At 41.2% G+C, this 72,089-nt stretch overlaps 1 protein-coding gene across 1 annotated transcript; it reads left to right on the top strand.

Moving 5' to 3' along the window:
* Positions 1-40,712: 40,712 nt before the first annotated feature.
* On the top strand, positions 40,713-68,596 carry tekt3 (tektin 3). The gene is made up of 8 exons (XM_029685642.2): positions 40,713-40,778; positions 43,895-44,513; positions 49,309-49,392; positions 49,499-49,569; positions 52,560-52,703; positions 55,294-55,516; positions 65,091-65,245; positions 65,380-68,596. The coding sequence occupies exons 2-8, from the start codon at positions 43,929-43,931 to the stop codon at positions 65,594-65,596; spliced, it is 1,479 nt and encodes a 492-aa protein (XP_029541502.1). The 5' UTR covers positions 40,713-40,778; positions 43,895-43,928; the 3' UTR covers positions 65,597-68,596.
* Positions 68,597-72,089: the final 3,493 nt, after the last annotated feature.

Here is a 72,089-nt window from a genome sequence, read left to right as displayed (position 1 = left end):
TATCTGGCAACAGCTCTGGTGGACATTACTGTAGTCAGCATGCCAATTGTATGCTACCTCAAAACTTTTGTGGCATTGTGTTGTGTGACAAAACTTCACATTTTAGAGAGGCCTTTTAATTGTCCTCAGCACAAGGTACACCTGTGTAATGATCATACTGTTCAATCAGCTTCTTGATATGCTACACCTGTCGGGTGGAATGATTTTCTTGGCAAAGTCACTTTGATAACTTGATAAGCTCTATATGAGTACCATGTATTGTTATTATTATTATTAAAGGAGAAATACTCACTGACAGGGATGTTAACACATTTTTGAGAGACATTTTCTGGGATCTTATATTTTCTGGGATCTTTACATTCAGTGTAGATTTGTGACTTCCCAAAAAAGCAATTAAATATGTGTAATACTGTCAAAACGACTCATTCAAGGGTTTGTATTTATTTGTATTATTTTCTACATTGTAGAATAATAGTGAAGACATCAAAACTATGAAATAACACATATGGAATCATGTAGTAACCAAAAAAGTGTTCAACAAATCAAAATATTTAAAATAGTTAATTCTTCAAAGTAGCCACCCTTTGCCTTGATGCCACCCTTGTCCAAGCACCCCACACCATCACACCTCCTCATCCACGCTTCACGTCGGGAACCACACATGCGGAGATCATCCGTTCACCTACTCTGCGTCTCACAAAGACACAGCGGTTGGAACCAAAACTCTCAAATTTGGACAAATTTCCACCGGTCTAATGTACATTGCTCGTGTTTCTTGGACCAAGCAAGTCTCTTATTGTTATTGGTGTCCTATAGTAGTGGTTTCTTTTCAGCAATTCAACCATGAAGGCCTGATTCACGCAGTCTCCTCTGAACAGTTGATGTTGTGATGTGTCTGTTACTTGAACTCTGTGAAGCATTTATTTATGCTGCAATTCCTGATGCTGGTAACGCTAATGAACTTGCAGCAGAGGTAACTCTGGGTCTTTCTTTCCTGTGGCAGTCCTCATGAGAGCTTGTTTCATCGTAGCACTTGATGGTTTTTGCGACTGCACCTTCATGTCTTAAAGTAATGATGGACTGTCGTTTCTCTTTCCTTATTTGAGCTGTTCTTGTCACAATATGGACATGGTGTTTTACCAAATAGGGCTATTTTCTGTATACCCCCCTACCTTGTTACAACACAACTGATTGGCTCAAACACATTAAGAAGGAAAGAAACTACACAAATTGCCTTTTAACAAGGCACACCTGATAAGTGAAATGCATTCCAGGTGACTACCTCATGAAGCTGGGTGAGAGATTACCAAGAGTGTGCAAAGCTGACAAGACATAGGGTGGCTACTTTGAAGAATCTCAAATATAAAATATAACACTTTCTTAGTTACTACATGGTTCCATGTGTTATTTCATAGTTTTGATGTCTTCACTATTATTCTACAATGTAAAATATAGGGAAAATAAAGAAAAACCCTGGAAAGAGTAGGTGTGTCCAAACGTTTGACTGGCACTGTATTTTTTCTTTTTTTTCTCTTTTCTGAGCAGTCATATCTCCTAGATGTAGAACAAACATGTAAAAACCTTGTTTCTTATGATTTATTTTGTGACTCTCTTTTTTGCCATTTCTGAATGTGTTATTTCACATGTTTCTCTAGGCTATAGTAGTAAAGACCAAATTCAATATTTTATCAAATCATTTTTTTATATATATATTTTTTTATACCTAAAGGGGTCCTAAAATTCTAAATCAAAAAGCTAAATTATCCATAGTTTGACCATCTTCAAAAAATGTCATATGTCAGCTTAGACACAACCTCACACTACACAGATGAAAGATACCAAGTCACAGAAATATAAAACAGCTCTCATTTAATGAGTGTTCTCACTCTAGCCCATTTTTCCCCCTAGTATTTAAAACAAAAATACAATTACATAGACACCATCCGAAATGAAATGGTCACTTTAAAACAGTGGTATTCAAACTTTTCCAGCAGGGACACAATGTTTTTCGCCAGAATTGTTCTAACCTTTAATTCAAGTGTGCAGGCCAATTAAAACTATTGTTTGCGGTGTTTCTGTAGTACATGAGATGGAGTTTGAAAAAGACATGGCCACTGGATTGACGCAAATAATCACAATATCATTCTGACAGGTACGTCTCCCAGAAGACTGTTAGGCCTATCATTATCATATTTATTTATTTTTTTGACTGTTTCTTAATTGTTTGAAACCTGGACGTTTTACTTCATATTATGAGGCATGTCTCACCGTGCTTCAAAGTAGCCTATAGTAGTCTTTTTTTTTTTTTGCATACTCATTATGTTTTCCTGTTTTTTTTCCAACTTTATTTCATTGTCTAGCAGCTAAATACATTATTATCCTAATCATATTAGCAATCCATGATAGTTGTTGCATCTTTAGATCACCCCTCTTTCTAACGGATATCTCAATCTCTGTCCATGAAATTGCTTGCATGTGTGGAGCATTTTAGAACAGTGTTTTCGCTGCAAATTGCATTTTCAAACATTCACGCGTAGGCCTACTGTCGTGTGTACATTGCTGCGCCTAAAATGTGAAATAATAGTTTATCAAAATGTCAAGCTAAACATTCCAATCTGTTCCATCATCCCTACTAATTGATACGGTTTATACCTCCACTACACTACTTTGATACGTATCAGTGGGGATTAAGAAGTTGGTATACGCAATGCCCACTAGACTAAATGTATTTGTATTGAGTGTATACCAACATTTGTCCCCTTGAGTGTCCCCTTGAGTGTTGACTGAGGACCGTGTGGCAGTGTGTGCAGAGTGAAGGAGTCTTGTTAAATACTGACTGAGTCCATCTGGACAGAGAGAACGAGCAGCAGCCCAAGTTTCAGACCATCCCAGCCCCAGTTAAACATTGTGAGGACACTGTCTGTTACTCTGGCTGAGTCCCTCTGGTGTCGACACAGAGCCTCAGCCCCAGTAGACATAAAGCCCCAGGCTCAGCCCAATCCCGACAGCAGCAGCCTCAGCCCAGCTGTGCAGTCTTCTATTAACTTCTAACAGACACCTCGTTGTGTCGACGGACATGGGCTGACTCTCTCTGACTTACCAAGCGATTGAAAACAAGGAGAGGAAGGAGGGCTAGAGAGAGACAGGGAGAGAGAGGAGAGAGAAAGCAATAGAGTGAGAGAAAGAGAGAGAGAGAAAACAAAAGTGACGGGGAAGAGACAAAGACAGAGGGAGAAAGAGATAGACACAGACTTTCCTCATTACTTCCTCTCTTTATTTGTCTTTTTGTGCAGAGACTGTGCCTGCGGTCCACACATCAGACCAACACATGTTAAACCGGCCACTCGCCCTTCCAGTGAGAAAAAAAGGGTGTAAGATAGAAACTGTGTAGTCGTTCCTCGTGACAAAGTCTCGTGAGGAAGTCTAAAGATATTCTTCTGACTGACAATGACTTCGTTATTATGAGTCACAAAATAAACAAACCAGATCAGGGGATTCTCTAGCCTTGACTCATTCTTTATTCCCTATTTAGTGCACTATTTTTGACCAGGGCCCATAGTTTTCTCAGTACCTTAAAGACCCCAAAAAAGGGGGTGTTGGAGGGGGGTTCAAAGGGAAGGTTTCTGAGTGGGGTAAGACCAATGTGTGGGTTTCCATGTGGCTCCTGCATTTTGTTTTATATCCATGGGCATATTAACACTAACGAAAAGTTATTCATGATTATTATTGATAACACGTTTTTATTTTTTTACAATGGCAAAGCTAGCTATTCTTTCTTGGAATTTGAAAGGCCTAAACTGTCCTATTAAATGTTCCAGCTGTCTTGATGTCCTAGCAAGAAACCATGTTGATGTAGCAATGCTTCCAAAGGACTCACATAGAATAGAGAACCATTTGTACAAACTGGCTGCTTTTTTCCTAAGCCACAAACAAAACTAAAGGTATAATCATAATGATGCTTAAGAAACTCAGAATTACCGTCTTGGGGTAAAGGTGAAGACCAAGAAGACAGAATCACTTTCCTTAAACGTATCCATATTGGAAAGAAAATTGCTTTTATTAATGTATATGCTCTGAAATTTATATAATCCCCCAAAAATATTCTCTGAATAGCATATTGTTAGAATTAACTGAATTCCATCTGTTTATTGGGACAGACATGAATGCCATTTTGGACATGCGGGACAAATCTAATAAGACCAACTACAATCCCCACGTAACCAAGGCTCTCCAGCATATACTCTCTGATTGCAACCTCATTGATACCTGGCGAGCACATAATCCTTAAGTAAAAGAGTAGACTTTCTACTCAAACAGGCATAAATCATTCTCACAAATCAATTTCATAAATCATTCTCACAAATCGATTTCATACTATTATCTACACCTCTATCTTCTTTAAGAAAATAGAAATTGGACATATTAGCTTGTCTGACCACCACGCTTACTACTGCCAACTTTAAATTTCAGAATCTCAACAAAATGTTTATTTATTTTTTATTTTTTAATAAAGCAACCGCATTTGCATCTTGGTTGTATAAATCACAATTAAAGAAGATATCAGATTTGGAAATGTTGTTAACTGTGTTAGAGTATTCTCAACAAACACTCTTCAGACCAGGCACATATTACTCTTTCCAAAGTCACAACAGAACTTAATTTATTGATAAGACAGAGCAGAATTTGCCATCCCTCCAGTAAGACTCAACCATGACCCAACCACTACTTCCATTGTAATCATCCTAGTCATTTACTGGCCAACAAGCTATGCAGTAATGATCAATTTCCTGATAGCAACTATTGAATCTGAAACAGGGGAATTACTATCAGAACCCAAATGATTTAATGAAAGATTTTTCAGCTTCTACAGTACCAGTCAAAGGTTTGGACACATCTATACATTCAAGGGTTTTTCTTTATTTTTACTTGTTTCTACAATGTAGAATAATAGTGAAGACATCAAAACTATGAAATAGAAAATATGGAATCACGTAGTAACCAAAAAGTGTTTAACAAAACAAAATCTATTTCATATTTGAGATTCTTCAAAGTAGCTACCCTTTGCCTTGTCAGCTTTGCACACTCTTGGCATTCTCTCAACCAGCTTCATGAGCTAGGCACCTGGAATGTCTTTCCATGAACAGTTGTGCCTTGTTAAAAGGCAGTTTGCGTAGTTTCTTTCCTTCTTAATGTGTTTGAGCCAATCAGTTGTGTTGTGACAAGGTAGGGGTGGTATACAGAAAATGTCCCTATTTGGAAAAAGACCAAGTCCATATTATGACAAGAACAGCTCAAAAAGCAAAGGGAAACGACAGTCCATCATTACTTTAAGACATGAAGGTCAGTCAATACGGAACATTTCAAGAACTTTCGAAAGTTTCTTCAAGTGCAGCCACAAAAACCATCAATCACTATGATGAAACTGCCTCTCATGAGGACCGCCACAGGAAAGGAAGACCCATAGTTACCTCTGCTGCAAAGCATAAGTTCATTAGAGTTACCAGCCTCAGAAATTGCAGGACAAAAAAATGCTTCACAGAGTTCAAGTAACAGACACATCTCAACATGTTCAGGGGAGACTGCATTAATCAGGCCTTCATCAGGCCTTCACCAATAAGAAGAGACTTGCTTGGAACAACAACAAAAAAGCAATGGACATTAGACCGGTGGAAATCTGTCCTTTCCTCTGGTGAGTCCAAATTTGAGATTTTGCTTTCCAACCGCCATGTCTTTGTGAGACGCAGAGTAGGTGAACGGATGATCTCTGCATGTGTGGTTCCCACAGTGAAGCATGGAAGAGGTGTGGGGGTGCTTTGCTGGTGACACTATCAGTGATTTACATGGAATTCAAGGCACACTTAACCAGCATGGCTACCACAGCATTCTGCAGCAATACGCCATCCCATATGGTTTGCACTTAGTGAGACTATCATTTGTTTTTCAACAGGACAATGACCCAACACACCTCCAGGCTGTTTGACCAAGAAGGAGAGTCATGGAGTGCTGCATCAGATGACCTGGCCTCTACAATCACCATCCCTCAACCCAACTAAGATGTTTTGGGATGACTTGGACCGCAGAGTGAAGGAAAAGCAGCCAACAAGTGCTCAGCATATTTGGGAACTCCTTCAAGACTGTTGGAAAAGCATTCCATGTGAAGCTGGTTGAGAGAATGCCAAGAATGTGCAATGCTGTCATCAAGGCAAATGTTGACTACTTTGAAGAATATTCCATTTTTTTTAAACATGAGCTGGAGCACACCCAGAATAATAGTTTGTGTGGAGGTGCTTACTAACGGCGAATAAATGTAATGGGTATTTACCAACGTTTCATTAAATACCCATTAAATTGCTGGGAGATTACACATGGAGTGTGCGACTTTCTTTATTTTGATAGTTTATACTTTGAAGAATATAAAATATAAAATATATTTTGATTTGATTTGTTTAACACTTTTTTGGTTAGTACATTATTCCATATGATGTAGTTGTTTCCAAACATTTGACTGGTGTTGAATAAAGAACTATACACCTCTGATTGTAAATCCACACCATGCAAGACTAAGTCCTATCTAAAAGAATGAAGAACTCTTCTCTCAACAGAGGAAGACACCTCGCTGGGAGCCCAAATCTCTCTCAGTGAACTCAAAAGGGCATTGAATAGCATGAATAAATGCAAATTACCTGAAAGAATCAAGGTGAATGGCGTTTTACTTCAACTTCTACTCTGCTAACCTTGACTTTAGTGAGGTGGTCAGCTTTGTCTTTTTAAACTCTCTGTAGAATTCAATGTACCAAACCAACGACTCCGCAGTGGAGCAATTGATATGGAGGAGGATAGGGAGGATGAAATGGATGATTACATTGAGAGATAGGCCTAGATGATCAAGGCCCTTGGTCATCCCCACCTCTCGTTATGTTCAGAAAAAGACCTGTGTTTGTTCAAAAAAAGAATCCCAAAAGAGCACTTTGTCTCTAATTGTTTTTATGGATGATGAACTTGAGATATAATATGTCTTAATTGCAGATTGGACCCCAGGTGTTTCTTTTGTCCAAGTTTAATCATTTTGTACCTAAAGATTATGTAGATTTTTTTTGTTGGAACTCTGAGCTAGCTTCCACCCCTTATTTGTTAAAAAAAGTTATTTCTTCAGGAAAATAAACAAAATTGAACACTTTAAATGTTTCTAATTGTATTCTGCTTAAAATCGTCCTAAACGTGAGCACATATGGCTTTTATTGCTTTATATGAAATTAACGTGAAATGTATCGCAGAATTTCAGAAAAGCTGCTGCAAAATAAGGCATTTTTGGCTGCAGAAATCACAAAGAAAAATGACTTATGGACTCCAATTCTTTCCCCATTTTAAATATTTGGGAGTACATATAGTTCTTTCCTTAGATAAAACCATTTCCAGAGCCTTACCAGAACGTTCAAATCAGGCCTCCCGAGTGGCGCAGTTGTCTAAGGCACTGCATCACAGTGTTGTGGCGTCATTACCGGCCATGACCGGGTGTCCCATAGGGCGGCGCACAATTGACCCAGCTTTGTCCGGGTTAGGGGAGGGTTTGGCCGGGGGGTCTTTACTTGGCTCATCATGCTTTAGCAACTCCTTGTGGTGGGCTGGGCATCTGCAGGCTGACTTCGGTCGTCAGTTAAACAGTGTTTCCTCCGACCCATTGGTGCAGCTGGCTTCCGGGTTAAGCAGGTGTTAAGAGCGTTTGGCGGGTCATGTTTCGGAGGACGCATGACTTGACCTTCGCCTCTCCCGAGCCCGTTGGGGAATTGCAGCGATGATTCATTTTCAAAAAGAACACTCAAATCAATTCAAACTGACCTCAGTAGATGGACAACTATCCCAGTTCCTTTAACATGCAGAATATCTATTGTCAAAACGTATATATTGCCAAGGCTGAATTTCTGTAGTATAATGGATCCCATGACTGCCCCTTTGCCTCCCGCCAATGGTCCAAATGTGGAATTTGTACCCTTACATATATCACGGACAGTAATGGTTTGAGAACATGCCAAGATTCGAAAGATACATACACATTAAAAGGCACCTGATTTTTTTTTCTATATTTACAATTTAGGTCAACTATGCTGGCTTATGGAGTCCCTTGGGAAATCCAACTACCAAACCATCCAATGTTGGGATGTATAAATAAATTATTTGGGCTCCCGAAAAGACTGATCTCTATCATATATAAACAACTTTTAGAAAGCTCATATTCTGAGCTAACCATTAGAAAAGTATGGCCCACAGATCTATTTGAATCTGAACAACCCTTTAACTGGAACAGAACATGACCTTGGCAACCCATAATTTGGTTATTGTGTCCCCTATATCAGGTAAGGGACACTATATCTTTCATATGATGTTGGAGTGCCCTGCAGTGAAATACTTCTGGGCAAAGATATAAAATACATTTTGAAGTGAATGAATTTAAATATTCAATGCATTGCATCTATAGTGTTACTTAATGATGGTAGCCCTTTGAATCGCTCAATCAATCAGAGAAGATTACTGCTGGCAGGCAGCAGTGCGAAACAAATTGGCTCAGGGGATGGATGGGTGGGATGGAAAAGGGCAAGAGACATGCTTTCTTTGGGTCAGGGTAATCTTTGTATGCGTTCCTTTGATCATTCTTTTGTAACTGTAAAAAAAAAAGAAGACAAAACTAAAAACGACTAAACTAAATGTGGAGGTGTCTGTAAAAGCAAACATATCAATAAAAGTTGATTATAGGGACAGTATGTATTCACAGTCATCTAAGAGATAAAGCAAACGGAAGTCGACCACTGAATCACTCTTCTGTACTGAATTCCATTCTTCTATGTACAGTAGCTACTGTTGAAGTCGGAAGTTTACATACACCTTAGCCAAATACATTTCAACTCAGTTTTTCCACAATTCCTTACATTTAATCCTAGTAAAAATGCCATGTCTTAAGTCAGCTAGGATCACCAGTTTATTTTAAGAATGTGAAATGTCAGAATAATAGTAGAGAGAATTATTTATTTCAGCTTTTATTTCTTTCATCACATTTCCAGTGGGTCAGAAGTTTACATACACTCAATTAGTATTTGGTAGAATTGGCTTTAAATTGTTTAACTTGCGTCAAACGTTTTGGGTAGCCTTCCACAAGCTTCCCACAAAAAGTTGGGTGAATTTTGGCCCACTCCTCCTGACAGAGCTGGTGTAACTGAGTCAGATTTGTAGGACTCCTTGCTCGTACATGCTTTTTCAGTTATGCCCACAAATTTTATATAGGACTGAGGTCAGGGCTTTGTGATGGCCATTCCAATACCTTTACTTTGTTGTCCTTAAGCCATTTTGCCACAACTTTGGAAGTATGCTTGGGGTCATCGTCAATTTGGAAGAACCATTTGCGACCAAGCTTTAACTTGGAAGACTGATGTCTTGAGATGTTGCTTCAATATGTCAACCAAATTTTCCTCCCTCATGATGCCATATATTTTGTGAAGTGCACCAATCCTTCCTGCAGCAAAGCCCCCCACACCACAACATGATGCTGCCACCCCCGTGCTTCACAGTTGGGATGGTGTTCTTCGGCTTGCAAGCCTCCCACTGGAATTGTGATACAGTGAATTATAAGTGAAATAATCTGTCTGTAAACAATTGTTGGAAAATGTACTTGTGTCATCCAGTAGATGTCCTAATTGACTTGTCAAAACTATGGTTTGTTTTCAAGAAATTTGTGGAGTCGTTGAAAAACGAGTTTTAATGACTCCAACCTAAGTGTATGTAAGCTTCCGACTTCAACTGTACATTAGAAGCCCTGCAGACAGGAGACATTCCTCTGTCTGTGTAGCACTCTCTGCTCTGCTCTTTTACGCACTGTTCTGCTATATCAATGACTCATCCCTTCCATAGCTGGCCAATACCCAGGCTACGATTAAAACATGAAGCACTTCATTACTCCACACGGTATCCCTCCACACCACACATAATTCAGCAGCACCACAATGTACTACCACAGACTGTCTTATGGGGGCACTGTCCTATACTGAATCACATTCACTGTGAGCTCTTCAGATCCAAGGAGGTAAGCAGGGTTTAGGTTTCTCCCCTGGCTTGCTGTAAATACCAACAGTAATGCATTAGGTCATTTAACTCCAATATTGATGAAACTGAGTGTGGCCAAAACTTTGCCAAAGTGCAAAATATACTGCTGGTTTGAGTGAAATCTTTCCTAACCAAGAGATGTTTCAAACCAGACATTGTCAGCTATGACATTGCTGTGCTGTAGCTCCTGTATGTGTTTTGGGGACAGTGGTATCCTACGTGGCTTTCCCCCTATCCCTGGTGCTACATTGTGGCTCTGTGCTCAGCTGGCTAGCCAGTCCACCACCAGCCCTCTCTTCTCCCCCGCTCTGCTGTGCTCTGAGTCCACACACACAGTGGCTCCAGTGGAATGTGATGACCATGTGCTGGACAAAGCCCTGCATTCATGTCCTCGCGTCCCACTCCACTTTGGGAGCCTGATTACTGCCGGGCAGACAGCTAGGCAGGGGGGACACAGTCCACTGTCTACACACCCGTGCACCAGATCCAGGTCCAGACACTCTGTTTCCCTACCTCCCCTCTCATAGAGCCCCACAGTGGAGGTGTCATAATATCCATAAAACCGGGAGCAAGGAAATGGTTACTATCATTTCTTTCACCATCATTTTTTTCCATAGAGGATTTTAGAAACATTTATAATAAGGACTGTGTTTTGTATAGGCTTACCCTAGTGTGACATTTTGATAAGCATGTACTTTTATCAATATATTCAGCTCTATATACTCTCAGATTCAAAAATGCTAATTAGCATAAAAGTAGACATCATGCAAAACTACAATTCCCTGCAAGCTCCTGCACGTCATATCCGGTTGACACTTTGGTAACAAGTATTGGGCCAATTTAAAACTTTCACAAGACAGTTCACAGAATTGTCCATTTACAGAAATGTAGCCCATTTATTAATTAGTACATTTAGCTAACATTAAATAGTTAATCCAGAGGCTCTTACCTTTGTCTCAATTCGGCAGTCTCGTCCAGATCATCATTGCACTTGTAGTTCTTTATCCTCTACAGGATCGGTTATCCCCCCTGCGGTACGGTTGAGCTAACGTAGGCTAATGTGATTAGCATGAGGTTGAACATTTCCCAGGAGACAGACATACAGTGGGGAGAACAAGTATTTGATACACTGCCGATTTTGCAGGTTTTCCTACTTACAAAGCATGTAGAGGTCTGTAATTTTTATCAATGGTACACTTCAACTGTGAGAGACGGAATCTAAAACAAAAATCCAGAAAATCACATTGTATGATTTTTAAGTAATTAATTTGCATTTTATTGCATGACATAAGTATTTGATCACCTACCAACCAGTAAGAATTCCGGTTCTCACAGACCTGTTTTTCTTTAAGAAGCCCCCCTGTTCTCCACTCATTACCTGTATTAACTGCACCTGTTTGAACTTGTTACCTGTATGAAAGACACCTGTCCACACACTCAATCAAACAGACTCCAACCTCTCCACAATGGCCAAGACCAGAGAGCTGTGTAAGGACATCAGGGTTAAATTGTAGACCTGCACAAGGCTGGGATGGACTACAGGACAATAGGCAAGCAGCTTGGTGAGAAGGCAACAACTGTTGGCGCAATTATTAGAAAATGGAAGAAGTTCAAGATGACGGTCAATCACCCTCAGTCTGGGGCTCCATGCAAGATCTCACCTCGCGGGGCATCAATGATCATGAGGAAGGTGAGGGATCAGCCCAGAACTACACGGCAGGACCTGGTCAATGCCCTGAAGAGAGCTGGGACCACAGTCTCAAAGAAAACCATTAGTAACACACTACGCCGTCATGGATTAAAATCCTGCAGCACACGCAAGGTCCCTCTGCTCAAGCCAGCGCATGTCCAGACCCGTCTGAAGTTTGCCAATGACCATCTGGATGATCCAGAGGAGGAATGGGAGAAGGTCATGTGGTCTGATGAGACAAAAATAGAGCTTTTTGGTCTAAACTCCACTCGCAGTGTTTGGAGGAAGAAGGAGGTTGAATACAACCCCAAGAACACCATCCCACCCGTGAAGAATGGAGGTAGAAACATCATTCTTTAGGGATGCTTTTCTGCAAAGGGGACAGGACGACTGCACCGTATTGAGGGGAGGATGGATGGGGCCATGTATTACGAGATCTTGGCCAACAACCTCCATCCCTCAGTAAGAGCATTGAACATGGGTCGTGGCTGAGTCTTCCAGCATGACAATGACCCGAAACATACAGCCAGGGCAACTAAGGAGTGGCTCCGTAAGAAGCATCTCAAGGTCCTGGAGTGGCCTAGCCAGTCTCCAGACCTGAACCCAATAGAACATCTTTGGAGGGAGCTGAAAGTCCGTATTGCCCAGCGACAGCCCCGAAACCTTAAGGATCTGGAGAAGGTCTGTATGGAGGAGTGGGCCAAAATCCCTGCTGCAGTGTGTGCAAACCTGGTCAAGAACTACAGGAAACATATGATCTCTGTAATTGCAAACAAAGGTTTCTGTACCAAATATTAAGTTCTGCTTTTCTGATGTATCAAATACTTATGTCATGCAATAAAATGCTAGTTAATTACTTAAAAATCATACAATGTGATTTTCTGGATTTTTGTTTTAGATTCTGTCTCTCACAGTTGAAGTGTACCTATGATAAAAAATTACAGACCTCTACATGCTTTGTAAGTAGAAAATCCTGCAAAATCGGCATTGTATCAAATAATTGTTCTCCGCACTGTATCTGATATGGGCAGAAAGCTTCAATTATTGTTAATCTAACTGCACTGTCCAATTTTCAGTAGCTATTACAGTGAAATAATACCATGCTATTGTTTGAGGAGAGTAAAACTTGAAATTGGATTAATAAACCAATTTGGCACATTTGGACAGTCTTGATACAACATTTTGAACAGAAATACAATGGTTCATTGCATCAGTCTAAAGCGTTGCACATACACTGCTACCATCTAGTGGCCCAAATCTAAATTGCGCCTAGATTCTTAAGTCATGTATTGGCCTTTCTCTTGCATTTCAAAGATGATGAAAAAAAATGTATATAAGCACGTTTTTTTAATGTATTATCTTTTACTAGATCTAATGTGTTGGGGGAGGGAAGGGGAGGAATAGAGTACCACAGTGTGACTCATAATACCTATAAAACCTAGCTGTTCCAATCGTTTTTCCACCATTCATTTTTCCCATAGGGGATTTTAGAAACACTTAAAATAAGGGCTGTTATGTTTAGGCTTACCCTGGCGTGATGTTTTGATAACTGTGTAAATCTTTCTAGGACCATGTAAATTTGACCATTATATTCACCTGCATTAACCCTAAAAAATGACATTTTAATTAGCTGCTAATGTAGCTATCTTATACAAAGTTGAGGTGCAATGACATAACTTTGCGACCCTTGTTTTAATTTGCTCCATAGCTCAGGCGGCCAAATGGACACAAAGCTGTTTGGCTCATGAAACGTAGGCTGAAAAGAATTTGTATGTAATATACATTCACACAGATTTGCACGAAGCGGTAGTTCGGATTTGTCACTCCAAGCCAAAATATACTCATCAAAAAAAGACACATTCTCTCACTGTCAACTGCATTTATTTTCAGCAAACTTAACATGTGTAAATATTTGTATGAACAAAACAAGATTCAACAACTGAGACGTGAACTGAACAAGTTCCACAGACATGTGACTAACAGAAATTGAATAAGGTGTCTCTGAACAAGGGGGGGTCAAACTAAAGTAACAGTCAGTATCTGGTGTGGCCACCAGCTGTATTAAGTACGGTAGTGCATCTCCTCCTCATAGACTGCACCAGATTTGCCAGTTCTTGCTGTGAGATGTTACCCCAGTCTTCCACCAAGGCACTTGCAAGTTCCCAGACATGTCTGGGGGGAATGGCCCTAGCCCTCATCCTCCGATCCAACAGGTCCCAGACATGCTCAATGGGATTGAGATCCTGTCTTGCAGGAAATCATGCACAGAATGAGCAGTATGGCTGGTGGCATTGTCATGCTGGAGGGTCATGTGAGGATGAGCCTGCAGGAAGGGTACCACATGAGGAAGGAGGATGTCTTCCCTGTAACGCACAGCGTTGAGATTGCCGGCAATGACAACAAGCTCAGTCTGATGATGCTGTGACACACCGCCCCAGACCATGACGGACCCTCCACCTCCAAATCGATCCCGCTCCAGAGTACAGGCCTCGGTGTAACGCTCATTCCTTCGACGATAAACGCGAATCCAACCATCATCCCTGGTGAGACAAAACCGTGACTCGTCAGTAAATAACACTTTTTGCCAGTCCAGTCTGGTCCAGCGACGGTGGGTTTGTGCCCATTGGCAACATTGTTGCCAGTGATGTCTGGTTAGGACCTGCCTTACAACAGGCCTACAAGCCCTCAGTCCAGCCTCTCTCAGCCTATTGTCTGAGCACTGATGGAGGGATTGTGCGTTGCTGGTGTAACTCGGGCACTTGTTGTTGCCATCCTGTACCTGTCCCGCAGGTGTGATATTCGTATGTACCGATCCTGTGCAGGCGTTGTTACACGTGGTCTGCCACTGCGAGGACGATCAGCTGTCCGTCCTGTCTCTCTGTAGCACTGTCTCTCAGTACGGACATTGCAATTTATTGCCCTGGCCACATCTGCAGTCCTCATGCCTCCTTGCAGCATGCCTAAGGCCCGTTCACGCAGATGAACAGGGACCCTGGGCATCTTTCTTTTGGTGTTTTTCAGAGTCAGTAGAAAGACCTCTTTAGTGTCCTAAGTTTTCATAACTGTGACCTTAATTGCATACCGTCTGTAAGCTGTTAGTGTCTTAACAATCATTCCACAGGTGCGTGTTCTTAATTGTTCATGGTTCATTGAACAAGCATGGGAAACAGTGTTTAATCCCTTTATAAGGAAGATCTGTGAAGTTATTTGGAATTTACTAATTATCTTTGAAAGACTGAGTCCTGAAAAAGGGATGTGTCTTTTTTTGCTGAGTTTATATCATACTTTGACTTAAACGATGACTTATTGACTTAAATTGTTGTGCCATCATCAAATATTTCTCAACAGTACTGCTCCTAGAAGGAGTGGGAACTATGGACCGCATTCTTCAATGAAGTGTTTGTTGTCATTTAATGAGCGGCGACTAGTTTTCATGCAAATTTTCACTTGAGAAACACTGCACGAAACATCTTAGTTAGTTGTAAAAATGTTGATGTAAGACGTCCTCTGCAATAATTTCAAAATTAATTGCCTTTTTTTTACAGAAAATTATAATAATCATCACTTATTTTTGAGCTAGTCTGTATAAAAAAATATCTGACCATTTTATAAATGACATGACATGATATCATTTTGCAGACCTGCTCCCCCCATCGCCCCAAGATGAATGGTTTTAAACACTAAACTTTTGCTTTACTACTGGCTCCACTGCTTGGATTGGTGTTAACGTTAGCTGGAAACTGAAGAAAATTAAATGGCACCCCCGAAAGAAAATTCAAGGAACTGATATGTCATTCAGGGCCATAACACAGGTTTCAGTTTAAGTGAGGTCATTTATTTTCTTTATTGTGTACAAAATTATTATTATGATTTTTTTTCAAATTAGAAAACATTTACGAGGGCCAGACCTTGTTGTCCTCATACGTAGTTAGGGCCCTGATATCATTTGCGCCGTGAATGATCATGAGCAAAATAATTGTAGTCTATCATTTCACTTCCCCTGTGAAAATCATGAGCAGGGCTGACATGGCTTTGCTGTCCTGCAGCTGAAGCCGGCCAGGAGCCTATCTACCAAAGGTTACACCATGTCCATTGCAATGTAGAAAAGCTTTTATGTGTCTCGTTTCAGGAAACTAGACTTATGTCACACATCACTACTTCACAGGAGAGGCATTTGAACATAAACATACATTCTTTTATCAAAATGCGTTTTTGGACAGAAATGCCTTCTGGAACATGTGAATTTTCATGTGCCTTAATACCAAACGTGTATTCCATCCATAAATACGCCTAAAACTGTTAACAATTTTATTAGCGGCCATCACTGTTTTCTCCTGCAATTCTGTAGCCTATAGACATGTTGCGCTACATGAGCTCATGGGCTCTCATGAAGTGTTTGATTAGATTTTCGACACATTTGCATTGTTATAAAAGTGATTAGAGAGACAATGGAGTGCTGAGTACCAGGCAGTTAGCAAGTATGGTATACTACTAATGACCAGCAGCATCAGAGCTTGGAGAAGCTTAATTACCGTGACTAAACGGTCATGTGGAATTGTAGCGGTAATACGGTCACCACAACAGCCCTATGCGTGTGTGTGTCACCAGATCTCAATCCAATTGAACATTTATGGGAGATTCTGGAGACAGCATTTTCCACCACCATCAACAAAACACCAAATTATGGAATTTCTCATGGAAGATTGGTGTCGCATCCCTCCAATAGAGTTCCAGACACTTTTTGAATCTGTGCCAAGGTGCATTGAAGCTGTTCTTGTGGATCGTGGTGGCCCAGCACCCTTAAGACGCTTTATGTTGGTGCATCCTTTATTTTGGCAGTTACTGTACATGTATCTCAGTGTCTGGTTGTCTGACTCCAGGGATGGATCGGGGAAAGTTAGGGTGTGAGTGATGTCATCTTCCTGAGAAGGAAGGAAGTAGGAGGATAACGATTTGCACACCTGAGAGACCAGGCAGGTAACAAGACCTGTAGTTGATTAACAGTTTTCCTCAGTCCGGGCCACCACCCATTAACACTTACCATTACTGTCATGTTAAAGAGGTAATGAAAGATTTAACAGTGGAGTAAGGGTTCTACTACGGTCTACTAAGGCCAGCACCAAACACACAATACATGGAAGTAAGGACATCTTTAAGGTAGTTATAGAATCACATCAAATGTATCACTTTAGTCTAACATCTTAAGTCAAAGTACTATTACTCTGTCTAGTAAGACGTGAACAATGGTGTGACTGATATGAAGCTGGAGTGCTGACTCGGGACCTTACATTATAAACAAAGCACTAGAGAATGTCTTTCTGCTCTGCTTTGTACTTCCTCTGATCTGATGTAGAACTGAGCGCCCATTTGGTTCCGCTCTTTATATAATAGAACCACATACTTTGAGCCTCCAAGGCTTTTTCCCTCAGACAACAACCACACAGGGAGACAGACACACTAATATAACATGCAACCACACATTAAACACCATAAAGTCACGCAGACACACACCTACCATAGTGTATCACACAATACTCATGTCTCTATTTTGTGTTAAAAAAAAAGTTTTTAATTCAAAGTGTATTAGTCTAGTACACAGATTTGCAGATGATAGATATATACATACATACATACATACATACATACATACATACATACATACATACATACATACATATACACTACCGTTCAAAAGTTTGGGGTCACTTAGAAATGCCCTTGTTTCTAAAGAAAAGCACAAAAAAAGCCCATTAAAATAACATCAAATTGATGAGAAATACAGTGTAGACATTGTTAATAATATAAATGACTATTGTAGCTGGAAACGGCAGATTTTTTATGGATAATCTACATAGGCGTACAGAGGCCCATTATCAGCAACCATCGCTCCTGTGTTCCAATGGCACATTGTGTTAGCTAATCAAATTTTATAATTTTATAAGGCTAATTGATCATTAGAAAACCATTTTGCAATTACTGTATGTTAGCACAGCTGAAAACTGTTGTTTGATTAAAGAAGCAATAAAATCGGCCTTCTTTAGACTAGTTGAGTATCTGGAGCATCAACCTTTGTGGGTTCGATTACAGGCTCAAAATGGCCAGGAGCAAATACTTTCTTCTGAAACTTGTCAGTCTATTCTTGTTCTGAGAAATGAAGGCTATCCATGCTGTTTCCAGCTACTATAGTCAGCTACAAGACATCAAAATGATGAAATAACACGTATGGAATCATGTAGTAAACAAAAAAGTATTCAAATAATCAAAAGCTGTCATCAAGGCAAAGGGTGGCTACTTTGAAGAATCACAAATATAAAATATATGTTGATTTATTAAACACTATTTTGGTTAGTACATGATTCCATATGTTATTTCATCATTGTGATGACTTCGCTATTATTCAACAATGTAGAAAATAATAAAAAATAAAGAAAAAACCTTGGAATGAGTAGGTGTGTCCAAACTTTTGACTGGTACTGTAGGTCCAGGTGAGATAGGGAGGTGTACAGTGCAGTGGTTATTGAGTCATCTGTGGATCTGTTGGGGCTGTATGCAAATTGTAGTTGGTTGAGGGTGTCTGGTAAGGTGGAGCTGATATGGTCCTTGATTAGCCTCTCAAAGCACGTCATTGTAACAGAAGTGAGTGCTACCGGGCGATAGTCATTTAGCTCACTTTCCTTCGCTTGCATGGGTTCTGGAACAATGGTGGATATCTTGAAGCAAGTGGGGACAACAGACTGGTTTAATGATATATTAAATACATCCATAAACACTCCAGCCAGCTGGTCTGTGCATGCTCTGAGGACGCGGCTTGGAATGCCGTCTTGGCCACCCTCCTTCCGAGGGTTGACTCGCATGAAAGGCTTACTCACATCGGCCATGGAGATCGAGAACCCACAGTCCTCGTGAGAAGCGGGGGATGCATCAGTGGCTCAGTGTCATTCTCCTCAAAGCGGGCAAAGAAGGTGTTCAGCTTAGCTGAGCATGACATGGCTGGTTTTCCCTTCATGAACTATGATTGACTGAAGTCCCTGCCACATTGTGTCCCGTGTTGAATTGTGACTCCACTTTATCCATGTACTGTTGTTTAGCCTCTTTGATTGCCTTACAGAGGTCATAGCTGGTCTGTTTAGCATCATGAAGAAACATAGGACTTATGGATACTGTACTTATATGAAACCGACCTGACTCAGGAGACCACTTAACAATGACTTAACAATGGAGACCACAGAAATCCGAGGACAAGATTTAGAACATTCCTCATATGTCTCTCAATAAGGGTTCTCACAAAACCTTGCAGTAGAACAGCAGATAAAAACACCACACAACCGTGCCAGAGGACTGTGGTCACCAAATAACATCACCCACTTATCCAATCAAAGTCATTTCACAATGTAGCCGAGCTGTTGCTAACGGGCAGACCAACCACTAATAGTTACAGCTTAATGAGAAAACAAACCACAGGGAAATGTTGGTCTCTCTGTTTACAGAACAAAGTCAAGCTCTTATAGTATCTTACTTCATATGAGTGAGTTGTTTCTGATGCCAATATGTAAGTGCTGTTACATGGATAATACTGATGCAAGACACAACCTGTCAAGTTTAATGTAAAACAATTCGCTAATCAAGGCAAATAATGTATATAAAAATGTGTAAACTGTCTCTCAGTGTAGACTACTAAACATAATCCTAAAAGACCACCTACCGGGTCAAAAGTAGTGCACTACATAGGGAATAGGGTGTCATTTGGGATGCACTCTATGACATCAGAAGAGCCTGGAGCGGTCCTCTGATTTTCCCTGCAGGGCCACGCCATCTGTTCGGCAGGGAAGCTCTGACAGTGTCATCAGTTTTACCAGCTCACTTCCTCTCCTGTTCTCCTTCCAGGTGTGACAGCCCTCCTCAATGGCAGACCCATCCACAATTCATGAGGGTAGATTGAGTTCCTTACAATAGGTGTGTGTGTGTGTGTGTGTGTGTGTGTGTGTGTGTGTGTGTGTGTGTGTGTGTGTGTGTGTGTGTGTGTGTGTGTGTGTGTGTGTGTGTGTGTGTGTGTGTGCGTGCGTGAGTGAGTGTGCGTGTGCGAGTGTGTGTGTGTAGTAGGCAAGCAAGCAGTTTGATAGTCAGTCTGTCATATAGCCAAGCAGGAAACACCAGTCTGAAGCTACGGCACGGAGAGAGAGGAATAAAAACATAGCAGCCGGAGAGGCAACAGACATGAGTGTGTTTTCACTGGAGCTTAACAGTGTTTAGAGAACAAGTCGGACATCTTGGTTCTGCTCCTGTCTATTCTTACCTGACAAGCGTGTGACATGTTTTGGGGTGGAGGGGTGAAGGGTGTGGCAAGGCTTAGTCTAAGGCAGTGTGTGGTGTGTGCTTGTGTGTATACATGTGTGTGCATGTGTGCGTGCGTGTGAGACTGTCCAACTCCTTTCCCCAATGTGTGTGTGTAGTCCCAGTCACCCCAGGTTGCTGTCACACTGTCACACACACTGACTGACGGATGGAACGCTGAAATCCAAGCCCCTGCGTGCCGTGACTGCCGTCACCCGAGAGCACTGGTTTTAGGTTCTGTGCCGGCGTCCATCTCTCCTCTCTCTCTCCAAATGTAACACGGTATCAGGTCTCAGGTCTCAGGTCTCAGACCCACGCAGGTACTGGCAGGCCCCAATCAAACAAATCCAGTAAGGCTTTAAATGCCTCCCTGGCTCTCTCCACAGCACCCTGCTCAGGGCTGGCAACACTGACTTAATATCAGACCACATGACTCAGCTTACCGGTCAGATGATGCTTTGATACCTGCCCTGCCCGGCTCACTTTTCATCAGGGATCTCAACTGGGTTGGGCAGCATCTCTCTAAACGGAGTGCTGTCACTGTTTCCATATGCCCTCAGATTTAAATGCATTTGGATGGAATTTCACGGATAACATTCTGGTTGTGTTATGATTACATGTCAGGATTCATCTGAATACCAAATCGTTTATGTGTCTAGTTTAATTCTTATAATCACAGTACTGCATAAACTGGCTTTGAATCAAAGAGATAGAGAGAGACTATTTCTAATATGGTCCCCATGTGAATGCAGTGTGTTGATGTTGAGCAAAACAATGTGGATTAATTTTTAATTTGAACTAATGGACTAATGACCTCATATGTTCCCACTAGAAGACCAGTAAAAACATGTAAGCCTCTAAGTGATTGGGAGAGGGAGTCTGTTTGCTCCCTCAGATGTATAGTATGTAGTGGTTCAGAACAGACCCTTGTGATGTGGTGCACAGGGCTGGAGTATAAATATAGGCCCCTATAACGTTCCACTCACGTTCTAGGCTGAGGCCTACTGGGAGTGCTCAGAGGGGTGGCAAGGGAGCACTTTTCCAAAGGATGTTTAGAACAGAACTATTATCGGGAGGACTTTCATAAGGGGCCTGATTGGCTGAAACCTGTTCGTGTTTTTCTGGGTTTGTATTTTTAGTGTGTGAGATCAGGGCATCAGCGCAGGAGGCTGAACCATACGGATGGCCTTTTTAAACTTAGCTGCATGTTAAGTGATGCTGTTGAGGAAAGCAACCAGCTCTCACAGTCTCACTGCAGAATTAGACGTTTTCCCATCGTCAAATATCAAAGTTGCTCCAAACGTTCAATTTAAAGTGGTTTTGACACGCTGGGTTGACTCCTGGCTCAGTATTGTTCTGTTTCTGCAAACATCAACATCATGTATAAGGTAAAGGTTTTGGATAGGGTTAAAACATCAAGTTTGGGCACTCATTCCGAATAGTTAAGGCAAGGGTTAAGGTTTGGGATAGGGTTTAAAAAAACGAAAAAAACAAGTGTCCACCACTGGGCTCAAACATGCAACCTTCAGATCCAGAGTCATGGGATTATACTCATCTGCCACCGCAGTCTAGAGAGCACTAGCAAAACCCAAGCTTACTTGATGGGAATAGCACTTACTATTGCTCTTAGTTGCCGGTTTTGAAGGCATTTCCCGACATCCTCAGGACATGGATAGACATCCATTTTTAAAGACCCTCTTGAGCTATCTGCCTGGAAGGGAGTCCATCAATGGGTCAGCGGTGGGGGTGGAGCAATGAAATGACATTCATTCCATTCTAAATCTAAACCTCCCTGGGACAATAGTAACCCTGGCTTGGTTGCACCAAATTGAATGCATCATTCACCAGTATGATAAGGCCGGGCAGCGTTCAGTCCCAGTATAACCAGGGCTGTGTTCAGCATGTTTTTACGTTATGGAATGTTCAATTGAACAGAAACGGTGCTGTAATGAACATGGACTGTGTGGACCATAAGGCCCCGCCTCCCTAGAACCACTGGAGTTAAACTACAGTAGATAGTGAGAAACAGAAGCCTGCAGCCCGTTGGACATCCTTCTTTAATAGAGGACTGAAACTGTAGTAAGAGTAGCCAAGAGCAGGTCAGGAAAGAGTATAAGAGACGCACAGTAGCAGACTACCTTGATCCTAGAAACGTATAGTATAATCTCTATGGTGCACACTCTGGACCCGGTATGTCTATGAGGTTAGCTTGTCTATTGCAAATGTCTAATGCAAATGCCTAGTATCTCTGATGCAAATTGTGAGATTCACAGGTAGGGCAGCATGATTTAGCTGGTAATTCCAGTCACAACAGACCTGTGAAACACTGCCTCTTTAATAACGAACACCCAAACATTCTTCTTTGCTATACAGTTCAAGTCTCCAAATGAATGTTGTGCCAAACAATGGTATAGGAACATACCTTCGTGGAAATACACTGCCAAAATCTCTGGCTTTAAAAGCCCTGTTAATTCAGCATTACTGGGGAGTGTGACTCAGTGGGAATAGCTTTTAACTTTCTGTTTGAGAGCAGCAGACCAGGGTTCAAATACTATTTGAAATCATAAAAATAAAAAAATTCTGGGATTGATTTAGTTTGCCTGTTGCAAAATAACCAATAGACAGTGCCAAATGTGCAAACCCTACCCACCGGACACTCCAGGTGGGCTAAAGCAAATGCTCAAAGTATTTGAATGATTTCAAATAGTGTTTGAATCCAGGTCTGGAGGGCATCAGTCTGTCCAGTCATCCTGTTAAATCAGGCTGGTGGAAAAGCAAAGCGTTAATGCAGTGTTATTGTAGTGAAAGCACAGGACCCCAGGGGAGACAATCACAGTAGAGTAATAGTGACAGGCTCATGCCATGGAAAACAAAACAATGAAGAGTCCTATCGCTAAGACAACAGTCCAGCATGAGGCACTGTCTATATTAGGCAGAGGAGGGGAGCCGTATTGGGCTGACTGTTGGGTGAGAATATTTACATCACTGTTAGGCTACAATAGCTCAACTACGTAAGTGTATCTACTACGGAAGGACCTAAATGATTCACAACCACCGCCTTTCATTGTGTAAATACATTCAGAAAGGAAAGGAAATAGGAAGTGATCCTCAGTCATTTGCTGTCAGGATCATATTCATGTGATCAAGCAGAGACAGTAGCACTTACAGTACATAGTTCCTGCTGTTGTGTACATATTCCTCCTTGTGACACCCATTCCGCAAACAATCCAAAAAACTCTGCTGAGTAACTGCAGCTATGAGATAACACTGATGACAACCAGGGAAGGCGATACATCACAAGTTACTCTTAAAAAATACCCTAAAGATAAATGTATCGCAAATATCGCAAATAGAAGATACTATTGCAAAGTATTGTAATGAATTAAAATACATATATTTTGTATTTAAAACACAAAAATAAATGTGCAAGTAGGTGGCCAAACAGCAACAACATTCTTAGTAAAGGTTACAGAAACGTCTTCCTTGCTATAACGGCGACATGTTGTTGTTTATCTACATGAGTTGAATGCACTGTCACTCTGGATTAGAGCATCTGCTAAATTACCAAGATATACATTTATTTATGAAAATGAACAACTGCAAAGCATTGTCATCGGTCTTGTTTCGGAGCGGTGTTTCAGAGCGGTGCTATGTAATTGTTCATTTTTAAAAGACTGTGCCTATAGAAAGTCTACACCCCCTTAAACTTTTTTTTTCACATTTTGCTGCCTTATCATTTTAAATTACAAATCTCCACATTTTCAAAGTGAAAGACAGTCACTCAAATTTTTCCAAATTAAAGGTGCAATATGCAGAAATCACTCCACAATTTCCTGGTTGCTGGAGTCTAAGTTTTGCCTAAATTCAGTTTATGTGACAAAACAGCATCATGTTATGGGTGTTTGTCACCGGCAGGACTGGGGAGTTTGTTATGATCCAAATAAATATGAAAGGAGCAAAGACCAGCTAAAACGAGGAAAACACACCCCAGTCTTCTGAAAACCTAACCCTAGGATAGAGTATAATTTTTCAGTGGGACAGTTACACACATTTTTATGCAAAGCACACTAAATTGGCTATTCAGGAGGTGTTGAGTGTTCCTGAGTGGTCTAGTGTCAGTCCTGACTTAAATCTGTTAAAAAAATCTGAGACAATGCTTGAATATTGCTGTCCATCCACACCAAATGTAATGAGCTTATGCAATTTTGACAAAAAATATGGATGCCTTCAGAAAATATTATTTTCCACATTGTTTTGTGTTACAGCCTGAATTGAAAATGAATTAAATAGAGATTTGTTTTTTCACTGGCCTACACAAAATACCCCATGTCAAAGTAGAATTATGTTTTCAGAAATTCTTACAAATTAATTAAAAATGAAAATCTGAAATGTCTTGAGTCAATAGGTATTCAACTCCTTTGTTATGGCAAGAGGAGAAATTTGCTTAACATGTCATATAATCAGTTGCATGGACTCACTCTGTGTACAATAATAGTGTTTAACACATTTTCTTTATGACTACCTCATCTCTGTAACCCACACAGTCGAGCAGTGAATTTCAAACACAGATTTAACCACAAAGAACAGGGAGGTTTTTCTAATGCTTCGCGTTTTTGTTTGTTTTTACTTCCAAAAGTTTTTTCAGTTAACCTGTTGCGACGAGCCATCCCGGATCCGGGATCGTGAATACAGCCTCAAGCTCATTACCATAACGCAAAATCAATATGCAAGCTCTCAAGCTTAGATTTTTGTTAACAACACTGTCATCTCAGATTTTCAAAATATGCTTCTCAACCATTGCAAAACAAGCATTTGAGTAACACTATTGATAGCTAGCATAGCATTTAGCGTAGCATTTAGCATTAGCATTCAGCAGGCAACATTTTCACAAAAACCAGAAAAACATTCAAATAAAATAATTTACCTTTGAAGAACTTCAGATGTTTTCAATGAGGAGACTCTCAGTTAGATAGCAAATGTTCCGTTTTTACAAAAATATTATTTGTTAAGGACAAATCGCTCCGTTTTCTGCGTCACGTTTAGCTACAAAAGAAACCTGTATCCAGGATTGTGTAAATCTATCCGCAAGCTCATTAGCATAACGCAACGTTAACTATTCATGAAAATCGCAAATGAAATTAAATAAATCTATTTGCTCTCAAGCTTAGCCTTTTGTTAACAACACTGTCATCTCAGATTTTCAAAAATATGCTTCTCAACCATTGCAAAACAAGCATTTGTGTAACACTATTGATAGCCTAGCATAGTATTATGCCTGACATTCAGCAAACAACATTTTCACAAAAACCAGAAAAACATTCAAATAAAATCATTTACCTTTGAAGAACTTCAGATGTTTTCAATGAGGAGACTCTCAGTTAGATTGCAAATGTTCAGTTTTTACAAAAAGATTATTTGTGTTGACAAATCGCTCCGTTTTCTCCATCACGTTTGGGTAAGAAAAAAAACGAAAATTAAGTCATTAAAACGCAAACTTTTTTCCAAATTAACTCCATAATATCGACAGAAACATGGCAAACCGATGTTTAGAATCAAACCTCAAGGTGTTTTTCACATATCTATCGACGATAAATCCATCGTGGCAGTTGACTTTCTCTTCTGAAGAAATGGAACGCACATGGACCTAGAGATTACGCAATAATTTCGACATAGGACACCGGGCGGACCCCTGGTAAATGTAGTCTCTTATGGTAAATCTTCCAATGATATGCCTACAAATACGTCACAATGCTGCAGACATCTTGGACGAACGGCAGAGAGCTCAGGTTCATTCATGGCACATTCACAGCCATATAAGGAGACGATGGGAAACAGAGCCTCAAAAATTCTGCTCATTTCCTGTTTGAGGTTTCATCTTGGTTTCGCCTGTAGCATGAGTTCTGTGGCACCCACAGATAATATCTTTGCAGTTTTGAAAACGTCAGAGTGTTTTCTTTCCAAAGCTGCCAATTATATGCATAGTCGAGCATCTTTTCGTGACAAAATATTGCGCTTAAAACGGGCACGTTTTTTTATCCAATAATGACATAGCGCCCCCATAGGTTGAAGAGGTTAAAACCTGTTTGGGATATGCGTGCCGCTAGCGGGACATCTCGACAACATCCGGTGAAATTGCAGAGCACCAAATTCAAATTAAATTACTATAAATATTTAACTCATAAAATCATAAGTGTAATTCATCAAAATAAAGCTTAACTTGTTGTTAATCCAGCCGCGGTGACAGATTTCAAAAAGGCTTTACGGCGAAAGCAAACCATGCGATTATCTGAGGACAGCGCCTCGCATACCAACACATAAAAAATATATTTCAACCAGGCAAGTGCGACACGAAAGTCAGAAATAGCGATATAAAAAATGCCTTACCTTTGATGATCTTCTTCTGTTGGCACTCCAAAAGGTCCCAGTGACATCACAAATGGTCCTTTTGTTCGATAAAGTCCTTCTTTATGTCCATAAAATCTCAGTTTAGCTGACACGCTTCAGTCAATAATCCATCCATTTTCCCTCCATCAAAATGATTACAAAATGAATCCCAAACATTACTAATAAACTTTTCCAAACATAATCAAACCTTAGGTATTCTAATACGCAAATAAATGATAAAAGTTGAGATGGAGAATAGTTTAGAATAGTTTGTTCATTACAGCAGATAAATAAGAAAGAACACGCTTTCCTCCACGCGCTTGGAAACACTACAGCCAAAATGGGAACCACCTCGAAAAACTACAATATCTGGGTCATTTTTCCAAACACCAGCCTGAAACTCTTTCTAAAGACTGTTGACATCTAGTGGAATCCCTAGGAACTGCAATTTGGGAGGACTTGGACTTATACTTATAGTACTAGCCATTGAAAACAGTGGTAAGCTGAATTTGTTTTGGGCGCGGTGGGGGGGAAGGGGGGGGGGGGTTGTCCTCTGGGTTTTGCCTGCCATATCAGTTCTGTTATACTCACAGACATGCGTTTAACAGTTTTAGAAACTTTAGAGTGTTTTCTATCAAAATCTACCAATTATATGCATATCACCTCTGGTCAATTAAATTGATTGGACATTATTTGGAAAGGCACCTGTCTATATAAGCTCCCACAGTTGACAGCGCATGACAGAGCAAAAACCAAGGCGGTCGAAGGAATTGTCCTAGAGCTCCGAGACAGGATTGTGAAAAGCACAGAGCTGGGGAAGGGTTCCAAAAAATGTCTGCAACATTGAAAGACCGCAAGAACACAGTGGCCTCTATCATTCTTAAACGGTAGAAGTTTTGAACCACCAAGACTCTTCCTACAGATGGCCAGCCCAGCCAAACAGAGCAATCTGGGGAGAATGGCCTTGGTCTGGGAGGTGACTTGAAATCGATGGTCACTCTGACAGAGCTCCAGAGTTCTTCTCTGGAGATGGGAGAACCTTCCAGAAGGACAACCGTCTCTGCAGCACTCCACCAATAAGGCCTTTATGGTAGTGGCCAGACGGAAGCCACTCATCAATAAAATACACATGACAGCCTGCTTGGAGATTGCCAAAAGGCATTTAAATACTCTCAGATTATGAGAAACAAGATTCTCTGGTCTGATGAAACCAAGATGGAACTCTTTGGCCTGAATGCAAGGAAACCTGGCACCATCCCTACGGTGAAGCATGGTGGTGGCAGCATCATGCTGTGGGGATATTTGTCAGTGGCAGCGACTGGGAGACTAGTCAGGATTGAGGGAAAGATGAATGGAGCAAAGTACAGAGACATCAGGACCTCAGACTGGGGTGAAGGTTCACCTTCCAACAGGATAACAACCCTAAGCACACAGCCAAGACAACACAGGAGTGGCTTATGGACAAGTCTCTGAATGTCCTTGAATAGCCCAGCCAGAGCTCAGACTTGAACCCAACCAAACATCTCTGGAGAGACCTGAAAATGGCTGTGCAGCAACACTCTCCATCCAACCTGACAGCTTGAAAGGATCTGCAGAGAAGAATGGGGGAAACTCCCCAAATACTGGTGTGCCAAGCTTGTAGCGGCATAGCCAACAAAACTTCAGGCTGTAATCGCTGCCAAAGGTGCTTCAGCAAAGGAATGTAAAGGGTCTGAATGGTAATGTAAATTTGATACTTCAGTTTTTTATTTGTAATACATTTTCAAAAAAAAAAGTTTTTGTATCGTGTGTAGATTGGTGATGGAAAAAATATATTTTAATCAATTTTATAATAAGGCTGTAACAACAAGTCACGGGGTCTGAATACATTCCGAATGTACTGTAGCTGGGTTTTACATGCATCGGCAAGACAGAACAGCAGCCTCCGGTAAGATCAAGGAGCGTGTGGTGTGTCTCTTTGTCAACAACAGCTGGTGCGCGATCTCTAATATTAAGTAATTCTCAAGGTTTTGCTCTCCTGAGTTAGAGTACTTCATGATAAGCTGTAGACCACACTATCTACCAAGATAGTTTTAATCTATTTTCTTTGTAGCAGTCTATTTACCACCACAAACCGATGCTGGCACTATGACCGCACTCAACGATCTGTATAAGACCTTAAGCAAATAAGAAAATGCTCCTCCAGAGGGATCGCTCCTTGTGGCCGGGGACTTTAATACAGGAAAACCTTTACTCCACACACAGAGACGCATACAAAGCTGTACCTCGGCCTCCAGTTGGAAAACCTGACCTCTATCCTCCTGATTCGTGCCCCAGAGCAAATACTCAAACAGGAAGTACCAGTGACGTGCTCAATAGGGAAGTGGTCCGATGAAGCGGATGCTAAGCAACAGGACTGTTTCGCTAGCACAGATTAGAATACGTTCCGGGATTTATCCAATAGCATTGAGGAGTATATCACATCAGTCACCAGCTTAATTAACAAGTGCATCGACAAGCCATCCCCACAATGGCCGTACGTACATATCTCATCTAGAAGCCATGGATTACAGGCAACATCCGCACTGAGCTAAAGGCCGTTTTAAGGAGTGGGACACTAATCTTACACGATTGTTAGAAATCCTGCTATGCCCTCCGATGAACCATCAAACAGACAAAGCATCAATACAGGACAAAGACAGAATCCTACAAAACCAGCTCTGACGCTCATCAGATGTGGGGCTATCAAATTATCATGGACAAATGGAAACCAAGTCGCGGGCTGCCCAGTGACGTGAGCCTACCAGACGAGCTAAATGCCTATTACGCCCGTTTTCTAGGCAAACAATACTGAACCAAGCATGAGAACACCAGCTGTTCTGGAAGACTGTGTGATCACATTCCCCATAGCCGATGTGAGTAAGACCTTTAAACAGGTTAACATTCACAAGGTCGCAAGGCCAGACGGATTGCCAGGACACATACTGACCAGCTGGCAAGTGTCTTCACTGGTCTTCACTGGTGAAAAAAATGCATTTTTCAACCTCTCCCTAAACCCAGTATGTAATACCTAGTAGACCACTATAGTCCATGTGCCCAGGAATGCCAGGTTAACCTGCCTAAATGTTTTACCGCCCCGTAGCACTCACATCTGTAGCCATGAAATGCTTTGAAAGTGTCATGTCTATCTCCGCTTCTTCCCTACGGAGTTCGACGTCGCCGGTATGCTAACCATCATTACTCACACCTGGCATCAATCATTACACGCACTTGCATGAGGCATACTTGGACTCCATTACCACTCTTCTTACCTCCCCTATATCTGGCACTCTCTTAGGTTCCTTCCCCAGTCAGTATTAATCCTGTGTTAGGCTAAGATGCTACAGTTATGTTGTCTTGTTCCATGTTTGTTGTTTTATTAAACGTTTCACCTGCACCTGCTTCTCGACTCACAGCTTTTTCCCTACAGAAAGGCTGGTAGTGGCTCACATTAACACCATCATCCTAGAAACTCTGGATCCACTCCAATTCGCAAACCTCCCCAACAGATCCACAGATTACGCAATCTCTATTGCACTCCACACTGCCCTTTCCCACCTGGACACTAAGCTAAGGATACTGGGACTGAACACGTCCATCTGCAACTGGATCCTGGACTTCCTGATGGGCTGCCCCAAGGTGGTGAGGGTAGGCAACAACACATCCACCGCACTGACCCTCAACACTGGGGCCTCTCAGGGCCACGACTGCGTGTCCACGCATGACTCCAATACATACCATCATTAAGTTAGCCGACGACGCGTTGTGGTAGGCCTGATCACTAATGACGATGAGACAGCCTATAGGGAGAAGGTCGGAGACCTGGCAGTGTGATGCCAAGACAACAATCTCTCCCTCAACGTGAGGAAGACAAAGGAGCTGATTATGGACTACAGGAAAATGAGTGCCAAGCACGCCCCCATTCATATTGACGGGGCTGTAATGGAGCGGGTCGAGAGCTTCAAGTTCCTTTGTGTCCACATCACTTAGAAACTATCATGGTCCAATCGCACCAGCACAGCCGTGAAGAGGGCATGACAACACTTATTCCCCCTAAGAAAGCTGAAAAGATTTGGCATGGTTCCTCAGATACTCAAAAAGTTCTACAGCTGCACCATTGAGAGTATCCTGACTGGTTGCCTCACTGCTTGGTATGGCATCCAACCGCAAGGTGCTACAGAAGGAAGTGCGCTACAGAGGGTAGTGCGTACGGCCCAGTACATCACTGGAGCCAAGCTTCCTGCCATCCAGGACCTCTATTCCAGGCGGTGTCAGAGGAAGACCCTAAAAATTGGCAAAGACTCCAGCCACCCACGTTATTGACTGTTCTATCACACGGCAAGCGATACCGGAGTGCCAAGTCTGGTACCAAAGGATCCTTAACAGCTTCTACCCCCAAGCAATAAGACTGCTGAACAGTTAATCAAATATTTGCATTGACCCCTTATTGTATTCTATATTTTTTCTTATTTCTTGCACTGACCCTCCTGCATAGGCTTGATGTACACTCACTGCAGTCTAACCACACACACACACACACACACACACACACACACACACACACACACACACACACACACACACACACACACACACACACACACACACACACACACACACACACACACACACACACACATATATACATTCACATTCTTCACATGCGCTGCTGCTACTCTCTGTTTATTATCTATGCATATTCACTTTACCCCTGCTTACATGGACATTACCTTGACAACCCCGTACCCCTGCACATTGACTCGATACAGCTACCCTTTGTATATAGCCTCGTTATTGTTATTTTATTGTGTTATTATTTTTCCTTCTTACTTATTTTTTTACTCTGCATTGTTGGTTAAGGGTTTGTAAGTAAGAATTTCAAGGTAAGGTTGTATTCGGCACGTGACATATACAATTTGATTTGAAACCACTCAGGGATTTCACCATGAGGCCAATGGTGACTATAAATTGTTTGAGTTTAAGGGCTGTGGATGAGACTGGATCAAAACATTGTAGATACTACTCAATAGCACCTAATAAACAGAGTGAAAAGAAGGAAGACTGTACAGAATACAAATATTCCTAAACCTTCCTGCAACAAGGCTAAAATAAGACTGTAAATAAATAATAAGCCATTCACTTTTTGTCCTCGATACAAGGTGTTATGTTTGGGGCAAATCCAGTACAACACATTGCTGAGTACCACTCTCCATAATTTCAAGCATAGTAGTGGCTGCATCATGTTATGGGTATGCTTGTAATCATTAAGGGCTAGGGAGTTTTTCAGGATAAAAAATAAAAAGAATGGAGCTAAGCACAGGCAAACATTTTGAGGAAAACTTGGTTTAGTCTGCTTTCCACCAGTCACAGGGAGATGAATTCGCTTTTTCAGCAGGACAATAACCTAAATCACAAAGCCAAATCTACACTGGAAATGCTTAACAAGAATGTGAATGTTCCTTAGTGGACAATTTACTACTTGAAAATCTATGGCAAGACCTGAAAATGGTTGTCTAGCATTTATCAAAAACCAATTTGACAGAGTTTGAAGAATTTTAAAGAGACGTATATAGTGTATGTAGACAAGCCTTCAAATTGGTGGATTTGGCTATTGCAGGTGTATAAAATTGAGCACACAGCCATGCAATCTCCATAATCAAACATTGGCAGTAGAACAGCCTTTCTGAAGAGCTCAGTGACTTTCAACGTGGCACTGTCATACAGTAGGATGCCTCCTTTCCAACAAGTCAGTTCGTCAAATTTCTGCCCTGCTAGAGATGCCCCAGTCAACTGTATGTTTTATTATTTTGAAGTGGAAACGTCTAGGAGCAACAATGGCTCAGCTGCGAAGTGGTAGGCCACACAAGCTCACAGAACGGGACTGCCGAGTGCTGAAGCACGTAGAGCATAAAAATGTTCGTCCTCAGTCTGAACAGTTCCAAAAGCAACATCAACACAAGCACTACTCATCGGGAGCTTCAAGAAATGGGTTTCCATGGCCGAGCAGCCGCACACAATCCGTAGATCACCATGCGCAATGCCAAGCGTCGGCTGGAGTAATGTAAAGCTCGCCGCCATTGGACTCTGGAGCAGTGGAAACACATTCTCTGGAGTGATGAATCACGCTTCACCATCTGGCAGTCTGACGGAAGGATCTGGGTTTGGTGGATGCCAGGAGAACGCTACCTGCCCCAATGCCTGGCCTGCACAGAGCCCAGACCTCAACTCCATGGAACACCTTTGGGATGAATTTGAAAGCCGACTGCGACGCAGGCGTAATAGCCCAACATCAGTGCTCGACCTCACTAATGCTCTTATGGCTCTTATGGCTGAATGGAAGCAAGTCCCTGCGGCAATGTTCAAACATCTAATGGAAACTATTCCCAGAAGAGTGGAGGTTGTTATAGCATCAAAGGTGGGACCAACTCCGGTTTGCAGGTGACAACATACTTTTGTTTATGTAGTGTATTTTCGTATTTCATTATCATTTGCTAAGAATTCTAAAAACATGTTTTCACTTTGTGATTATGGGGTATGGGTGAGATTTTTGGGGGAATTAATCCATTTTGAATCAGTCTGTAACACAACAAAATGTGGAATAAGTCAAGGGGTATGAATATTTTCTGAAAGAACTGTATCTTGCCCAAAGATGTTATGCAGTTGGTAGAATCTTATTCCAAATTATTCACAGCTTTCTTGTGTGAAAAATGTGTGAAAAATGTGAAAAAATGTAAAGGGGGTATAGACCTTCTGTAGGCACTCTATGCATATACATTTAGCAGACACTAATCCCATCATAGTTCCATCAGACTTTTGATACCAATGTAGGGTAAAAGATGGCCAATACATTTTTGAAAATACAAATTACAGCTTTCCAAAGTGTCTTATTACAAAATACATTGGAGTGCAGTTCAGCTCAGAAGTAATTCAAATCCATATTTCAAATACATGTAGAAGAAATAATGCCCATCTCTGAAGACAACCAATGCCAATAGTTGCCGGCCACCATCACTCTTCCATACAAGATGTTTTGCTTTTGTATCTGTGCCCAATTTGCATATAATACAGTACATCTCATCACCTGTCTGACACTGACGACAACTGGAGACAAGCCCTGGGAGTGGAGGGCTACTGTCATTGTCAGTCCAAACCCCAAAATCCTGATTACCCAGATTAGTGTAAAAGATTCTGGTAACATGACACACATATTGTTATTGTGTGCTACATTAGCTTACTGTGTGGACTCTTCCTGTGCTATGAATTATTAACCAGGAGACTGTAACCTATAGGCCCCAGGGTAGTTACCTCAGAGTGGGGTTAGGTTGTTTGTTGATGTGTCCAAAATGGCACTGTATTCCCTATGCAGTGCGTTACTTATTGGGCTCTGGTCAAAAGCAGTGCACTATGAAGTGAATAGGGTGCCATTTGGGACACAGCTCTGATGCTGCTGGAAGAGAAGACGGACTGAACTCATCTGCTTCAAACACTACACATACAGAAAAAATACATTTAAAATATACTTTTAGATCCGTTTTTTAGGATACATGTGAAAAACGTCAAATTGGAGAAATAACCCCCCTCCGTTTGTTTTGTACACTGTTGCTACTCATTGTTTACTATCTGTACATAGTTACTTCACCCCCACCTACATGTACAAATGACCTCGACCACTGACACGGTACTGTCACGCCCTGACCTTAGTTATCTTTGTTTTCTTTATTATTATTATTTAGGTCAGGGTGTGACGAGGGTGGTATGTGTGTTTTTGTCTTGTCTAGGGTTTTTTGTATATCTATGGGGTTTTGGTATTGTCTGGGTAAATATAGGTCTATGGTGGCCTGAATTGGTTCCCAATCAGAGACAGCTGTTTAGCGTTGTCTCTGATTGGGGATCCTATTTAGGTTACATTTTGGTTTTGTGGGTTATTGTCTATGTGTAGTTGCCTCTCAGCACTTGTGTTATATAGCTTCACGTTCATTTTGTTAGTTTGTCTAGTGTTCTTCGTTTTAATAAAGAAGAATGTTGCGCCTTGGTCTCCTCATTACAACGAACGTGACAGGTACCCCCTGTATATAGCCTCATTATTGTTATTTTATTGTGTTACTTTGTATTGTACATTTTTTTTTTACTTTAGTTTATTTGGAAAATATTTTCTTAACTCTCCTTGAACTGCACTGTTGGTTAAGGGCTTGTAAGTAAGCATTTCATGGTAAGGTCTACACTTGTTGTATTCGGAGCATGTGACAAATAAAACTTGATTTGATGTTCTTAATAACAAAATACTTTTGAGAGCTGAAATGTGTATTTTCAAAACACAAAATACTTTTCGATATTTTTTTTTGTTTTTGTGATTCACAATTATATGGCCCCCTTTCACCCTGCAGTGATATTAGACATCTGATAGCACTTTGGTGTTATAAAACCATCTGCTAGTTGAACTAAATATACTTTGCCTTAAAGTTTTCATACCCCTTGACTTTTTCCACATTTTGTCATGTTCATCAACATAAAATACTCCATAATGACAAAGTGAAAACATGTTTGTAGAAACACATTTACATAAGTATTCACAACCCTGAGTAAATACATGTTGGCATCACCTTTGGAAATGATTACCGCTGTGAATCTTTCTGGGTCCCTCAGGGGCATTGTACACCTGGATTGTACTGTATTTGCACATTATTCTTTTTAAATTATTTAAGCCCTGTCAAGCTGGTTGTTGATCATTGCTAGACAACCAGTTTCAAGTCTTGCCATATATTTTCAAGACAATTTAAGTCAAAACCGTAACTAGGTCACTCAAAAACATTCAAGGTTGTCTTGGTAAGCAACTCCAGTGTATATTTGACCTTGTGTTTTATGTTATTGTCCTGCTGAAAGGTGAATTTGTCTCCCAGTGTCTGTTGGAAAGAAGACTGAACCTGGTCTTTGTGGCTGAATGTGTTTCAAATCAAATCAAATCAAATTTTATTTGTCACATACACATGGTTAGCAGATGTTAATGCGAGTGTAGCGAAATGCTTGTGCTTCTAGTTCCGACAATGCAGTGATAACCAACAAGTAATCTAACTAACAATTCCAAAACTACTGTCTTATACACAGTGTAAGGGGATAAGGAATATGTACATAAGGATATATGAATGAGTGATGGTACAGAGCAGCATACAGTAGATGGTATCGAGTACAGTATATACATATGAGATGAGTATGTAGACAAAGTAAACAAAGTGGCATAGTTAAAGTGGCTAGTGACATAAGAATGCAGTCGATGATCTAGAGTACAGTATATACATATGCATATGAGATGAATAATGTAGGGTAAGTAACATTATATAAGGTAGCATTGTTTAAAGTGGCTAGTGATATATTTACATCATTTCCCATCAATTCCCATTATTAAAGTGGCTGGAGTTGGGTCAGTGTCAATGACAGTGTGTTGGCAGCAGCCACTCAATGTTAGTGGTGGCTGTTTAACAGTCTGATGGCCTTGAGATAGAAGCTGTTTTTCAGTCTCTCGGTCCCAGCTTTGATGCACCTGTACTGACCTCGCCTTCTGGATGATAGCGGGGTGAACAGGCAGTGGTTCGGGTGGTTGATGTCCTTGATGATCTTTATGGCCTTCCTGTAACATCGGGTGGTGTAGGTGTCCTGGAGGGCAGGTAGTTTGCCCCCGGTGATGCGTTGTGCAGACCTCACTACCCTCTGGAGAGCCTTACGGTTGAGGGCGGAGCAGTTGCCGTACCAGGCGGTGATACAGCCCGCCAGGATGCTCTCGATTGTGCATCTGTAGAAGTTTGTGAGTGCTTTTGGTGACAAGCCGAAATTCACTGCTCGACTGAGGAACCTTACAGATTGGATTGGATGTGTAGGGTACAGATATGAGGTGGTCATTACAAAAATCATGTCAAACACTGTTATTACACACAGAGTCAATGCATTTTATGTTATGACTTGATAAGCGCAATTCTACACTGAATTTATTTCGACTTACCATAACAAAGGGGTTGAATACTTATTGACTCAAGACATTTCAGCTTTTAATTTTTTATTAATTTGTAAAGATGTCTACAAACAGAATTCCATTTTGACATTATAGGGTACTGTGTGTAGGCTAGTGACACAATTTCAATTTAATCCATTTTTAATTCAGGCTGTAACACAACAAAATGTAGAAAAAGTCAAGGGGAGTGAATACTTTCTGAAAGCCCTGTATGTACAGTACATGCATCTCTAGCCATATAGAAATCGGTGGTGATTGTTAGTCGATTTTAAGTGTGATGCAGTTGAATAGTGACAATGACATGTAATTGCAGTTGACATCCATTCAAGCATTACACTCCAATTTGTACCCCAATGTGTGAAATATATACAGAGCCAGTCAAAAGTTTGGACACACCTATTCATTCAATGGTTTTTCTTTATTTTTTACTATTTTCTACATTGTAGAATAATAGTGAAGACATCAAAACTATGAAAGAACATACATGGAATCATGTAGTAACCAAATGTCACGTTCTGACCTTAATTTCCTTTGTTTTGTATTTATTTAGTATGGTCAGGGCGTGAGTTGGGTGGGTTGTCTATGTTTGTTTTTCTAGGTTTTGGGAATTTCTATGTTTCGGCCTAGTATGGTTCTCAATCAGAGGCAGGTGTCATTAGTTGTCTCTGATTGAGAATCATACTTAGGTAGCCTGGGTTTCACTGTGTGTTTGTGGGTGATTGTTTCCGTGTCTGTGTTTGTTCGCCACACGGTACTGTTTCGGTTTTGTTCACGTTTATTGTTTTGTATTCATTGAGTGTTCAGTTCATGTTTTTAAATAAACAACCATGGACACTTACCACGCCGCATCTTGGTCCGATCCTTGCTACACCTCCTCTTCAGACGAAGAGGAGGAAAACCCTTACACCAAAAAAGTGTTAAACAAATCAAAATGTATTTTATATTTGAGATTCTTCAAGGTAGCCACCATTTGCCTTGATAACAGCTTTGCACACTCTTGGCATTCTCTCAACTAGCTTCATCAGGTGTGCCTTGTTAAAGTAGATTTGTGGAATTTATGTCTTCCTTAATGCGTTTGATCCAATCAGTTGTGTTGTGACAAGGTAGGGGTGGAATACAGAAGATAGCCCTATTAGGGTAAATGACCAAGTCCATATTATAGCAAAAACAGCTCATATAAGCAAAGAGAAACGACAGCCTATCATTACTTTAAGACATGAAGGTCAGTCAATCCGGAACATTTCAAGAACTTTGTGCTATGATGAAACTGGTTGCCACAGGAAAGGAACACCCAGAGTTACCTCTGCTGTAGATGATAAGTTCATTAGATTTACCAGCCTCAGAAATTACAGCCTAAATGCTACAGAGTTCAAGTAACAGACACATCTCAACATCAATTGTTCAGAGGAGACTGTGTGAATCAGGCCTTCATGGTCAAATTGCTGCATAGACACCACTAAAGGACAACAATCATAAGAAGAGACTTGCTTGAGCCAAGAAACACAGGCAATGGTCTGGTAGAAATCTGATGAGTCCAAATTAGAGATTTTTGGTTCCAACCGCCGTGTCTTTGTGAGATGCAGAGTGGATGAACGGATGATCTCCGCATGAGTAGTTCCCACCGTGAAGCATGGAGGAGGAGGTGTGATGGTGTGGGTGTGCCTTGCTGGTGACACTGTCAGTGATTTATTTAGAATTCAAGGCACACTTAACCAGCATGGCTACCACAGCATTTTGTAGCGATACGCCATCCCATCTGGTTTGCGCTTAGTGGGACTATCTTTTGTTCTAGAAAATGCAAAATAGTACAAATAAAGAAAAGCCCTTAAATGAGTAGGTATGTCCAAACTTTTGACTGGTACTGTATATAAACAATAGCCATAAAGTAGGCTAATTTTGATTGGCGTCAATAAGGAGATTCTGAATCTTCCCCCACAGGGGAATGCGTGAATGGCATTTCCATCATCTTGGTTGAATATCGTTTATATTGTAACGAGTGCACTGAGATTCGGGAAGCAAGTTCAGGGAGTGAGTGTTTTATTAAATGAATGAATGAATGAATACAAACAATAAACACGAACCACAAACAACGCACCGACTTGAAAACAGAGTCAATAACACCTGAGGAAAGAACCAAGGGGAGGGACAGATATAGGGAAGATAATCAAAGAGGTGATGGAGTCCAGGTGAGGTATCATGAGGCCCTGGTACACGTGACGATGGTGACAGGTGTGAGGGATAATCAGCAGCCTGGTGACCTAGAGGCCGGAGAGGGAGTATATGTCACATCTATAAGCCAGGGAGGAGCAGCAAAGTTGCCATGTAACTCCTGAAATGCAAAGAAGCAGTAAATAATCATAAGGATAGTTAATAATAGAAATGCAGTTTTACGGTGATGAAAACACAGCAGCCTGCCACTTCTGATGTGATATTGCACCCCAAAATGAGGAGATCCTACCAGAAATGCCAAAGTGACAGCAAATTTACGCTGCTATTTTCCATCCATCAACCATTTTCAGGCTGTTATAATGCAGACACTTATCCATATGACTCACAGATGTCCACTCTAAAGTAATGTTTCCCCTATAACATTCCTTCATGGCTAATCAGAAGGTTTTCAGCTCTGCTGGTGTTTGAGTTCCTCCTATTCTGATTTGACTAAAAGGTATTCTGGGAGGGTGGTGGTGGAGAAGTCCAGTTGTGTGTTCTAATGTGAGTTATTATACACAGCTGTAGTGTGAGGGAGGCCCATACTCCCTCCCCTGCCAAGATTTACAACCACTGTCCAAATGCACCCACCAGATGTGTCTGCCACTCCTAGGCCTAACCAACAGGAGCCAATGTCCAAAATCACACCATGGAGATATTATCTCTCCCACACACATGGTCCATTTCATCTGCACATGGATCTGGGCCTAGATCCAACAGTGCCATAGATGATTTAGCTGAGGAACTTAACGCCCAGACAGACTGCACATATTACAGACACGTTTACCGTCCAGATGTTCAACATTCACATTTCATCTGGTCATAACCAGGCAGGAAGCCTGATTTTAAAAACCATAAAGTTGATATTCACATTTAGAGGCCTTGAAATGCAACCTTCAAGGCATTTAGCAATAATTTTATATTTTCATCAGCAAAGGATCTCCTCATTTTGGGGTGCAATATCACATCAGAAGTGGCAGGCTGCTGTGTTTCTTCACAGTAAAATTGTAGTCCTATTATTAACTATCCTTATGAGTATTTACTGCTTCTTTGCAGTTCATGGGGCTGCAGGTAGCCTACTAGTTAGAGCATTGGATTAGTAACCCAAAGGTTGCAAGATCAAATCCCTGGTCTGACAAGGTAAAAATCTGTCGTTCTGCCCCTGAACAAGGCAGTTAGCCCACTGTTCCTAGGCCGCCATTGAAATTAAGAATTTGTTCTTAACTGACTTGCCTGGTTAAATTTTAAAAAATGTATTTGCATTTCAGGAGTTACAACCTGCCCCCCTGGCTTACAGCTGTGATAAAATAAGCTTGAGGCTCAAAATGGTGAGAGAAGCAGGTGAGCATGTTCTTCTGAAAAGTGTTGCTTTGTTTTCATGGCAAATTAATTCAGAATGTCTCCAACTGTTACAGCTACTGCAATGGCTGTAGATGGCTGTTGTTCAAATGGAATCGGCTATACTGTGACTATGTCCAAGGAGAATGTTGGAATTGGGGGGTAACTCTAAACTCCAACTGTCCTCCAAGTCACAGCAAATCCCATTATCACAATGAGTAATTATTTTGCTTACAAGAGACACAATGCATGCAGTTTTGTAGGGACTCTCTCTGTACCCATTGATGTTGAAAGTTTAACGTCCGCAGTGTGTCCATCAAGCACATTATTTGATGGATTCAATCTATAAGGAATAATCCTGAACAGTATGCAGAAGGAAAAGGTTCTGTGTAAGTACTCGTATGCAGTGGCCTAGCCTACCTTGAAGTATTTAACCACCCCCCCAAAATGCTTCTCATAGCAACCCATAGCAACTACCTCTGTGGCAACCGGAATGTAGGACAACTCACCTCCCAACTGAAGCAACCAGCTTTTCGGACGGTCCAAGATGCCATTGGTTTGTTTGAGCCCACAGCAGGAGTGGCCTGCGAACTTGTCCATCAATAATGTATCTTGGATTACCTTTCTAAATTCTTCAGCTCATTCTTAGGTGAGGACCGGTCGAGGTGAGCCTGTGTGTCGTTAGCGCTGGGTGTCGGGGAAACCTTTGTCTATTCACGTGTAAGTGGATTTTATTTCAATTCAGCCTACTGTTATTTACAAAAGATGCTCACATACCTGTGACTAAATGGCTATTTTCGCAGACAATTGGCCATGTGATATTTCTTTTAATTAACGTTTTTCCCAGTGGACATTTGATTTTCTCATATTATTTGCAATTACTCCATATATCAATGATATGTTAATGATGCCAAAAATGTGTGACATTCATGCAAATGTGCAATATTGAAATATTCTAAAATATTTTAAATATCTTAAAATGTCTGGCATCAGAAAGTAGCCTAACTTTAGAATTTTCCAAATCGCATCTCAGAAACTGAAATGGGAATAGCAGCAGCCCAATATGGCGACTGGAGTATGGGTGAGTGGGTGAGTGGAAAGGAGTGGGTAAGTGGAACTGAAAGTAGTGGATATGTGGAAGGGAGTGGGTGAGTGGAAAGGAAAGTAGTGGGCGTGTGGAAGGGAGTGGGTGAGTGGAAAGGAAAGTAGTGGGCGTGTAGAAGGGAGTGGGTGAGTGGAAAGGAAAGTAGTGGATATGTGGAAGGGAGTGGGTGAGTGGAAAGGAAAGTAGTGGATATGTGGAAGGGAGTGGGTGAGTGGAAAGGAAAGTAGTGGGCGTGTGGAAGGGAGTGGGTGAGTGGAAAGGAAAGTAGTGGATATGTGGAAGGGAGTGGGTGAGTGGAAAGGAAAGTAGTGGGCGTGTGGAAGGGAGTGGGTGAGTGGAAAGGAAAGTAGTGGATATGTGGAAGGGAGTGGGTGAGTGGAAAGGAAAGTAGTGGGCGTGTGGAAGGGAGTGGGTGAGTGGAAAGGAAAGTAGTGGATATGTGGAAGGGAGTGGGTGAGTGGAAAGGAAAGTAGTGGGCGTGTGGAAGGGAGTGGGTGAGTGGAAAGGAAAGTAGTGGATATGTGGAAGGGAGTGGGTGAGTGGAAAGGAAAGTAGTGGGCGTGTGGAAGGGAGTGGGTGAGTGGAAAGGAAAGTAGTGGATATGTGGAAGGGAGTGGGTGAGTGGAAAGGAAAGTAGTGGGCGTGTGGAAGGGAGTGGGTGAGTGGAAAGGAAAGTAGTGGATATGTGCAAGGGAGTGGGTGAGTGGAAAGGAAAGTAGTGGGCGTGTGGAAGGGAGTGGGTGAGTGGAAAGGAAAGTAGTGGATATGTGGAAGGGAGTGGGTGAGTGGAATGGAAAGTAGTGGATATGTGGAAGGGAGTGGGTGAGTGGAATGGAAAGTAGTGGATATGTGCAAGGGAGTGGGTGAGTGGAATGGAAAGTAGTGGGCGTGTGGAAGGGAGTGGGTGAGTGGAAAGCGCTCTGCTATATGTTAGAAGGTTTTGATTGAGCAGTGTTTTATTTATTTTGTTTCTTACCACTCAACTACCATACACTGAGCTACGATTTGTGTTTTGAAGCCAGAGGATTTATTTATTTTATTTAACCTTTATTTAACCTGGAAGGGCTCATTGAGATTTGAAATCTGTTTTTCAAGAGCGTCCTGACCAAGATAGGCAGCACCAAGTCATTACACAATTACAGACAGACAACATGAAAAACTACGGGTAGTCTAGTAAAAAAACAGAATTCACAAGAGTATAACACAATCATGAAACATTAAATAAAAAACATTGACAGGTCAGGGAATCAGCCTCAAAATCCTTCATCAATGATTTAAAAACACCAATCGGGACAAGTTCTTCCAGTTTAAAGGTATTTTGTAAGGCGTTCCAAGCCGATGGCGCAGAGTACATAAAAACCCTTTTACCAAATTCAGTTTGGACCTTTGGAACAGTTAGCAGGATTAAGTCATGCGAACGAAGAGAGAACCAACCACATTTATGAACAATAAAAATGATTAAATAATATGGTTGTAAATCCAAAAGGGCTTTGTAAATAAAAGTCTACCAGTGACTGAGCCTACGATTGACTAGAGAAGGCCAGCCAACCCTTGTTTATAATGTACAATGGTGCGTAAGGGTTTTGCAGTTTAAAATAATAGTCGTAATTTCACTGTTGGTTTTACACAAAGAATGGTAGATTGTCGGTTATTAAACTGGCAATTGTTTATTTTTTATTAAAAGTACTGACGATGGGTGCACTGTTTCCTTATGTGTTGTACAGTATGTGTGTGCTTACTGTGAATGTCAGCCTAACTAATACAGTAGGTAGCTACTTCCCATGCTATTGCCGGATTGAGTAGTAAACTGTATGTATCTATCAAGATGACATCTAGATGGTTATCAACCTTAGTTATTTCTTGTGTAGGCCTACTTGAAATAAAATCATGGGAAGGAGAAAAATTGGCAACTTCAGCAACAGATAGCGACACAATGGTGATACCAAAGATATTTACAAGTAATCCAAGATTGTTCATCTGTGTCGTTATCAATGGGAACTGTATTGAGCTCAGGCTTTTATTTGGTGAGAAAATCAGCCGAATGTTGGCCCAGTTCCATCTCGCTGCAGACTCTCTCACTGATGGCCACTGGGCTTCCTCTCCTCACCATATTGGTGGGGAGTGAAAATTTCAACCGGATGCTTGAGAATTATACATCCAGTGAAACATCTGGCCCCTTGTTCTAGCTGTCGTGATAACCAGTAGGAAGCATGTCGGCAGGCACTTCAATACAACAACGGTGAACTGGTCGCCGGCTTATCGGCTCCTTGTGTAGCCGAATCAGTCACGCAATTACCTGATTCGCTTTCCATACACCCACTCCTTTCGACATACCCACTTGCCTATACTCCCGTTGCCATATTGGTCTGCTTCTACCTATACTTGTGGAAACTGCCGAGCAAGTATAGCATCATCACTTCAGATTTTTGTATCTTATTGCCTTCAAAGATTCTCAATTAAATCAGTCGTCATGACATGTTTAGTGAAGCATTTCTTGACTACAAACGACGATAGAATTACTCAACTGTTTGACAGATAATCATCCATTTATTGACAAAATGGCTAAATCACGACTCTTTTTCAATCCTAGAAGACATTAGAATGTGTTGGTCTTGTGAAAATATAAGAGACAGATACCAATCTTTCTCAGTCTTATAAAGACTTAATGATAACAGATGACATGTGATATGCAAATGCACTAATACACAGATCCAATATTGCATGTTTTCAGGAGAAAAGAAGAGCCCTGAGAAGAAGAGCGACAAATGGAGCTAATGGGATCCACCTTGACGGCGGAGTACACCCGACCCAAAACCAGCCAATACTTCCCAGCCATCTCCAACATGGTGTCCTCCTACCGGAGCAACCAGCCTGTGCTGGCCATGAACCCCAGTGCCAACCAGCCCTGGAGGACTAACGCCTACTACCGCACAGGCAGCGCTGCCGCCATCCCCTCCCTCTCCTCCATCCAGAGGGAGAACCTAGGCTTCGACCTGGTCCGGGCCAAGACCATGTTCTACCCGTCAAACCGGTCAGCCATGATCACCCGCTACACCCCAGACGACTGGTACAAGTCCAACCAGAGCAACTACCGTGAGTCGGAGTCGTCCAGGAACAGTGCGGAGCGGCTGAGGAGGGATACCATCAGGTTGATGCAGGATAAAGAGCAGCTGACAAGGAGGACCCAGGAGACCACCAGTAAGAACATCGGTGAACGCCTCAACGACATCAGTTTCTGGAGGTCAGAGTTGAACCATGAGATAGACAACATGGTGAGCGAGATCATGGCCCTCACTGAGGTGAAGAGAAGGCTGGAGAGGGCCCTGCAGGAGACCGAGGGGCCTCTGCAGGTAATGGTGTGTGTGCGTGCTAAGCTCTATGTAAGAGTGTCCTGTAACTCCAACAGTACACAATGCATTCACACAGAAATGCAGATTTTGTAGTATAAAGCATAACAAACTCCAGTGCACCTATTTAATCATCCATGCATGTCACTTACTCAACACAGGATCTTACTGTGTCTGATGGTGGTGGATAAAGTGACAGTAGAGTTATTGGTTCTTCACACCACTTCAGAGCAGACGGGGTCATCATTCACAATACTCTAAATTAGGTCACACGTGTCCTGTTAAGGTTGCTGGGCAACCAGGCAACCTTCCACAGAACAGCACCGGTGGTCATTTGTCCTAACCCAAAGTTCTTTGGGGTGTATAGTAGCGTCAACTTGATCTGGCTGGAGATCTGGTGACATGAAGGACCCACACATGGTAGTGGAGATCAGGTAGCAATAGATCGTTTTCAGAGAGGACCTCTAATAAGTAATTGGAACCTATGAAAAGAATGTATACTCACTGTATAGAGAGCCATACCAATCAAATCATAATTTGTGTATATACAGTACCAGTCAAAAGTCTGGACACACCTACTCGAATCAAGTGGAGAAGATGCAGGTCTCCCTCTACAATATTCATGCTCTTTGTTTCAAGATTATTTTTCCCGTTGGAACTCTAACACGTTCAAAGTGAATACTAGAGCAATATTTCTAACATAGAACATTGAGAATGGTCAGAGGCAATCTATAGAACACTAATGTAAATTGTATTTGTTATTTTGTGATGTAATTAAAAATGTTATAAAGGAAATAGTGTAATTTGGAAAGTATACCCACTACATGTGCAAAGTTTCCATGCTCTGCATTGTGCATGTCATTTGAAAAATTATTAAAGTGTTTTTGATAACAGAGGGATGTGATCTAATAAAATCAAACTTTTTGTCACATGCGCCGAATACAACAAGTATAGACCTTTCCATGAAATGCTAACTTACAGCCCTTAACCAACAGTGCAGTTCAAGAAGAGTTAAGAAAATATTTACCAAATAAACTTAAGTAAAAAATAGTAAAGAGTAACACAATAAAATAACAATAACGAGGCTATAAACAGGGGGTACCGGTACCGAGTCAGTGTGCGGAGGTACAGGTTAGATGAGGTAAATGGTACATGTAGATAGAGGTGAAGTGACGATGCATAGATGATCAACAGCGAGTAGCTGTCAATATAAATAGTCCGGTGGCCATTTAATTAATTGTTCAGCAGTCTTATAGATTGGGAGTAGAAGCTATTAAGGAGCCTTTTGGTCCTAGACTTGGCACTCCGGTACCGCTTGCCATGATTTGAGAAACAATAAGAGATCATTGTTTTACCTTACTTTGTACAAGTGACAAGTCACGCCCCCGAGTGAGGTCAGAGAGTGTGTCAGTCTGACGGAACCAAACTGTGTAAATCACTGGTGCAACTGATAAGCTGTCCTAAGTAAAGTATCTTCGAAAACGAATTTAAGTAGGACCATCCTACTACTCTGCTCAAACCATCGTATTATGCTACTCTGATCACCCCACTGGGAACCATTGACCTGGCTGGCTAGGCTATCCTCAAAGAAGCATCTTCACGAGCGAATGGAAGGAACATAAACTCTGTTGTCCTGTTCAGGTTTACACGACAAGTCACTGGATACCAGACAACTACAGAAGAAAACAACAGTAAAAGACTTGTTGGAACCCTTTTGGACAATCAGAGCCTTACAAGCATGCCGGGAAAAGACCCAACCCCCTTTCCAAGGAGGCCTGATTCAGAGAGAGATACATGGCGAACCCAGACATTTCATATATAAACAATCATGAATGCTTGCTCAAAGAAGACGGCGGTTTGTGTGCAAAGTATATGATTACTGTTAGAGTATTACGTTAGAATCTTATTAAGTTAGAGTCTTATTAAGTTAGAGTAACAAGCAGCCATGTTGTGTCATTTTGCTAGGGACCTGTTTTTAACATGTTAAGTGTGTATGTTTATCCTGTGTTACCATTTAATTAGCTAGTAAATAGATAATTAAACCTATATGTGTAATACTTAATCATTGCAGGTGCAAGGAGGTTACAACTGTTCAGAATGATGATATGATACAATGTTATGATTTAGAAGTTGACTGTTTATAGATGTGATAGGTAAAGACCTCGGGAGATGGTAACTCTTTAAAGAACCACTCTCAATGTGCCCAAATCCTAATGAGTTCATTGTTACATGATTCATTTAAATCGGGTAACAATTAAACATAGTTAGTTGATTAGATAAATAACAGTCCTCAAATTAACGTTAAAGTCAAGTCACGACATAAGTATTCAGACCCTATGCTATGAGGCTCGGAATTTAGCTCAGGTGCATCCTGTTTTCATTGATCCTCCTTGAGATGTTTCTACAACTTGGAGTCCACCTGTGGTAAATTCAATTGATTGGATATGATTTGGTAGGTTTACAGCCTTATTCTAAAATTAATGGAATAGTTTTTTTCAATATCCCATAATGACGAAGCAAAACTGTTTTTTTAGATTTTTTTGCTAATTTATTAAAAATGAAAATATATACATTTACATAAGTAAATTCAGACCCGTTACCCAGTATTTTGGTGAAGCACTTTTTGGCAGCGATTACAGCCTCGAGTCTTCTTGGGTATGATGCTACAAGCTTGGCACACCTGGACATGGGGAGTTTCTCCCATTCTTCTTTGCAGATCCTCTCAAGCTTTGTCAGGTTGGATGGGGAGCGTCGCTGCACAGCTATTATCAGATCTCTCCAGAGATGTTTGATTGGGTTCAAGACCAGGCTCTGGCTGGGCCACTCAAGAACATTCAGAGACTTGTCCCGAAACCACTCCTGTGTTGTCTTGGCTGTGTGCTTAGGGTTATTGTTTTGTTGGAAGGTGAACCGTTGTCCCTATCTGAGGCCCTGAGCACTTTGGAGCAAGTTTTCATCAAGGATCTCTCTGTACTTTGCTCCGTTTTTCTTTCCCTCAAGCCTGACTAGTCTCCCAGTCCCTGCCGCTAAAAACATCCCCACAGCATGATGCTGCAACCACAATTTTTCACCATAGGAATGGTGCCAGGTTTCCTCCAGACGTGACGCTTGGCATTCAAAGATGCCTTTTGGCAAATTCCAAGCAGGCTGTCGGGCCTTTTACTGAAGTGTAGCTTCCGTCTGGCCACTCTACCATTAAGGCCTGTTTGGTAGAGTGCTGCAGAGATGGTTGTCCTTCTGGAAGGTTCTCCCATCTCCAAAGAAGAACTTTGGAGCTCTGTCAGAGTGACCATTGAGTTCTTGGTCACCTCCCTTGGTGGTTCCAAACGATGGAGGCCACTGTGTTCTTGGGAACCTTCAATGTTGCAGACATTCTTTGGTACCCGTCCCTGGATCTGTGCCTCGATACAATCCTGTCTCGGAGCTCTAAGGACAATCATTTGAACTATTGGCTTTGTTTTTGCTCTGACATGCACTGTGAACTGTGGGATCTTATATAGACAGGCGTATGCCTTTCCAAATCATGTCGAATCAATTGAATTTACCACAGATGGACTCCAATCGAGTTGTAGAAACATCAAGGATAACCAATGGAAACAGGATGCATCTGAGCTCAATTTTGAGACTCATAACAAAGTTTTTTTTTTTGACTCTTTTGAGACTCATAACAAAGGTTTTTTTCTTAACTCTTCTTGAACTGCACTGTTGGTTAAGGGCTTGTAAGTTAGCATTTCACGGAAAGGTCTATACTTGTTGTATTCGGCGCATGTGACAAAAAGTTTGATTTGATTTGATCACATCCCTCTGTTAACAAAAACACTAATCATTTTTCAAATGACATGCACAATGCAGGGTTTTTCTGTTTTTTTATTTTCATAAATTCGCTAAAAAATCAAATCAGTTTTTCACTTTTTCATTATGGGGTTTGGGGGGAGATCGAAGAGGAATACATTCCAAATGCACTGTAAATCAGGAATGCAGACAGGCTAGCTCATTATATCTGTATGAGTGACTGTGTCCAACACAATACCCCATGTTGTTATGTTGGACACATAATGACCAAAAAAAAGGATGATATTTTTCTCAATGACATGTAAAAAAGAATTTTAAAAAAGTTGAAGGAAACACATTACTACACAACAAAACCCCTAACTAAATCAAGCCTGGGGGTCTTGTAAGTATAAAATCAAGGCTTGCTTTCATGTAATAAAAAAACATTGAAAAGATAGTGGAATGGGATAATGTCCTACTGTGTTGTGTGAAGAATCAAATACTTACCGTGTATGCGGTACAAATCCCATTATTGTGGGAGCACCTCCTGTAAGAGTATAAATTAGGCTGTTTGAAAAGGTTTGAATTCAAAGACACCTGCCTACACATTGTTTCAAGTACAACAGACCAACATACCTACTTCAGTAGGTCAGAGCTGTGTGCTGGAAAATCTGGGTAGAGAATGGGTGGAGTGGGCATTGTGGTGCGCATGTGAATTTCCATTATTTTTCAGCTTCAGACCAATGCCTAATTTTCAGCTAAAACATTGTTTTTTGTTTTTAATATTAGATAACGTAGAGTTATTTGGCCATTAGATTGGAAGACCATCCTTCTACCACACCAGACTCTGTCTGTACTTTACACTACTGCACTAATATATTTCCTATATAGTGCCTACTTTGGGCCAGAGCCCATCGGGCTCTAATCAAAAGTAGTGCACGATGGGCCCTGGTCAAAAATAGTTCACCATGTAGGGGAATAGGGTGCCATTCGGGACACTAAATTAATATTGTGTGACCATCAACAGGTGTCCCAAGAATGCCTGTATCACAGAGAGAAGCGAATGTCCATTGATCTGGTTCACGACAACGTGGAGAAAGATCTCATAAGGGTACAAACAAAGACATGTCAATACAATCATGACTTATGACTATTACTCCTAATGATCAGAACCTTATTAACTGAACTGATACCTGTTTTGCTCATTATGTAACCAGGAAGTGGAGACCATTAAGTCATGCCAGGAGAGGATGAGGAGACATCTAGACAAAGCCATCGCTCAACTAGCGTGAGTCTACACTCCTAGAGTATGGACAGGACTACTGTATAATAGGCCTTCACTGTTTGAAAACTACATAGCAAATCCTCCAGTGTAAAAAAAAAGAGAGAAATCAACACAGAGAGTGTTAAATCAACACTGACTGTGTTAAGTCTGTGGACCCATATAGACACCAGAACCGTATTAAAATACCTACTGTTTGGTGTACAGCCTTATTCAAATATTTCCCAGAGTGCCTTGCCTTTCGTGTAAATTGTATTACCACTCATGACTATATTTGTTAGGGACAGTGACATGTTTGTTGCATTCATCCATTTTCAGTCCTATGGACTTCACCAAGTGAGATCCTAAGTGAGTAAGTTTTTTTTTTGTATTTAACACAATACCATGTGTATTTCATAAGTCCTTATATTAAGGAGCTAGTTCTACCCTAAAACTCATACGCATCACTTTGAACCAAAACCAAAACCATGCCCATCATTATCATATTTCCAAGCATGCTCTATAGCAGGTTGATTTTGAGGTTGATTGTTTACTTCAATATCTATGTTTGTGCATAATTGATTGGTTACTCTTATACTTCACAAAGATAAATCACATATTAGAATCTGAACTCTGGCTAGTTTCCAGTAGGAACCACCCAAAACGTTGTAAGACAGCATTATGTGACCTGCGGGTAGGGTTGCAAAAAAAAACTGGCAGCTTCATTAAATAGTACCCGTAAAACACCAGTCTCAACATCAACAGTGAAGAGGCAACTCTGGGATGCTGGCCTTCTAGGCAAAGTTACTCTGTCCAGTGTCTGTGTTCTTTTTCCCATCTTAATCTCTTCTTTTTATGGGCCAGTCTGAGATATGGCTTTTTCTTTGCAACTCTGCCTAGAAGGCCAGCATCCCGGAGTCGCCTCTTCACTGTTGAAATTGAGACTGGTGTTTTGCAGGTACTATTTAATGAAGCTGCCAGCTGAAGACTTATGAGGCGTCTGTTTCTCAAACTAGACACTCTAATGTACTTGTCCTCTTGCTCAGTTGTGCACCGGGGCCTCCCACTCCTCCTTCTATTCTGGTTAGAGACCGTTTGCACTGTTCTGTGAAGGGAGTAGAACACAGAGTTGTACGAGATCTTCAGTTTCTTGGTCATTTCTTGCATTGAATAGCCTTAATTTCTCAGAACAAGAATAGACTGACACGTGTCAGAAGAAAGATCTTTGTTTCTGGTCATTTTGAGCCTGTAATCAAACCCACAAATGCTGATGCTTCAGACACTCAACTAGTCTAAGGAAGGCCAGTTGTATTGCTTCTTTAATAAAACAACAGTTTTCAGCTGTGCTAACATAATTGCAAAAGGGTTTTCTAATGATCAATTAGCCTTTTAAAGTGATAAACTTGGATTAGCTAACACAACGTTCCATTGGAACACAGGAGTGATGGTTGCTGATAATGGGCCTCTGTACACCTATGTAGATATTCCATTAAAAATCTGCCGTTTCCAGCTACAATAGTCATTTACAACATTAACAATGTCTACACTGTATTTCTGATCCATTTGATGTTATTTTAATGGAGACTTTTTTTGTTTGTTTTTAACTCTTGTCCTTCCTCAACCTCTCCCATATATTATTTTTCTATTTGCCATATCTTTCAAACTGTACTTTTTCAAAAAAGTTCTTAACCTATATATGTTTTACGGACACAGTATGTTTTACATTAGTTATCTTGCTGTTATTAGTCCCAACTTCAGCTCCATTCAACCCCTCCCATCTATCTCTTAACACCATCCTAATTGGATTTCTATTTGCCATATATTTTTCAACTAAGCTGGGATGTTTAACAAAAGTTCTGAACCTTTCTATTCTCATTGTTTCTACAGATTGTATATGGAAAATAAAATGTTTTGCTAAGAGTATTATTATACAGTATTATTGATTGATTGACTATGACTTTTCAGATTACCCAGTACTGCTATCTGCAGGTTTAGCTCCAGGTAAATATTGCAATTCTTCAGCCATTCCTGGACTTGTGACCAAAAACATAATATAAATTAATGAATCAATCAATCAATGTACATCCACAAACATACATTGCAGAAAGTATCCAGACCACATTTTGTTACGTTACAGCCTTTTTCTAAAATGTATGAAATGTCAGGTGTGAATGCACTGTAGATATTGAAACAAACCATTTTAAAAGCAACCTGTAATAGAGCATGCTTGGAAATATGTATATTTTGGTTCAAAGTGTATGTGTATTAGTTTCAGGCCCCTCTATTAGGGTAGAACTAGCCCCTTAAAATAATGCTAGGCGGCGTTTATACCTGCAGCTCAATTCGTTTTTCCACTAATTGGTATTTTGTCCAATCACATTAGATCTATTCACATCAGCTATTTTTCAGTGCTGATATGATTGGTCAAAAAAACAATTAGTGAAAAAAGATCAGAATTAGGCTGCCTGTCTAAAACAGGCCATATTGTGTTAAATAGTATATTTAAACAATATATTTATTTAATGATAACGTATTTGCTTAGGATCTCACTTGGTGAAGTACGTTGGACTGAAAATTGATAAAGCAACATTGATGTCTCTGTCACTAACAAACCAAAGTCATGGGTGGTAACTGTACAATTTACTCGAAAGGCAAGGCACTCGGGGATATTTTTGAATAATGCTTTACACTAAGCATTGTGTTAACGTAACACTGTTCCAGCATCTATATGGGTCCACAGAGTGTTGATTTAACACTCTCAGTGTTAGTTTTGTTTGTTTTTTAACACTGGAGAATTTGCAGTGTAGGGGCCATTTTAACCAATAGTCCTACTCAGGAAAAAGCAAGCTAAAAAAAGGTCTCTCTCCAGGTATAGAAATATATTTACAATGATGAGTCTTATAATAACACATAACAACGGCTCATACATGCTCATAACATAATAAAACACTGCACCTGTCGGCGTAACATCAAGTGTTAAAGTGTTACTATGCCTCTGTGTGTGTTACTTCCATCAGGTCAAACCGAGCAGCTCAGCATGAGCTGGAGAGAGACCTCAGTGACAAGGTGACAGCCCAGAGAATAGACAATAGGTGTCACCATCTCAGGAATGCGTCAGACGGGATCAGCTACTACAGAGGGATCGAGAGACTGGACCCATCGTAAGTCCTACCTACCCACTACTTTAGATGTGGACGTTATACAGCTTTGTGATTGAAATGGGAGATACTGTATATGCTGTGAAAGGGATTGCCCCCTCAGCCATGAACATTGTAAAACATTTATGATATTCAAGCGCGAAAACTATCAAAAATGAAAACAATTACAAATCTTAACAAAAGGCGTCTGGTAGAGAAGTAAATTAATCCCCAAAAAAACAGATACAATTGTAGATACAGTTGAAATCGGAAGTTTACATACACTTAGTTTGGAGTCATTAAAACTCGTTTCAGGACTGGTGCACTTCACAAAATAGATGGCATCATGAGGGAAGAAAATTATGTGGATATTGTGCAGCCACATCTCAAGACATCAGTAAGGAAGTTAAAGCTTGGTCGGAAATGACCCCAAGCATACTTTCAAAGTTGGGGCAAAATGGCTTAAGGACAACAAAGTCAAGTTATTGGAGTGGCCATCACAAAGTCCTGACCTCAATCCTATAGAGAATTTGTGGGCAGAACTGGAAAAGTGTGTGCGAGCAAGGAGGCCGACAAACCTGACACCAGCTCTGTCAGGAGGAATGGGCCAAAATTCACCCAACTTATTGTGGGAAGCTTGTGGAAGGCTACCCGAAATGTTTGACCCAAGTTAAACAATTTAAAGGCAATGCTACCAAATACTAATTGAGTGTATGTAAACTTCTGAATCACTGTGAATGTGATGAAAGTAATACAAGCTGAAATAAAACATTCTCTCTACAATTATTTTGACATTTCACATTTTTTAAATAAATTGGTGATCCTAACTGACCTAAAACAGGGAATTTATACTAGGATTAAATGTCAGGAATTGTGAAAAACTGAGTTTAAATGTATTTGGCTAGGGTGTAGGTAAACTTCCGACTTCAAGGATGAATTTGACTTGTGGAGGTCTACATTTTGTCTTCTGAGGTGTAGGCTGATTTCTTTTGGTTTTCCTATGATGTCAAGCAAAGAGGCACTGAGTTTGAAGGTGGGTCTTGAAATACATCCACAGGTACACCTCCAATTGACTCAAATTATGTCAATTAGCCTATCAGAAGCTTCTAAAGCCATGACATTATTTTCTGGAATTTTCCAAACTGTCAACTTAGTATATGTAAACTTCTGACCCACTGGAATTGTGATACAGTGAATTATAAGTGAAATAATCTATCTATAAACAATTGTTGGAAAAATGACTTGTGTCATGCACGAAGTAGACGTCCTGACCGACTTGCCAAAACTATAGTTTGTAAACAAGAAATTTGTGGAGTGGTTGAAAAACGAGTTATAATGACTCCAACCTAAGTGTGTGTAAACTTCCCACTTCAACTGTATAGTCTGTTGATTTATTGTATAGCAGATGTAACAGATATACATGCCACCCCTATCTTCATCAAAGCTGTGAGGAAGTGATGTAATAAATACCACTGTAACGTTAACAAAACTGTGGGAAAGCACCGCCGGAGGAGGCAAAAGACACGGTTTACCTAGCTAGCTAACTTACCTAGCTAGCTAACTACCGGTCCCCTCCTGTGTACTCCGATGGAGAAACAAAGCTTCCTGAAGATTGCGGTTTTCCAGCCAATCATGTCAAAAATAGGCTCATTACGAGGCTTTGATCAACACAGTGTACTCTTGTGTCAAAATAATTTAGAGCAGCCAAATTATTATAGATGACGTCCCACACTCCGTAGCGCATGTGGAACATAGCATTTTTGTCTTCTACCAAACCAATACCAAACCAATCAGGTGGTTGTTTGATGAAACTAAGCTTTGGACATCACTGATCATGTGTGTCTGATAAAGTAATACAGGCATCGGCACACTGCTTCGAAGTACACTGCTTAGTGATTTCGACACATGCCTCAGAGCTCCTGTATCAAACATAACATCACTACCGGAGGCCCAGCTAGTACCCAGTGTCCTTCTCCCCCGCCTGCTGAACACCTGCCCTTGCTGTAACATTAACAGACCCGCCTTGAAGGCAGTGCTCGACAGAAGGATAGTGTCTATTGGTGTCCTAGATTGCTAGCTACTTACATTTGCCCCCCGCCTCCCTCCTGTGTAACGTTACCAGAGTCCTAGCTTAAAAATGGACCGGGAGAAGTATAAAGAGAGGTTCCTACAGATGCAGGAATGGCCACATGCAGGAACGCCCCGAGTTCCAGATGGAAATCACACCCTTCTCTGCACATGTGCAGATACTGTGTGTGACAATGTGAGAACGAAGTCTTTCATCTCGCTCATCTCAATATCTGCGGTGCTGCTCGTAGCAACCTCATTTTGCTACCTTTATTCTACCTTTAATGACTGCATTTCCACAAATTGGATGATATTATCTTTAATCCCATTCAAACTAGTACGGGACTGGATATGGAAGTAAAGCAGAAGGGGTCATCACCTTCAGATTGTATTGACACAGGTGCTTCACATTTTCTCTGACTATAAAGCACCAATCCCAAATTCAACTCTAGCTGCATCCACCCCAGTGTATCTCCTGCATGCCTTCCAAAGGCATCCCAATTAATTGACCATTGTGTCCATTGTCATTTCTCACCCACTTGACCAGGCTCTCCCTGCCCGACTCGTGGTCAAAGTTCACGGATGACAACATCCTTCACTCCCAGAGCGAGCGGGCGGCTTCCCACAAGCTGCGTGATGTTATTGAGATCCTGCTGAACGTCACGTCCAATGAGATGTGGAAACATTTCAACACGGTCAACGTGGCCTTCACCAACCGCATGTCAGAGACCGCCGATGCCAAGAACAGCCTGCAGACACACCTGGCTAAGGTGACTGACCATTACCTGACCAATGACCATCAAGCTCGTCTTTCATGTTTAATCCCTTTTTTGTTTAGTTCCATTCAACTCAGTGAAATGCAGTTTGCGTGTATCTTGTTAAACATCATAGTACTTCAACATCAGGTCCAGGGGACAGTAAGGAAGGGGTTATTAACTGCCTGCATACCATAGTTGATGATTGCTGAAATTTTACTGCTGTCTTTGATTGATTTTCCTACTGAAAAAGCAGCATAGACCAGCATAAATTTCAAGCTGGTCCGTGCTAGTTAATGCTGGTCTATGCTGGTCAGATGCTGGTCAAGCTCGTCTGTCCAGCAAGCCAGTGTTGTAGTACTCAAGACCCATCAAATTATTGTATTTTTGAGAGTGTGATTTTGAGAGTGAAAATTGGAAAAGTCTAGGAAAACTCATTTAAAAAAATAGGATATTTTATCCACACAATGTGCCTTCCCTTCACTGGGCGGGCTATTTGAAAACTTAGAGTATACCCACTTCTCAAGGCACCACTCACTACACCACTGCATAGGGCGAATGGAAAGCAATCACACACAGCATGATGTTAAATGATAAGCAGTCCATCAACTTGGCCATAATAGGCCAGTAGGTTCCAATCATAAGAAAACAAAAACACAACCATTAAGCATTTCCCAATCGAAATGTACAACTATTACTTCCCATTGAATTGTTTTTTAAATTAAGCACACAAAGTAACCGGTGAAATAAAGTTTAAAGTCGAACTGACAGCGTTTTAATAACTTTGCAGATATGAAACAAACAGACAATTAGAATATCAGTTAAAAATATACAATATATACAGTTTAAGCTACAAAACCAACTTTATAAGAGGTTTCAAAAATAAGTTATATTTAACTCAACGTTCCATGACGTACACTAAGACATTGTTGGCAGAATAGATGGATGCAGTTCAATGCATGATTCATATAATTCACCAAAACATTATCCGAAAATATTGCTATCAGGTTGTAAATCACAGCTGGCCTGGTACATTGTTTGCTGCCTCCATTCTGGGTGCAATGTTTCAGTTTCAATTACTCAATATTCTGGACAAAAACTGACAAATGTAACTAAGGCTGGGAATGTCAATACAATCAAACTAGCAAGGGCAATGATCACAAGTCAGTCATAACGTGGCTAATATGCTAGAATATTTATGTAGCAAACTAAAAACACGGAGCCTAACATTAGCTTGATAGCTAGCTGCTAGGAGAAGGTCATGTCATGCCATTCGAGGTGTGGGTGAGTGATTGCTTTTTTTTTACCCTCATGTTTTTTGGTGGCTATACACAGAGATGCAGGTGTCATTTGGTTAGCTAGCAAGAACTTGACAGACTGCTATACAGTTAGCCAAAGTGAATTTTCAATGCAAATATGCTATCTACTCCGATTACAGAGTACTCTTGTTTGAGTGTGCCAGAACACAGAACAAATTACGAATTTACAAACATGCAACAACTGCTGAATATGACCGGTGTCAGTAAATGTAGGGGGGGGAAGTAATAGTTAGTCAAGAACGCTCTAGATATCATGTACACAGCCTAATCAGCTCTGCATCGGAGAGTAAAATGGCAGAGTGAGGTGTTCTCTCATTTGTGATTGGAAGTAGCTAGCTAACCAGCTAGCCAACTTTAGCCAGTTAGCTTGGGTGCTTGGTTAGGACAAGTATGCATTGGCAGGCAAGCTGCAGAAGGATGAGGAGGCTACAGTTCTCCATCGTTTATCAGTGCAAATTTGATCTAATGTTCCTTCGTTAGATTTTTGTTCATCTTGCTCTGGCTAGGAATAGTTGTTGATCTTGTTGTTATTGATGTGCATAACTGAGGGAGGGAGAGCCTACCTTTTCATGGTTGTTTGATCAATAGGATTGTAAAGTTTCCAAATGTAAGAGGACTCCTGTGGTGTTTACATATTTGCAGAAATCCATTCAGGTCTATATTGTGGCTTTTGGCGAATGTGTTCACCAAAAGAATGTTGTCAGAATTTTTTTTTTTTAAGTGTCATAATCTTCCTGGGGGTGTATATGAACACATTTTAATAAGATTTCATGTTGCTAAAGTGCTGTTGCTTCCACTTTAAATGCAACAATGTTTCACACACACATACACACGCACACACACACACACACACCTTATTTTCAAAGAGAGGATTAACAACAGCAACAGCTTCTGATGGCCTTGCCCATTGCTGATTTAGCTAGCTAGATTTATCTCCCCAAAGACCAGCAAGGAAAAATCCTGATTGGATTTTATTTATCTTCTAAATTAACCCTTTCCTTTCCAACAAAATTGAAGGGATTAAATCAGAACTTAATTGAAAATAATAATCTAATTATCATTATTATTATGTTATTATAATCATAATTTTATAAATCCTTAGCCCTTCTCTGAAGGTGTAGAATGCTCATTGTGCTCCACTGTGTTTGGGTTAGTAATAGTTTGTATAGTGGCTCTATTTGCCTTCAGCAGCATTTATTCACTATTCTGAATGTCTAAAGAATCTATATGTTGTTCTGAAATATGAACACAGAAATACTGGACATTTTGAACTCTTATTATGGTGGGGATTTGACAAAATTACCATCATGGTCTTTAATTGGACTCGCATTTTTCTTGTCTCTGTCTCGATACAGTCTCGGACCTCTTGTCCCCCTCCCGGTCTCGGTTATGACTCGGTCTCGCCCCCCTCCGGCCTTGGTCTTGACACGGATTCGTTTGGCTCCGATCTTGGCCTTGAATCGGTTTCGCTTTAGGTGGTCTTGAACACAACACTGCAGCATGGTCTAGCTTGTCTGACCAGCATGGTCAAGCTGGTTCTGCTGGCCGACCAGCATGGTCTAGCTGATCAAGCTGCTAAACCAGCCTTTGGTGTGTTTTGACTGTTGCTTCAACATTGATAAAGTTTAAACATAAAGTTACTCGTCCCCTCCCCATGTGAAACACTTGGATTCATTATTAAGGGAACAAGGAGAAATTGCCTTAACTCTCATTTTAATACAACGATAGTAACATGATATTCTCTTACCTAATTCAAATAAGTACTGCCTCGTAAATAATATCGGAACAGGCGTTTTTGCAGAGGGTTGTGGTTTATATAGCTAGATACAGTGCCTTCAGAAAGTATTCATACCCCTTGACTTATTCCACATTTTGTTGTATTACAGCCTAAATTCAAAATGGAATCAATATATATGTTTTACCTATCTACACACAATACCCCATTATCACAAATTGAAAACATGATTTTAGACATTTTTGCTATTTTATTGAAAATCAAATTCAGAAATATCAAATTTACATACAGTACCATTCAAAAGTTTGGACACACCTACTCATTCAAGGGTTTTTCTTTACTTTTACTATTTTCTGCATTGTAGAATAATAGTGAAGACATCAAAACAATGAAATAACACATATGGAATCATGTAGTAACCAAAAAAGTGTTAAACAAATCAACATATATTTTAGATTCTTCAAAGTAGCCACCCATTGCCTTGATGACAGCTTTGCACACTCTTGGCATTCTCACAACCAGCTTCAACTGGAACAGTCTTGAAGGAGTTCCCACATATGCTGAAAACTTGTTGGATGCTTTCGCTTCACTCTGTGGTCCAACTCATCCCAGACCAGTTCAAATGGGTTGAGGTTGGGTGATTGTGGAGGCCAGGTCATCTGATGCAGCACTCCATCACTCTCCTTCTTGGTCAAATAGCCCTTACACAGCCTGGAGGTGTGTTGGGTAATTATCCTGTTGAAAAACAAATGATATTGTTGCAGAATGCTGTGGTAGCCATGCTGGTTAAGTGTTCCTTGAATTTTAAATAAATCACTTAGTGTCACCAGCAAAGCATCCCCACACCATCAAAACTCCTCCTCCATGCTTCACGGTGGGAACCACACATACGGAGAGCATCCGTTCACCTACTCTGCGTCACACAAAGACACTGCAGTTGGAACCAAAAAGTCTCTTCTTATTATTGGTGTCCTTTAGCAGTGGTTTCTTTGCAGCATTTCAATCATGAAGGCCTGATTCATGCAGTCTCCTCAGAAAAGATGATATTTTAATGTGTCTGTTACTTGAACTCTGTGCAGCATTTATTTGGTCTGCAATTTCTGAGGCTGCAATCTCTAATGAACTTATCCTCTGCAGTAGAGGTAACTCTGGGTCTTCCTTTCCTGTGGCGGTCCTCATGAGAGCCAGTTTCACCATAGCACCATAGAATCTTTAAAAGTTCTTTAAATCTTAATCTTTAAAAGAAACAACATTTCTCAAATGAACCTTTAGCAAGGCACACCTGTTAATTGAAAAGCATTCCAAGTGACTACCTATTGAAGCTGGTTTAGAGAATACCAAGAGTGTGCAAACCTGTCATCAAGGCAAAGTGTGGCTACTTTCAAGGATCTCAAATATAAAATATAAATATTTTAATTTGTTTAACACTTTTTTGGTTACTACATGATTCCATATGTGTTATTTCATAGTTTTATGGCTTTTCAACCTCTGCCATATTGTTGATTCCTAGATATCTATCTAATCAAACTCAGTTTTATTTTATGGAAGCGTCTCCAATGTCAAACATGTAGGGTGTGGTGTACCACCGGGCAGCTCTCTAGGTCCTTTACTATTCTATTTTTACCAATGACCTGCCACTTGCATTAAACACAGCTTGTGTGTCCTTGTATGCTGATGATTCAACCATATACATGTCAGCAACCACAGCTAATGAAGACATTAAAACCCTTTACAAGGAGTTACAGTCAGTTTTGGAATGGGTGTCCAGTAATAAACTCTAAAACTAAGATCATTATATTTGGTGCAAATCATTCCCTAAACTCTAACCCTAACCTCAGCTGAACCTGATAATGTTGAACAAGTTATGGAGTCGTGGTAAAAACATATACTGTAGATTCAATGGTTGTAAAGATGGGGAAGAGGTCTGTCCATAATAAAGAGATGCTCTGCTATTTTGAGTCATACTGTCCTCTAGTTTTGTCTTATCTTGACTATTGTCCAGTCATGTAGTCAAGTGCTGCAAAGAAAGACCTAGTTAAACTGCAGCTGGCCCAGAACAGAGCGGCACGTCTTACATTGTAATCAAATGTGCATTCTATGCATGCCAGTCTCTCTTGGCTAAAAGTTGAGGAGAGACTGACTGCATCACTTATTTTTATAAGACATGTGAATGTGTTTCAAATTCCAAATGGTTTGCATAGCCAACTTACACACAGCTCTGACACACACATTTACCCCACCAGACATGCCACTAAGGGTCTTTTTACAGTCCCCAAATCCAGAACAAATTCAAGAAAGCGTACAGTATTATATGGAGCCATTAAAACTCCCATACATCTCATATTGCTCAAATGAACAGCAAACCTGTTTTTTTTTTAAACATAAAGCAACACATCACGGCACAAAGCCTCTCCCCTAATTTACCTATACATTTTGTGTGTATGTATTGATATGTAGGCTATGTGAGACTTTTTAACATGTATGTAGTTCTGTCCTTGAGCTATTCTTGTCTCTTAATGTTTCATGTCTTGTGTGGACCCCAGAAAAAGTAGCTGCTGCTTTCGCAACAGCTAATGGGGATCCAAATAAAATACAAAAAACCTGATGTAAAATTGTGCAAATGTGAAGGAGCATTATAACTCTGCCTGAATTGTCACCTTTTATGGTGACAATAACACCCTTATTTGCCGTCTACTTTGTAGGTATTGGAATTAGGCCAAGACAGTACATCTAAGGGAAATATAAATGGTAAACTTGATCAAATGTCTTTAGCAGTTAACAGAATATTTGCTGACATTTGCTGTATCTGATCGTTTCTGAAACGCAAAAATAATAACAAATTGCTATGGACCTGTAAACAGATCATTTGAATTCTATAATGTTTTGCATTTACTTTCTCCCGAACATAAATATGCTTGCACTGCCCGTGAACTGATGTCACTTGTTAAATCCACATCAATAAGTGTAGATCAGGTATTCCCCTCAGGTGTACGCGCAATGCCGTCGGGGTACGCCAAATAAAAATGTGATTCACATTTTAAAAAATAAAACTTATTTTGTATTTTTTTTTGAAGAAAAAAATCTTCACATTTTCAAACAGTTCATTTATATTTTCCAAAGGGGCTATACATCTGTTTTTTTCTCGCCTCGTTTCACTGTCAAAAATACAATTAAACCATCTAGTGTTGAAGTGAAATAACAACACAACGTCAAATACAGGTAGCCTAGTCAAATAATTAACATCCAATCACATGAACGATTACCATCTCGCGGGAATTCCACTAACGGTCAGTATGTAGCCAAACATAGATGCTGCTCATTCCGTTTGCGCGAAAATTAATAATTGGAAGAAAAAAATGAAGGCCCTTAGAGACACATACCAGCAGTACTACACCTGCACCTGGAACATAGAAGAGGCACAAATATGATGAGAACTACATTGATTTGGGGTTCACTTATATTGGGAGTAGTGCCTTTCCTCAGCCACAAAAGCACTATCTCACAACTCAATGAAACCTTCACTCTTGCACAGACATTTTGAAACAAAACATGCCAATTTGAAAAATAAGAGAATTAAGATGACTTTCGAGTAGTAAGTCATGTATAAAAGCAACAGATACCATTAATAAGAAGGGGCTAGTAGCATCTTATATGGTGAGCTACTGAGTGGCTAGGACAGGCAAGCCCCATACTATTGTGGAGGACTTAATTCTTCAATTATTTTTAAAGTACCGGATAGCTTTGTGACATCAAATGGATTTTGGTGGTCAAGATGTGTTGGTATCTGTACTGATGGTGCAAAAGCGATGACAGTGAGACATAGTGGAGTGGTAACGCGTGTGCAAGCAGTTGCTCCTGACGCCACTTGGGTACACTGCAGCGTACATCGAGAGGCTCTTGCTGCCAAGGGAATGCCTGACAGCTTGAAAGACGTTTTGGACACTACAGTGAAAATGGTTAACTTTGTTAAAGCAAGGCCCCTGAACTCTCTTGTATTTTCTGCACTATGCAATGATATGGGCAGTGACCATGTAATGCTTTTACAACATACAGAAGTGCGTTGGTTGTTAAGGGGCAAAGTATTGACATGTTTTTTTGAATAGAGAGACAAGTTTAAAGTTTTCTTTACTGACCATCATTTTCCCTTGTCTGACCGCTTGATGATGACGAGTTTCTCACACGACTGGCCTATCTGGGTGATGTCTTTTCTCACCTGAATGATCTGAAACTAGGATTACAGGGACTCTCCACAACTGTATTCAATGTGCGGGACAAAACTGAGGCTATGATGAAGAAATTGTAGCTCTTCTCTGTCTGCATTAACAAGGACAGCACACAGGTTTTTCCATCATTGTATTTTTTGTGTGCAAATAAACTCAATCTTGCGGGCAATGTCAAATGTGATATAGTGAAGCACCTGAGTGAGTTGGGTGCGCAATTATGCAGGTGCTTTCCCAAAACGGATGACTCAAACAAATGGATTCATTATCCATTTCATGTCCTGCCTCCAGTTCACTTACCGATATCTGATGAAGAGAGCCTCATCAAAATTGCAGCAAGCATACTGTGAAAATTGAATTTAATCAGAAGCCTCTGCCATATTTCTGGATTGGGCTGCGCTCAGAGGATCCTGCCTTGGCAAATCGCGCTGTTAAGACATTGATGCCCTTTGCAACTACGTACCTATGTGAGAGTGTATTCTCGGCCCTCGCTAGCATTAAAACTAAATACAGGCACAGACTGTGTGGAAAATGATTTAAGACTGAGACTCTCTCCAATATAACCCAATATTGCAGAGTTATGTGCATCCTTTAAATTACACCCTTCTAATTAACCTGTGGTGAGTTATTCACAATTTTAGATTAACAAATAAGGTTTTATATGTAAGATGGTTAAATAAAGAGCAAAATGATTGATTATTATTATATTATTATTTGTGCCCTGGTCCTATAAGAGCTCTTTGTCACTTCCCACAAGCAGGGTTGTGATAAAAAATTCACACACATTCTTATGTTTAATAAATGTATTGTATAGTGTGTGTGTGTGGCAGGCTTACAATGATGACAAAAAAAACAAATTTGAGAGTGCGGTGACCCTGGTGCTAGAGGGGGTACGCAGCTGGAGGTTGAATGTTTGAAGGGGTACGGGACTATAAAAAGTTTGGGATTTTGTACAAAACGTTTCATCCGACTGGTACAGTAGCTTAGCAGGTCGACAATGGAATACTCAGGGGAATGAGGGTATGATGTCGAATCCTGTTGAAGGCACACTATTTTGAAAATTGTTTTATGTGAAACCACACTGTTGTTAAAATCATTTGTTTTATTTAGTATAGTATACGCTTCTGTGTTAAGCATCCTAAATGATGCCAGAAATTCTGTTTTTGAAAAATAGTCAACTTCAAGGCAAAAAAATGAAGCATGATGTATGCAAACCTGGTATTCCAACTGATTATAGGTTACATGATGTAAAACAGTGGAGGGAAAAAATTATATCAAACCTGGTTGATTCCAACTGATTATAGTTTTTCGGGACAATTTGTTCAAAGTGTTCAGACAGCCTCGGTTTTCCATCACTAGGTCTATGCAATTCTTTCTCCAGGGTTGTAAACAAACTATTCAAGGGTCTATTGCATTTTCACGTGACATCTTTCATGATAATGGAAAACAAAGGTTTAATCCTATCACATTGCTTTTACTGTTTAATGAGGAGAAAAATAAAACTCCTTTCAGCCCCTTTTACTTGTGTCTCACAAGATCAGCGTTTGATGGGCAGAGACATGTGAGTTTGGTGGAGTGATCACCCTCTTCACTGGTCTAGGCCTTATTTTTACTGTAATCGTGTTATGGAACCCAGGCATGCAAACTAATTCACCAAACTTTGTTACTGCTAGGCTAAATAGTCTTGTCAAAAGAAGGACACCAAAAATAGATTTATCTTGCATTGCCTGTGTTCAACACTTTCCACTGATACATACCCTTGGTAGTGGAGTAGTAGACACTGGAGCCCATTGTTGTCGAACGGTTAATTGGATGTTGCAGGGCTCTATCCACCTCAGCTGTTCTCTGGGTTTATCCTTTGACAGCAGCTATGATGTGAGGCACACAGTCTTTAATAACGCCACTCAGCCAGTCAGTCAGTCAGGGATGGTTCTGAGGAGTGGTTGAGTGATTCAAGGGAATGAGATAACATGATAATGTGATGGTGGGATGAGAAGGAGGAAAGTACTGTACAGTACAGTGTTAATCTGATTTGATCTACAGTTACATTTGGTGTTAGTTTTGCTTTTTCAGACACCTGCATCTGTACTGTACATTTCACATCACCTAACAGTGTGGTGTAAATAAACAAGTTCTTTGAGTTTCCTAGAACTCTTTACCTCAAACCCTTACACAGCAGGCAAAACTGGTTGGAATGACGTCCATAGCATTATAGCCAGTTCCGTTTGTAAACTGGTTGTAACAGCGCCATTTCAACCGCTAGAACTGCTCCATTCCTGACCACTTAAATCCCTCTCGCCTGTTTCTACTGGCAGACCCTCCAGGAAATCTTCCAGACAGAGATGCTGATAGAGAGCCTGAAGAAGGCTCTGAGGGACAAGGAATGCCCCCTGAAGGTGGCCCAGACCAGGCTGGACGAGAGGACACGCAGGCCCAACGTGGAGCTCTGCAGGGACAACCCACACCACAGGTAGGGCTCGAACATGTTGTGGGTATTTTATAGCCTGTAAAATGAGGATGTTTTACAGGTACATTCCCTTCCTTCTCTGCCATTTACCTCTTCTCCTCCGTTTGTCTTGTCCCTATCCTTATCGCTATTTCCAGACTGGTGGGAGAAGTGAGGGAGATAGAGGACACCATCCACAAGCTGCGTGAGAGACTGATGGAGGCAGAGAACACCCTGCAGAAGCTGGTGAAGACCAAGTCTGCCCTGGAGCATGACCTCTCCATCAAGGCTAACTCCTTGTTCCTGGATCAGGAGAAGTGCATGGGCATAAGGAAGAGCTTCCCCAGCACCCCACGCCTGGTGGGATACACCTAAAGCCATCACATACAGTGCATTCGGAAAGTATTCAGACCCCTTGACTTTTACAGCCTTATTCTAAAATTGATTAAATGTTTTTTCCCTCATCAATCTACACACAATATCCCATAATGACAAAGCAGATTTTTTTATTTTTTTTCTAATTTATCAAAAACAAAAACTGAAATATCACATTTACAAAAGTATTCAGACCCAGCCTTGAATCTCCTTGGTTATGATGCTACAAGCTTGGCACAGCTGTATTTGGGGAGTTTCTTCTATTCTTCTCAGCAGATAATCTCAAACTCTGTCAGATTGGATGGGGAGCGTCGTTGCACAGCAATTTTCAGGTCTCTCCAGAGATGTTAGATTGGGTTCAAGTCCCTGCTCTTGCTGGGTCACTCAAGAACATTCAGAGACTTGTCCCGAAGCTTCTCCTGCATTGTCTTGGCTGTGTGCTTAGAGTTGTTGTCTTGTTGGAAAGTGAATCTTCGCCCCATTCTGAGGTCCTGAGGACTGGAGCAGGTTTTCATCAATGCTCTCTCTGTACTTTGCTTTTTTGTTAATCTTTCCCTCTATCTTTACTAGTCTCCCAGTCCTTGCCACTGAAAAACATCCCCACAGCATGATGCTGCCACCACCATACTTCACCGTAGGGACGGCACCAGGTTTAATTCAGATGTGACGCTTGGCATTCAGGTCAAAGAGTTCAATCTTGGTTTCATCAGACTAGAGAATCTTGTTTCTCATAGTCAGAGTACTTTAGGTGCCTTTTGGCAAATTCCAAGAGGGGTGTCGTGCCTTTTAATGAGTAGTGGCTTCCCGTCTGGCCACTCTACCATAAAGGCCTGATTGTTGCTGCAGAGATGGTTGTCCTTCTGGAAGGTTCTCCCATCTCCACAGAGGAACTCTGGAGCTCTGTCAGAGTGACCATAGAGTTCTTGGTCACCTCCCTGACATAGGCCCTTCTCCCCCAATTGCTCAGTTTGGCCAGGTGGACAGCTTTAGAAAGAGTCCTGGTGGTTCCAAACTTCTTCCATTTAAGAATAATGGAGGCCACTGTGTTCTTGGGGACTTTCAATGCTGCAGAAATGTTTTGGTACCCTTCCCTAGATCTGTGCCTCGACACAATCCTGTCTCGGAGCTCCACTGACATTTTCTTCGACCCCCTAGATCTGTGCCTCGACACAATCCTGTCTCGGAGCTCCACTGACATTTTCTTCGACCTTATGGCTTGGTTTTTGCACTGACATGCACTGTCAACTGTGGGACCTTATATAGACAGGTGTGTGCCTTTGCAAATCATGTCCAATCAATTGAATTTACCACAGGTGGACTCCAATCAAGTTGTAGAACCATCTCAAGGATAATCAATGTAAACAGGGTGCACCTGAGCTCAATGTCAAGTCTCTTAGCAAATAGTCTGAATACTTATGTAAATAAGGAATTTCTGAAAACCTGTTTTCACTTCGTAATTATGGGGTATTGTGTGTAGATTGATGAGGAAAACATTTAATACATTTTAGAATAAGGCTGTATACATTTTAGAATAACGTAACAATGTGGAAAAAGGGAAGGGGTCTGAATACCTCCCGAATGCACTGTACATGTATACCACAGGAGGTTGGTGGTACCTTAATTGAGGAGGACGGGCTCGTGGTAATGAATGGAGCGGAATTGGTGGAATGGTATCAAATAAACCCAACACGTGGTTTCCATGTTTTTGATGCCATTCCATTTGCTCCGTTCCAGACATTATTATGAGCCGTCCTCCCCTCAGCATTCTCCACTTATGTATACTATAAGAGTGGTAGGCTACACTTGGGCAATGACGAAGTACTGTATACACTAACTAAGGCCCAGAATGTTTCCTGGTCAAGAGCATTGCACAAGGGAAAACTCCTGGATCCTATAGCAATGAGCATCATATAGGGATAGGGAAACGCATATCCTTTCCATGCTATTGTACCGACCTGACCTGTACTATTCTGGCTCCGCTTCTCACATTTTCCTTTCTAGCATGGTTCCAGCCAAGCCAATCTGCGCTATACTGCTCTGGCCTGGTTCTTCCTATGCTGAGGAACCAGACCAGAGCAGTAATAGTCAGATGGGCGTGGCTTGGCAATAGAGAATGATAGAGGACTCTAGTGCACAAAAGCTTGATTTAGCATGAGCACCGCCATTGAGGACGTTCACCATTTGGGTGTCATCAACTGGGTGTGACTTCCTTTAGGTTAAGGAATGATTAAATAATTTTGTCCAGGTCATCAGGAGAGATCAGCCGATTAATTTTACTTGTGAGTAAACATTCCATGACTGCAGGTGGCAGTAAATCGCTAACTTGGCTTTATACCTTTTCAAACAACACACTACTGGTGGCAGTATATGCCCTTTCAGTTTGTTTGCCAACTCATATATGTAGTAGAAGAAAAACATTGACTACTTCCAAAATGTAGATAGCCTCAATGGCGCATGCTCTAACATATGCCATAATGGGACAGATACAATGGTGTGATTTCTATCTAAGTCTATGGTGGAACATTATCACAACAATATATTATCAGGTCAGGGACTCAGGTTAGGGGACAAGCCCTATTGGTCTGACAGTCCATGGAAACCAAACAGTGGTTCTGGGCGAGCAGCAGATGTGGCAGTAATCTCCAAACAAACACACAGGATTAGCTCCTGTAGCAGAGAGGCTAGAACAAATATATTGGCCTCTGGAGGGTTACTTAGTCAACCTCTGATCTGTCAGAGTCAATAACTAGCCTGGATGATACCTTTGTGAGCCATTGACACTCACTGGTGGTGGTTTTACTACTGTTTGAAAGAAAGCTCAGGCCCTGGAAAGACACTAAAAGTTCAAGTGAAACTGACACTGGCCATTTTTTTAATTACTTCCAGGCTGCTTGGTATACCATTATTTTTAAACCATTCAGTGAGTGAGATTTATTGTATTGTCAACTTAATTTAGTATTTGATTGCCTTTACTGGTGGTATATAAATAATTTGACACAATGGTGGAGCTGTGTATATAGTACATCCACCCATCTTCTCCTTCTCCCTGTATAGATTATACCTATCCCCCTCTTCTCCCCTTTCCTTCTCATCCTCTTCCTGATGTCTTTATAGTCCAGCATTGGGCGGTGATGGATTGTTGTAATAGTTTTCCAGACACATACGATAACACACAGAGAAAGGCATTACCCTGTAGCACTCACTTCTGTCATCATGAAGTCCTTTAAGAGGCTAGTTAAGGATCATATCACCTCTACTTTACCTGCCACCCTAGACCCACTTCAATTTGCTTACTGCCCCAATAGATCCACAGACGATGCAATCGCCATCGCACTGCACACTGCCCTGTCCAATCTGGACAAGAGGAATACCTATTTAAGATTGCTGTTCATTGACTATAGCTTAGCATTCAACACCATAGTACCCTCCAAGCTCATCACTATGCTCGGAGCCCTTGGTCTGAACCCCGCCCTGTGCAATTGGGTCCTGGACTTCCTGATGGGCCGCCCCCTGGTGGTGAAGGGTGCGTGCTCAGACCCCTCCTGTACTCCCTGTTCACCCATAACTGCGTGGCCACGCACGCCTCCAACTCAATCATCACGTTTGCAGACAACACAACAGTAGTAGGCCTGATTCTCAACAATGACGAGACAGCCTACAAAGAGGAGGGGAGGTCCCTGGGAGTGTGGTGGCAGAAAAATAACCTCTCACTCAATGTCGACAAAACAAAGGAGCTGATCGTGAACTTCCGGAAACAGCAGAGGGAGCAGCCCCCTATCCACATCGATGGGCCCGCAGTGGAGCAGGTGGAAAGCTTCAAGTTCCTCAGCATACACATCACTGACAATCTGAAATGGTCCCCCCAAACAGACAGTGTGGTGAAGAAGGAGCAACAGCATCTTTTCAACCTCAGGAGGCCGAAGAAATTTAGATTGGCACATCAAATCCTCACAAACATTTACAGATGCACAATTGAGAGCATCCTGTCGGGCTGTATCACCGCCTGATACCGCCAACTGCACCGCCCGCAACCGCAGGGCTCTCCAGAGGGTGGTGCGGTCTGCCCAATGGATCACCGGGGGCAAACTACCTGCCCTCCAGGACACCTACACCACCCAATGTCACAGGAAGGCCATAAAGATCATCAAGGTCAACAACCACCAGAGCCACTGCCTGTTCAACCCGCGACCATCCAGAAGGCGAGGTCAGTACTGGTGCATCAAACCTGGGACCGAGAGACTGAAATCCCACTTCTATCTCAAGGCCATCAGACTGTTAAACAGCCATCACTAGGCGGCTTCCGGTTTACGTAACCATGCACCTAAGAGGCAGGATTAGCTCCTGCTGCCCCATATACATAGACTTGAAAACACTGGCCACTTTAATAATGGAACATTAGTCACTTTAAAAATGTTTACATATTTTTGCTTTACTCATCTCATATGTACAGTGGTTCTTCCTTTAAATGTTTTGAGCTTATGCAGCGACCGTTTGTGGTAGATGGTGGCAGATTGTGGTAAATTGCATCATTCTGGCAACAATGGCTGACACTTAAATAATGTGCCATAGAATTCTGTGGCACCCTGCAAGCTGTGCTGCAGCACGCCTCAACTTTTAAAGGAAAAACCACTGTACATGCTGTATTCTATTCTTCTGTATTTAGTCTATGCCACTCTGACATTGCTCATCCTAATATTTACGTAAATATTCCTTAATTCCATTCTTTTACATTTAGGATGTGTGTTTTGTGTGTATTGTTGTGAATTGTTAGATATGACTGCACTGTTGGAGCTAGAAACACAAGCATTTCGCTACACCCGCAATAACATCTGCTAAACATGTGTATGTGACAAATAAAATTTGATTTGATGAACAATATTGATTTCCATTTAACTCCATTGAGCACCTGTACTAACCATTAACACATTTCCTCCCCTGACCCAACCCAACCCTGCTACTTTAACACTCTAACCTCCGACACAACCTTAAGTTCAACTAAGGACTGTCAGTCTTGCTCAAGTCCGATGGAGAAGAGCGACATCTTACGAGTTCCAATCCAACTTTGCTATTTAGAGAGTTTTTTTCATTGGTATCTTTACTTTTTTGTACAGAAAGTTCATACTATTACCTCATATGAACGCCAAGCACTTCTGGACGTCAGATCGGCAGTAACCAACCTCCATTTCGACTTCAAATCCAACTCCGACTCAGCTGTTCCCTTGTTCATACCGGATTGCATTCCTTTGTTTTATGGGCTGCCAAAACGCAGCAGGCGTAGATGCAGTAGACGAGCCAGCATCCTGGTGAGACTGACAAAGAGAAAATCGACCAGCACTCTCCTCCGTTCGATTGGCAAATGTCCAGTCATTAGAGAATAAGATGGATGAGCTTTGTTCGAGAGTCTCCTTTCAGAGAGACTTGAAAAACTGCAATATTACATGACTTGCAGAGACGTGGCTGGATGTCAGTGTACGTAGAACTCAGTGGTTTCTCCATGCAGTGGCACGATGGAATGAAGGCAGCCTCAGGCAAGTCCAAAGGGGGAGGGGTGTGCCTCTTCATAAACAACAACTGTTGCACCGTTTCCATTGTGAAGTCAATCTTGAGCGTTTGCTCACCTGATATAGAATACCTCATGCTAAACTGAAGACCCATTTATTTACCAAGAGAGTTCTCATATGTAATTATCATGGCTGTCTACATCCCTTCACAAGCCAACACCACTTCTGCACTCAATAAACTGTATGGGGTTATAAACAAACAAGGAACCGCTCACCCAGAGGCAGTGTTTCTAATGGGAGGAGACTTAAAACTGTTCTACCTCACTGCCACAAAAGTGGGGCGCTAAAACTCTAGACCACTTTCATTCTACACACAGAAACAGATACAAGGCCCTCCCTCGTCATCCCTTCTGCAAATCTATTCTCCTGCTTTCTGTTTACAAACAAAAGCTCAAACGGGAAGTACCAGTGATGCGCTCAATATGGAAGTGGTCTGATGAAACAGACGCAAGGCTACAAGCCTGTTTTACTAGTGCAGACTGGGGTATGATCCAGGATTCATCCGAAAGCATTGAGGAGTTAACCACATCAGTCATGGGATTCATCAATAAGTGCATAGACAACGTCATCCCCACAGTGACTATACAAACGTATCCAAAAAGCTAAAGGCTAGAGCTACCGCAGAACACGGACGCATACAAGAAAGTCTGCCATGACCTCCGATGAGAAATCAAACATGCAAAAGGACAATATAGGAGGAGGGTGGAATCCTATTTCACCGGTTCCGACACTCGTAATATGTGGCAGGGCTTGCAGATGATAACAGATTACAAAGGGAAACCCATCTGTGAGATGCCCAGTGATGCATTTTATGCATGCTTTGAGGAATGCAACAATGAGTCTTGCGTGAAAGACTAACACTCGCAAGGCCACCCGTCCATACAGAATACCAGGGCACATTCTTAAAGCATGCGCTGACCAGCTGGCAAGTG

Source organism: Oncorhynchus nerka, linkage group LG16 (genome assembly GCF_034236695.1).
Source record: "Oncorhynchus nerka isolate Pitt River linkage group LG16, Oner_Uvic_2.0, whole genome shotgun sequence".
Lineage (NCBI taxonomy): Eukaryota > Metazoa > Chordata > Actinopteri > Salmoniformes > Salmonidae > Oncorhynchus > Oncorhynchus nerka.
This window is presented reverse-complemented; position numbering and strand designations above follow the sequence as displayed.

Excerpts from the sequence above, each read along its gene's own strand:
- tekt3 (XM_029685642.2), top strand. The coding sequence starts at position 43,929 with ATGGAGCTAATGGGATCCACCTTGACGGCGGAGTACACCCGACCCAAA. Across the intron at positions 44,514-49,308 it reads AGACCGAGGGGCCTCTGCAG|GTGTCCCAAGAATGCCTGTA; the intron begins GTAATGGTGTGT and ends GACCATCAACAG. Across the intron at positions 55,517-65,090 it reads TGCAGACACACCTGGCTAAG|ACCCTCCAGGAAATCTTCCA; the intron begins GTGACTGACCAT and ends TTCTACTGGCAG.